The 72,089-nt window shown below is 34.7% G+C and overlaps 5 protein-coding genes across 5 annotated transcripts; 2 read left to right on the forward strand and 3 right to left on the reverse strand.

Moving 5' to 3' along the window:
* Positions 1-2,174: 2,174 nt before the first annotated feature.
* Positions 2,175-4,013, reverse strand: LOC110100965 (1-acyl-sn-glycerol-3-phosphate acyltransferase 1, chloroplastic). Its single transcript, XM_020828690.2, has 5 exons — positions 3,681-4,013; positions 3,454-3,609; positions 2,957-3,363; positions 2,607-2,708; positions 2,175-2,494 (listed from the first exon to the last, which is right to left on the reverse strand). Exons 1-5 carry the CDS (start codon positions 3,787-3,789, stop codon positions 2,258-2,260), a joined length of 1,011 nt encoding a protein of 336 aa, XP_020684349.1. The 5' UTR covers positions 3,790-4,013; the 3' UTR covers positions 2,175-2,257.
* A 3,106-nt stretch (positions 4,014-7,119) lies between these two features.
* On the forward strand, positions 7,120-8,068 carry LOC110100964 (copper transport protein ATX1). Its single transcript, XM_020828689.2, has 2 exons — positions 7,120-7,368; positions 7,651-8,068. Exons 1-2 carry the CDS (start codon positions 7,242-7,244, stop codon positions 7,926-7,928), a joined length of 405 nt encoding a protein of 134 aa, XP_020684348.1. The 5' UTR covers positions 7,120-7,241; the 3' UTR covers positions 7,929-8,068.
* Positions 8,069-9,135: 1,067 nt separating this feature from the next.
* LOC110100958 (heavy metal-associated isoprenylated plant protein 44-like) lies at positions 9,136-9,689 on the reverse strand (the record flags this gene model as incomplete). The annotated part of the gene is made up of 1 exon (XM_020828686.2): positions 9,136-9,689. A coding segment is annotated over one exon (336 nt), but the record flags the coding sequence as incomplete, so codon positions are not given.
* A 36,768-nt stretch (positions 9,690-46,457) lies between these two features.
* On the forward strand, positions 46,458-46,951 carry LOC110100957 (BTB/POZ domain-containing protein At1g21780-like; the record flags this gene model as incomplete). The annotated part of the gene is made up of 1 exon (XM_020828685.2): positions 46,458-46,951. A coding segment is annotated over one exon (468 nt), but the record flags the coding sequence as incomplete, so codon positions are not given.
* An 80-nt stretch (positions 46,952-47,031) lies between these two features.
* On the reverse strand, positions 47,032-49,798 carry LOC110100947. Its single transcript, XM_020828671.2, has 2 exons — positions 49,216-49,798; positions 47,032-48,273 (listed from the first exon to the last, which is right to left on the reverse strand). Exons 1-2 carry the CDS (start codon positions 49,307-49,309, stop codon positions 47,705-47,707), a joined length of 663 nt encoding a protein of 220 aa, XP_020684330.1. The 5' UTR covers positions 49,310-49,798; the 3' UTR covers positions 47,032-47,704.
* Positions 49,799-72,089: the final 22,291 nt, after the last annotated feature.

Raw genomic sequence — 72,089 nt, forward strand, 5'->3', positions numbered from 1 at the left:
TCTAATACCTCTACGACTCTCTCTAATCTTATCTTCCACTGGAGCTACTCCAACCTTTTCATGTATATGCTCATTTTGTATCTCATCTCTAAGGGTAAAGCCACTCATCTACCTGAGCATCCTAATCTCTGCAACATTTAACTTAGTATTATGCTTCTCTTTTAATGGCCAACATTCAGCACCATAAAGCATTGTAGGTCTCACCACCATCTTATAGAATTTTCCCTTAAGTTTGAGGGGGACTTTTCTATCACACAACAAGCCCGATGCATTCCTCCACTTCAACCATCTAACTTGAATTCTGCTGATAATATCTCCATCTATTTCACCATCACTCTGAACAATAGATCTAAGATATCTAAAACGTATACTCTTATTAATGACTTGATCGCCCAAAATCACAATCCTGTCACTATGCCTATTACTACTAGAATTACACTCCATATATTCAGTTTTAGATCTACTCAAGCAAAAACCTTATGCAAGAATAGACTAAACAAAAATAAATAAATGAAGCAAAAACCTTATGCAAGAATAGCCTAAACAAAAATAAATAAATAAATAAATGAAGCGATAGTCAAACAAACAAGAGTAATTGTCATAACTGTCAGCATCATCCTCAGCCTTGTCCAACTATTTGGGGCATGTTTCATAAATTATTCTCCTGCATTCAATCCTACCAAGTATTAGATAATATGTAAACTCTAGCTAATTCAAGTCTGTCCTATAGAATATTAGATAATATGTAAACTCTAGCTAATTCAAGTCTGTTTTTTCATAAAAGCTAGTCAAGTTGACTTTGGAGTTGGGTCAAAGCATTTTCCTTGGTATAATTTTAGTACATTCCATATATCCACCTAGTTAGTAAATAATACTGTCCTCCTCCGCTATGCATGCCCAAAACACCCAAAACTATATTCCACTAATTATTTCCAATAGGTGCAGCTCGTATTTCACATATAATCATTTCTTGAGGTATCATTTTAATCTTTGCTACAAATCACCTAAGTATTAACATGTCCCCTAAATGAAGTTTTACTTCTCAACACTCCATCCACAAAGAAATGGTAATGTATAGTTTATTTTACAGAAAGATAAATAAGTGATGAATCATAGATATGAATTAATCATGTGGAAAAATAGGATAAAATTGTTCAACTTGGAAATACCCCTAAAGCTGAAAAGTTTTACTAAAGAGAACATATAATACTTGAATTATGATGGTAAAAGTATCTCAAATGACAATACCCCTCGTAATTAGCACAAACACTACTCTCTTCAACTTTCTGCACCAGCCATGCTTTCCTCACCATTTCACAATTTGATATATAAGACCCTTAATAATGATTGCATTGGACTAGAGTATAAGATATCTTTGATGCCCAAAAATATTTATATTCTTCACCCACCATCTATTCATTGACTTGGACTAAAATATTTCAAGATCTCTTAAGGATATTTGACCTCAAATAAAACTTGATCCTTAACATAATTGACACGCACACAAAAATATTGAAGAATTTGGGCAATCCTTCAACATGCAACTTAGAGATACAAAAACACATTAGTGATAACAAAAAATAAGCTAGAGTTGAACGAAGAAGCCAAATAAAATTGAATATACTTTAATTATCTAAGGCTTAGAAGATCTTCGAGGTTAAATAGAAATAAGAAAAACATAAACCCCATTTGCATTGACTGTAAACATTGCAGTTCTATGGTGTGCTCCGCACATTTCAAGAGGGGGTCATAGAGCGTCATAGGTTATGCAATGCAGCAGGGTTGCACACGGCATCACTTTATCTCAAATGTACTTGCACCACAACAAATGTAATGGCATGTATGTGTTGGCTTCACTTTCCACAGCCCTTTTAAAGATAAGCCACATAGTAAAATAGTAATAAAATTTTAAATTAAACCTCAGAAAATAATAATTTCCAGACTTTTTCTCTCATGAATAATTAGTTTTTAACAGTTACTCCATTAGTAAATAAAATTTTATACTAGCAATATGAACTTTATAAAGTTTTAAAAGCCTTGACAACGTAGTGGTCAGCCAAAGAAGAAATGTTGAGTTTTGATCTTAAACTCATCAAATGAAGCAATTTCTTCCATATATACTCGATTTATTTTAGACCGAATTAGCTAAGCCATGACTATATATAACAGCAGGGTAGGCAAAATGAATACCGTATAATGAGAAAGTCCTTTGCCCAAGTGTTCCAGCTGACAAAGCCCGCTTGTTGATATTGATCCACTAATCAGAGTAGTGTGTTCCATAATCATGACTATTGAGTGTATCAGCTATAACACTCCTAGATTCATTACATAGTACTTCTGCGTTTTTTCCTCTTAAAGGTTTATGTATTACAACTTTCACTGATCCTGAATTTAAAATACATTCCATTCCTGCAGGCATCAGCTTTCTAGTTCCCAAAAGGGTAATGGGCACAACAGGTGCTTCAGTTTTGACAGCAACAGCGAAGGCTCCTTTCTACAACATTTCAAAAAAAAAAAAAAAAGGATCATTACATAGCAGGGTCACAAACTATTTAAAAAATAGAAGCATATCGAAGTATTCATCTCCATCTAGTTAACTTTCCCACCTTAAATGCACCTAGTTTGCCATCCTTACTCCGAGTACCCTCAGGAAAGAAAAACACAGATGCTCCTTTCCTCACACAGTCCATACAGCGTTTAAGACATTCCTGGAAAAAGGTGAAATTCAAAGTCTTTGAGAATAAAAAATCATCATAGGGGGAAACTAAATTGATCAAAAGCCAACAGAAAACACAAATTAATCTTAATAAAGTTAAAGGCTTTTGAATTTTTTTCTAGATTATGAAAGTATCATAATCTAGAAAAAAATTCAAAAGCCTTTAACTTTATTATCCACAAAATCTGTTTCAAGAATTAAAATTAAATGCCAAAAAGAGATTGAAAAATAAAACAATACCAGTTGACTCCTGCTGTCCATACGCCGAAGAGGAATGAGACCCATAAGGAACATTGCCCATCCTATTATTGGAATAACAAAAATACTCGTCTTGCTAATGAACTTAAAGCTCCTTCCAAGCGTAAGAAGGGTGTATGTATCCAAGAAGCTCTGGTGATTGGAAACATAAACGGCAGGAGCATCACCGGGAGGTAAATTATCTAAACCCTCAAACTCGAACCTATAGAAAGGAGAGATAGTAAAGATCGCCCAAATCTTCGCAATCAAGTGATGAAGTCTTCTCTTGTGCCGATCCAAGATCATTACAAATGGGTGTACCAGCAACATTACCGCAAAGAGAGGGATCGCGGTCATCGCAGTGACGGCGTAAAAGCAAATCCCACGGACCCTCGAACCCAAATGAACACCTGAGAAAACAAGAAAAGTGGGGGGGGGGAGTAAAGGGTGAAAAAGATGAGATCTTTTTAAAGATTCATTTGAGGAAATTGAGGGAGAACCTTCCAGAGAGGGCCTGTCATCACTAGAAGAGCTTGCCGTTGCGATTTGCGACCTAACGATAACACTCCTTTGAGTCTTCTCAAGGCTTTTAAAGTGAAATGAGCGGCTCCGACCACGAAGTTCAAGCTTATGTGCGAATCGGTATCTTGAAAACCCTAGAACGACGGCAATAAGAGACCACGGTCCCCAAAAGAAAAGAAAAAATCGTTTAAACCCAAGGACTTACCATCGAAGAAGCGGTAATTTCTTTGCAGAGTTGAGGGGATGGAGTGATTGCATTTGACGTGCACAACAGGGAAAGGACTGTCGAATTTAAACAGCGAGAGGGTATCCATTCTCCTCCTAGAAAAGAAGACGACGGAAATGGATAGCTTGAAGCCTTGAACGACTACTACAGAAAGGGCAATCCGCCGCCCGACGAGGATATTGCGCCTTGATTTTCAGTTGGTATTGCAGCAATAGGTTATTAATTTAAGCACATCCGAAAAGAAAAATATAATTATCTTAGAGAAAGCCTAAAAGTCTGTCGGTATTAATGAAAGCCTAACAGTCTGTCTGTTCATAAGTCGCTTAACTCCATCTTCAACTTATAGAAAGAGCCATAGAAGTCAGGCTATAACAGGTCAAGAGATTTTTTTTGTTTTTTTTTCGGCGTAATACTAAAAATTTATTTTAGAAAATAGTAAAAAAATTATTTCAATCAAAATCTTAATTTTTTAAAAGTTGATACGTTTATTATAAATAATTTAAAAGAAAACGGGTAACATCTTTTTTTATGACTATAATATATTAATAGATTTGGTTTTCAAAAGTAAATTTTTATCATAAAAAAGTTTTAAAAATAATTAAATTTAATTGTGGCAAAATAATGAGAAAACAAAAACAGACTGAAGAGGGGTAAGCCAAAGCTGCATGAATTCATATAACTCAATGTAAGTTCTTCCTTCTCCATTGATATCCAACTCACTAAAAATCACCATAAAAAGGGATAAATCATAAATGAGTGAGGAAAGAGAAGATGATGCAGAACAAAGGCAAAATAAAGAAGACACTAAAAATGCCACCAAAATCATCTCTAAGGGCATCTCCAACCGAACGTTAAACGTGCGTATGGCGTTGTTCAGTCGCTCCAGTTGAACGTTAAATCTTCCGTCATTTACTTGCGGGTGAACAATGCGAAGTCAATATTGGCGTTGCATTGTTCACCCACGCTATTTTGCTCTCTCGACTGGATTTGACGAAAAAATGAGCGAAAGGGGAGAATGATCGTTACCTTCGCAGAAACACCTAAAATAAAGTTCGATTGGAGCATAATTACGGCATTTTGGAGTTTTGTTGTATTTTTCCGTGAAAAATCACGTTCTCGGTTGGAGATGCTCTAAATAAAGCAAAATTCGTTGTTGGAAGCCATCTAAATAAAAGGAAACAATCAACAATTCCACAAATCAGTGGATGTAAGGTGCAAAAGATAAGACAGTCCACGGCTATCGCTACTTAAAGTGAGTTTTTTTTTTTTAATCAATGTCATTCAATTTAAGTGATTTTTTTCTATGAAAATAAATTGATTATATTCCTATTTTTATGATTCAACTAAAATACATATTTGATTTCTTCTACAATTATATGTGCTCTCAAAATATTTTATTCAAATCATAGTTTATCTAATTAAGTAGTGGGAGTACTTCCTAATCTTAAAAATTCTTGCATACCACTAGCATTATCTCGCTTAAAAAAAGGAAAAATTACATGAATATTACTTAGAGTTTGTTTATTTATGAAACTAAAAAAATAGAGTATATTAAACTTATGCATTAGCTCATGCAACCATTAAATTATTAATCACTTAATTAAAGTAAAAATTATAATTTGTTTGCTCTCTTCGAAAGTAAATTAACATTATTAAAAATAAAAAAATGGTATTGATTTTATCAATAATTAAGACTTCGTTTGGAACAGTGTTCGATCTTACTACTTTATAAAATAACTTCTTAGTATAAAGTTTTTTTGAATTAAAAATTTTTATGCTAGAAAATTATTTTAAAAAATAATAAAAAAACTGTATGTAACGAAGCCTAATTTTTGAATGCTACACTAGAAGCTGTTCTTTAAAAAATAGAATATATGTTACACATAAGAAACTTCTAAACCATATATGTCAAATGATATATAGTACATGCAAAATTAGACATGAGTTTTTTTTTTTTTTTTTTAAAGTAATCTATCCTATATTTTTTATTACGTGGGTGCAAAGCCATTACAAATTATAAGGCGTGCTATCTTTTGAGTGATATTGTTGCCTAAAATTATTTTTTATCTTTACCACTTATTTTTAGTGTTACAATATTAGTTTTGATTCAACTCATGTTTTTAGGTATCACGTCTTCTCTAATACTAATATGAGCGAATTTATAAAAGAAAAAAGTTATATATCTTGATTGTTTGTAATCAAATTATGAATTCATTTGTGACAGCTTTCTTACTACTTCTTAAAGCAGATGTCTAGTAAAAAAAAAAAACTTTTTTGTAGTGAAAATTTGTTTTAAGAAGCAGTAAGAAAGCCTCCCAAATAAAGCCTAAGTTGAATCGTTGTCAATTAAAATAAATGCTTAAGACAATTTAGGAAGAGCCTAAAATCCACTTACAAGTAATGTACAAAATCCTTCAATACCTTAAGTTAAGCCCAAGATATGATGATTACTTTCAAGAAGGATCAATATTTAGAACTGGGAAGTATTTACAAATTCAGACCATGATGGATTAAATTTAGTTAGGAGGTTAAGTTCAAGTTATTGTGCCTTTCTATGAGGAAAACTTTGTTATACAGAGGAAGTACAATGAACTGATTATTGTAAGGTTAAATGTAGAAGTAGAATGTTGAACCATCACACTTTGAATTTGTGAGAGTTAATACAGTTAGGCATAATTATGAAAGAAATTTGGATTTCTAAAAGAAAATAATTGAAGTTGCATTATGATACAGTAAACTAATTGAAGTATAGTGTAAATGTTGTGAGCTCTCTCTCTCTCTCTCTCTCTCTCTCTCTCTCTCTCTCTCTCTCTCCTACTCACTCACATTGACTTACTGACCCTTTTGATCCATTGCTTAGTCTGAAAAGCTAAAGCAAACTCCACTTTACACAACATCTCACATGGGAACCAAACCCTAAAACTCCATCCTCAAAGCAAAAAAACAAAGCTTTAAACTAAGCAAAAGGACAAGCAATTAATGACTAACTAATTCATCTCCCCATTAAAGAATCAGCAGCCACGCAAGTCACTTGAGTATGTTGATCGGGAGTTTTGACTACCAAGAGATCTCTTTGTATCGAGTCTTGCATAGCAAAAGGATAAGCAATGACTTACTAATTCATCTCCCCATTAAAGAATCACCAACCACGCAAGTCACTTGGATATGTTGGTTGAGAGCTTTGACTACCAAGAGATCTCTTGGTATCGAATTTTACATATTTGATGTGTCGTGTGAGTTTGCCTTCGTTAACCTAAATGTCCCCCTCCCCCCAAAAAAAATCACCAGCTACAAATACTATCCTCAACCAACACGACCAATCCTTCATCCCCTACAACAAGATAGATCTAAACAAAAAAGTAAGAAAAAGAAGAACACGACCGCAGCCAATCCACGCAATCCTGTCCCTTTCCTTTCTATCTATTACATGGAATCCACTTACTGAAGCTAGCTATAAGACCAACCTATGATCATTCTTCCTCTATATGTGCTGAAAATTAACTGTATATATATATCCAAATTAATCACCGGCGAAGAGCAATGGCCAACCTGCAAATTGTTCCGGCCGCCGGCAAGAACGTGTCGCCTCAGTATGTTGAGATGAAGGTTCCTCTCTACTCATTTGGATGCGAGAAGAAGGTTAAGAAGGCCTTGTCTCATCTCAGAGGTTCCATAATTTTTTTTTATACTTCTGGGTTAGCTTATTTTTCATAAACCTTTGACGTTAAAATTTAGTAAGATTTTGCTCCTTAGACTAATAACTTTGCAATAATCTTGAATAAAGTTTGTCAATTAAAAGATAGTTTTAATTTTTTAGATATATACCTAACAAAACAGTATTCAATTGCCACTTTTTTAATAAAAAATGAATAAAAATAAAAATTCTAATGACCAATTCATGGAGCTTGAGGATTAATTTGTAATGTTAATTGTTGCATGGATCATGCAGGAATACATTCAGTTCATGTAGATTATTACCAGCAAAAGGTGACAGTTTGGGGAATTTGTAACAGAGATGATGTTCTTTATGCTATAAGGAAGAAGAGAAGGGAAGCTCGGTTTTGGGACGAAATAGAGGCTGAAAATAAAACTATGGTAGAGGAGACTGAGATTGAAGAGATAGTAGCTTCAGAGCCAGCTGCAGCAGCAAGAGGGAACCGGTTTAAGTTCAGGAAATCATGGAAGAAATTATTTCCTTTGACACTGTACTTAATGTCATTTAGATGATTAGTTAAGTACTTGCATATGTTATCTTTTGAAATTTGTGTGTATATATTGATAACAGTTTGCTAATCCTGATAGAGCGATTTGGATTGAATCAAATGCTGAAATTTGAAGGTTGATATATCATCAAAAAATTATTTTGATCAATCGAGGCAAAATCAAGTTAGAAACTTCAAAAATTGAATTTGGAATCATGTGAACTTTGATTTCAGCAAATTTATAGCTAGTCGAATTAATCATCTCAGAAATACGAATCCAACGACACCAAATTCGACTCCATCCGAGCCCAAATGGGTTCAAATCAAAGATCTGGAGCTCATTTGAAAGGTTCAAACCATAATTTGAATTACCAAACGGTTTCCAAACCTGACATGCTTATATTCGAATCGAGCGGCTCCACGAGAAGAATCTAATGAGTCTAAGATCGCTAAATTCTGATATCATTAAAACATTCAAATATCCAATAAATGATCCACAAATAAGGGAATCAACATCAACCGTCTATTCAAACCAATTAGTAATTAAGCTGCCCAAAAAATTATAAGGCTTTGTTTGGGACACCTTTCTTATTGTTTTCTAAAGCAGCTTTTCTAATTGAAAATTTTTTGTACTTAAAAATTGCTTTAAGAAGCACTATGAAAGATGTCCCAAGCAAAGCTCAAGTATTCTAATGACTAATCAGGTGTGAGGTGGAGTACAAAAAATGTAATCCTACCTCCTATATATAATATTACATATACATACCACAAAACTCTCATCATTTTATATTTTACAGTCTGAATAAATATTCATTTAAAAAAGTTCATTCCGCAATTTATAATAATGCATAAATAATTATTATTTAAATAAAAATTCTGATATATTTTTATTTTATAATATTAGATATATCAAATTAATTATAATATTAACTTTTTATTTTTTTTGAACTCTCAATCAATAATTAGGTGAATAATTTTGTTTTATCTCTTAAAAAAACCACTCAAAAGAAAAGGAAAAATATCCATTCCTTTTTTTATCATTTAAATCTTCTGATTTTCTTCCCTTAATTCCCAATCAAGATATTAAAATTTTTTATCATAAATCCAAACCATTACAAACATAGCTTTTTCTTTCTCTCTCTCTCTCTCTTTACACAAAAGCAAGATAACGACAACGCATTTACAAGCACGAGTCACACATCACACTATTACAGCCTAAGAAACTCTTAAAGTCCTCAAATAAGCACAATGTGCCTATTTATAGCATTTTCTTTAATTACAACAAGGAGATTTACATATATACCACTAAATTCTTAAGTTTTTATATATTTAACACTCTAAAGATTTATGTATTAGATACACAAAAGAATTCAGTGGCATATGTAAATCCCTGCATCATCTCCATGATCAACAACCCTCCAATGGCGATCATACGGTTATAGGGCCAATATCACATGATGGAGCAGGCATTAACATTGTCGTCGTTGAACATGTTGCTTACTCGATCTTCTCCACGAAGGTTGATTGGAATGTTGCCGTGCTTGTCAGTATTGCTGTAGCCGTGGCGCCAATAATTATAGCTCTCACGGTAGGATTTCTCGTCATGAAAGTAGTTGGTGGAGTTCGTGAAGAAGAGAGGGAGGTCAGGATTTGGCCAGAACTCTGCCTTTTTCCCGCTTCTTCGCACTTCTTTCAGCACCTTGTTGCGGTTGATGTATCCCGTCACTGTCACCTTCCCCAATGCTAAGTTCACCTCCACCGAGTCCACACCTTTATTTATGTTTTTGCAATATTACTTTATAAGTTGATGATTATGTATAAAAGGCAATTTATTTAATATTACATGCTAATTAAGCTTTTAACATTTAATTATCAGGTTGATAGATCTCTCTAGATTAATTTGTTTGTAGAAGTTCTTAAGCTATGTGCAGTAGTTGGAAATAATTGTTTACTATACTAAGGATAATGATGTAGAAAGAAATATTTTTAATAAGAGGTATCAAAATCAAATTAAGTAGTTTGAGTCAATGCTATTTTTGAAGAGTGCCAAAAACAGTCTGCTTATTATAATATGTGATTAAATATCAAATTTTAGTCACAATTATTTAATTGTGACCAAAAGAAAAATTTTTAAGCATATAGCATTTTTTTTTTTGCTAATCACACTTCTTTAAAAAAATTAATAATATTGATATAAAAATATGAATAACCAATAATATCTGGTCCCAAAAATTTTTAGTCATGCTATTAATTATATATTCTTGAAATAAATGTTATCAAAATTAGAAATTATGACTTTAAGGTTTTGTTGGGATAGCATTCTTACTACTTCAATTATTTTTCTACTACAAAAAAATTTTGTGCCAAAATGAAAATTAGGATTACAGTAAGAAAATTGTTCCAAACAAAACCTTCGTGTGGAACATAAATGGTGCTTGTGAATTGATATTTATGCCCTTCTCATGCCATTATTGCATCCCGCAAAATTTCCAATAAAAACAAAGTCGCATTCGATAAAATTTTCAATAAAAAATGTGGGCTAGTTAAGCTTTTCTTATAATCAAATGAGAAACAAATATGTTGATTACCCTATAACAATTTATGTTAGAATTAGAAGATAAAAAAGCTCAAAATTTAAAATTAAATACTTTAAGTTAGAAAAGTTTTTAGCAACGGTACAAAATAAATTGGAATATATCCTTTTATAATAATAATAATAATAATAAATGTATTCTAATTTTGAGAATTTATATTTGAATATTTCGTACACATCCTTACTTTAAGCTCCACAATCTGCCAAAAAAAAAAAAAAATTTTCAAACATTATAGCACAGGTGCATATACAAAATTTTAACTTGCCAGAATAATTACATCTCCAAAGTTGAAAGAAAATTAAATTAAGGACCTATTTGAGACATCTTTATAGTCATTTTACTTTTCAGAGAGCAACCATACTTTCATTCGGCTACTGCCTTTTTGTTGTTTTATCATTTTTTTTTCATTAAATTTTGCAGTTATAGTAGCGAAGTTATTTTCTTCACAATCAACTTTATAAAATGATGCAGTCGTCTCGAACAGACTCTAAAGATCTGATTGGGGTGATCGCAACATTTTACAAAGCTGATTGAGAAATTATTGTTAAAAAATACCTTCATTATTATAATTGCAAAAAATTAGCTTTTTATTACAGAAATTTCTGAAAGATAATAAGAAAGTAATTGAATAAAATTATGATTACTATCTAAGAAACAAAGCAAATAAAAAAACTATCCCAAATAGAGTCTAAGGATTTATTTATAATAACTTTCTTACTGTTTTCTAAGAAGATTTTTAGTACAAAAATATTTTGAATTTAAAATTTTTGTACTAAAAATTTACTTTAAAAAATAATGAGAAAACAATCCAAAATAAAGCACAAGCTGGGATAGAGTATTAACAACTAAGTAAATATATATAATGAAAGTATATCACAAACAAATAATTAATGGCAAAAACAAAAATATATTGCTATACGCAACAAGCTTGAGTCCTATTTAATTGTCCCAACTTGTAATATTTCATGTAGCCTTTACAGTAGCCCAGGAATAGTAAATAGGAAATGCAAGCCTTTATTTACATAATCAATAGCATATTTTCAAATAAACATTTTAGTACATCAAAAACATATTTAGATGGTTCCAAGTTATGGTTTTTGCTCGTCGCGGCGGCGGCCCGTAATGATAGCTATTTTAAAAAATATTTTAAATATAACTTAAAATAGTTAAAATATATACTAAAGAAATATAAAAAATAAAAAAAAATCCCAAAAAAGCTCTAAATTAAATTCAGTGCAGGCAGCATGAAAAGAAAAATAACCTGCAAAGAGAGCGGGCGGCCTTTGCCCTTGCCCATTATGCCTCGGCCGCGACTAATATCGTATTGATATGTGTTGCTGCTGGTAGTGTTGGGAGCGTAGTAATTGTAATAATGCTTTGTTCTTCTCGTGTCCCCACCGCCGAGGCAACCGACCCAATCCAAAGCTCTCCCTATGGCTTCTGCCATTGACATGTATATAAAACAAGCAAGCAGGATCTTAATTATCAAACTTAGATGGATGGAACTGAGTAAGAAGGCAAGAAGCTCAAGGCATCAATTCCTTCTTCACATGGAGACATGATTGATTGCTTCATGCAACAATAATTTATACAAATATATTATTCCATAAGATTCTCTTTCTCCTTCTAATTAACGTAGGATCCGTTTGGGACAGCTGCAATTTTTCGTAAAGTTAGTTGTGAAGCTGCTATGAAGAAATTAAATTTTTTGAAAGCTCTAAATTGAACTTGGGGTTGCGATCTGAAAAAAACAAAATAGTAAGAAAGCTCTCCTCAAAAAAGCCTTTATGATGGTGAAATTATTCTATGCGGATGCCGAGCGCCGTCTGGAGGCCAATCAGAATGTTCGATGTCACTCTGTACTCAGTACCCCGGCTTACTCGATATCATTGATGTGACACATTCTGGTTGGTCTCTAAACAACGTTCTACATCCGGTTTTCGCATAGAATAATCTCTCTTAATGATGAGCATGTGGGTCAGTTCAGTGCTACTGAAAACAATCTGGACCATTGGCTTTGGAATAGTATAATTTATATTAATTGATGCAGGTGTTTTGCCTAAGAGAGAGGAACTGCGTGGCACCCAAAGGGAAGGAACGTGCCTTTGGATATAATTATGTAGGATAGGAATAAACGAGCGGATCACATTAATTAAAGCGATGCATAGGAAAGAGAAATTCCAAAATTTTCTGTGTCTAGCTAAAGTTATTCGGTGCACCATTTTTTTTTTTTAATTTATGTTTTTTATATTTTTATTTTATTTTATATTTTGTACTGTTCGATAAGTGGTTTGGTTGGCTTTGTGAGCAAGTTTCCGGCAGACAGTAAGTGGGGGGCCCATAGTCGCACCCAACCACTTGCCGCATTGATGCATGAAAACATTCTTCGGGCTGATTAAAGCCAATCAAAGAGTGGAATATATACAACATAATTAACAATGTCTTTTTTCTTTGAGAATGGAAATCTATATTATATTGATGATAGAAATATTATTTATCAAATATATATTTATGTGTTACGATCAAATAATTGTAAATTAGGGTTAGGGTTTTGCTTGAATTTTGATCTTTGAGAAAGAATTTGAATAATGGAGGTAGAAGGATGCTAATTTTGTAAATTATATCATATTTTATATAAAGTAGGCATATTATTAGTTAGAGATTTTAAAAAGAGTTGCTTGATACAGAAAAAAATACGTCATTTGGTATTGGAGAAAAAAAAAAACGGTTAGTAATTCCTATGGTTCTTTCTCTAATTTTTTTTAACTTGCCTTTGTCGGTAGATTACCTGTTGATTCGTTCCAGCATAAATTCACCATTTTGCTGCTTGAAATGCTATTTTTTTTCCTTGAGTGTCTGAATGGGTCAAAATTTTAATATAAAATTAAATTGACTATATATATTTTCCTCATAATGAGAGCAATAATATAAAATATAGAGATAGATCTCAAGACATTGGTATGAATCAATAGGGCGAGACTCTTATATATCATTTGAAATGAGAAGGCTTAGGTTTCGTTTGGGACGGTTTTTTATTTCTGCTTCTGAAAGCAGATTTTTAGTACAAAATTTTTAATTTTTGTACTAGGAAACTATTTTAAGAAGCAATAAAAAAGCCGTCCCAAACGAAGCCTTAGTCAATTGGTTTTGTAAAGTTTGGCTTAATGAGTTGCCATATTCAAATGCAGTTCCTTAGCCAGTGGAAATTATTATGGTTGTTTGGTTCCTAACTTTTGTCATGCATCAAATAGTCATGTTTACTATTATTTTTCATAAGAAATCCTTCAAGCGATTCACCATTTTGCTGCTTGAAATGCTATTTTTTTTTTCTGGAGTGTCTGAATGGGTCAAAATCTTGATATAAGAACTAAATTGACTATGTGCTTTTATTTTAAGTTTGGCTTAATGAGTTGCCATATTCAAATGCAGTTCCTTAGGCAGTGGAAATTATTATGGTTGTTTGGTTCCTAAATTTTGTCATCAAAATAATAATGTTTACCATTATTTTTCATAAGAAATCCTTCAAGCGGCCCAAAGATACCATCTTGTAGCCATTGGGGATAAGGGAAAATTCTCAAAGTCATGATATGGTGCATACTAAATATCTGCAAAGACCATGGAGTAATAAGACTATGACTCTCTTGCACCACGACGCAAAACTTACGGGTAATGACAAAAACTATGTAAGCGCTCTCTTAAATTTCATAAGCAGTCATATTTAATTAAAAATAGAAACCTATTACTCTCCTCCAAATCTCCTTGGGCGTGGAGTAGGGCAACCATAGATAAGATTCATAAGGCCATTGCAAATAAGTCATTTGATAATTTAATAAAAAGTAATAATTATTAAAATTATGTCTTGCATATATTGACTGATGAGTCCTTTATATTTTAGTTGCAATGGAGATTATGAAATTTATGCAATATAGTACATGATATATATATATATATATATATATATATATTTGATTTCAAAGAAAAATCTTCTAGAAGTTACATGTGATCACATACAAATATGAAGTAACCATTTATGTATAGATTTAATTCATAGAAATATCAATCCATAGGTCCATTTTAGATATTGCATTTATTAGAGTATAGTTGATATGCTAAACATTAAATTATCATTATATTTGCTGTGCATGTTAATTTTTTTATTAAATTAATGGATGTTGTTGTAAATCTGATGGTATGGATGTTTTGGATAATGTAGTTGAATTTATAGTTTTATTTAAAGAACTTGAATGGTATAACATGCATGCATGAATTTATAAATTAATTTATAGAGTTGATGTGCGACGAGGCATGAATTTATAAATTAATTTATAAAATGCATCATTTAGGTGGTGATCCGACGATGATCGGACGGAAGTCCGGCAAAGGTCGGTAGCCAGTATGGTCTGACGATGGTCGGCAGTGTTTTGCCAGCGATGGTGCCTGCGTGAAGCTTTTGATACTTAAAGCCACAAACTTATCTCCCATCGATGTGGGAAGTGAGAGTCTATTAATAGATTTTTAGAATTGCATGCCTCGTAAATATAGAGAAGATATGGGGCAAATTAGAGTGCTCCATTGGATGTCCCATATCAATCTCCAAGATTATACAGCGTTTTTCAAGCATTTATGTGCCCAAATGAAGTTAGAAGTAAACATGTTATATTTAGATATCATATGGTTATCCAATCTATGCTGCTCCCGATTTGGACCCATTTGAGCGTGGATTGAACTAATTTTTGTGTCGATGGGTTTGTATCTTTGAGATTTTCAATATGAGTATAAATTTGTTGAGCTTAGAGTTTGAATGATCCTATATTTAATTTCAAAAAATTCCGACTTGAATATGCTTTAAGATTCGTGTAGAATCAAGGTGATTTTGGTAACCTATAAAACTTTGCGTCCAACTTGAACTAGAATGATATTTTCATTTTTTTAGTACCGACCATTAATAGAAGAATTTCTTTTTGCTCTATGTTTGGTAAAGTTCTACCACTAGAAAGCTAATAATTGCAACAATAATATTTTGATAGGCATAATTCTAAGAAAAAAAAAGTATCTAAAAATGCGAATGAGTTCAATTCATGTAATATAATGTTGGCATCAATTCGAAAATAGTAACAAATCCAGTAATCAGCCACCTCCATTAAACTAAGTGCGAAACTGGAATCAGATTCTTTTAGCTTGTTGGAAAAAAGTAGATATCATATTCATTAATTTTAAATATTATGAATTTATTCTAAGCTAAATATAACATACGAATTGATTAATTAGTTATATATTATATTTATTTTAAATTAAATTTAATAATTTAAATTTTAACTTACCAAATTAAATAAGATTATATCTTATCTTAAGGGAAAAATTGTATCATGATATTGATATCTAATAAGTGTCAAGATGGAACTTTTATTATATCCAGTGAACATACGCAGAGGAACGTTCGGTTTTAGGCAAAAAAAGCGTCTGTACCGAGTACCGAGTACCGAGGTCAAAAAACTCGGTACACGCATTTTTTTGCCTAAAACCGAAGGTTCCTCTGCGTACGTTCACTGGATATAATAAAAGTTCGTCAAGATGAGCCTTAAAGCCTCTTAGATAGATAGGTTCTGTTTGCCACAACAAGAAGAAATAAAAATTTATATCAATAACAAGTTAGCAATAGTGCAAGCCAAAATCTAGCTTTCCATGATGGAAACAAATATATTGATAAAAGCTGTCACTATTTTAGAGTATTTGGCAAGGAAGAAAGTGCAAGTGGAGTATGTGAATTCCCAAGTTCAAGTTACAGATATTTTCACTAAGCCAATTAAGTGTGAATACTTAATTTATTTAGATAAGAAATTTACTTGGAGATATAGAATTAGAGGAGTTTTCTAGAGAGTTAATTATAGCTATTAGATTGAAATATGCTAGTATAATTCTAATAGAGATATTATTAGCATAAATAGTAATGATGTTCTTGGGTTTATATCAAGCAAAGTGAGAAATAAAAATAAATAATCTCTTATAGTGCCCATCTCAACTTTCTAGAAATGAAGATAACAGTTGTAATGCTCTCACCTCATCATCAAACTTGATGTCAACTGAAGACAACTGACTCATTACAGTGTTTAGATTATTCAGGTGCAATGCCATTGGAGTGTTGTTTAACATCTTCATATTGAATAACTTTTTCATCAAGAATACTTGTTTGAGGCCAATGACTTCTCATACATCTTAGTCAGTGTAGCCATGAGATTGATTATAATCTTCTCATTTACAATGTTGAAAGCAACATATGAGAAAAATGAAAGTCATATCAAACCTAGTGCAGTCAAGTCAAGAACCTCCCACTTCTCCTTAGTCAGAGAGTCCGACTTCTTGGTGATTCCTTCCAACGTTAAATACATTTTTTTCTGATTCAATAAATCTTCAATTTGCATTCTCAAGGATGCGAAGTTGAATTGTTGAACTTCTTAATCTTGTACCTTGCTTTGTTAGACATTAATCTCACTCAAACTGAACAACCTCACTCTGATACCAGTTGTTGAGGATGAAATTAAACCACACGATGAAATAAACAAAAAAAAAAGTAAAAACAACGAAAAGTAAAGAACACCGAGATTTAACGTGGAAAAATTCAAAATCAGAAAAAAACTACGGAACCACACCACACCAAAAAATTCACTATGAAAATGAGGTACATATATCTCTTCTCTTTTGCTCTCTCATTGCTTATATTCTTTCTTACATCGTTCTCATACTCAAAACCATAAAAAAGATAAGTAAAATAACACTAAGGGATACCACCATTTAGAAAAATGAGAAAGAAAATTGTTTAGTCGGCCTCGAAGAGTAGCGACACTCAAGCCTCTGTCATCATGATGCTTCAGTGCCCAACACAGTGGCACTACATAGCGCTGCGGCGCTATGCTATTTGTCGTTTCTTTCAACAAACTCTGTAGCATCAGGGCTCGCGTGCACAACACCGAGGCGTTGCATGAAAAAAAAAAAATCAAGTGCAAACTGCAAAGTACCTAAACCCAAATAGGGGGAGGACTCCCGCACCCCACACCCAAGTATAATCCTATTGATCAACACAATCATATTCCACATAAAACTAATAATTTCCATTTAATAAATCTTGAACCAAAAAAAAAACATTATAATCCCAACGAAAACAACTTTAACGTACAGCACTAAATAATCTTAGCACAAGCTTAAAATAACTTCTGCTCGAAAACAAATAGGAGCCGACATTCGACACTTTATACTTGGAATTCATACCCCGCAAAAATAACCTAAAAGGCTGCATTTGGATGTCATATGCAAAAACGCATTTAACTTTTTATTTTGCTGCACAGTTTATAAATAGTTTTGCGAATAATGTCCACTTCATGATTTTCTTCCAAAGTTCAAATAATGTAATGTGAATCGCACCACAGCTTTATTCCTTCGACGTTAAAATTCTCCTTCCACTGAATTCTAGTCTTTCCTTACAATATTTTGTTAGGGATTCTCTTTCTAGATATATATATATAGAGAGAGAGTTAGTATAACTAAGGGCATCTCCAACCGAAAATCCCATTTTCCACTCTAAAATATCGTAAAACTTCAAAATGTTGTAGTTCATCTACAATGAAACTTCATTTTTTCTTTTTTTGCATGCTTCTTTGCGAAGGTAGCCATCTCTCTCCTCTTTCGGGTGCTTCCTGCGAAGCTAAGCAGAGTGCGAAGGTAATCACTTTTTTTGGCGTAGGTGAACAGTCCGATGCCAATATTGACGCCGCACTGTTCGCCTACTGAATTTTGGCGTGAGATTTGGAGTTCGAATGCAACGATTAGCGGACGACATACAATGGTATGCAGTTCGGCTAGAGATGATCTAAGAACATTGATTTTCATTCTGTTATTTAATGACGATGCTTATCCTAACTTTGAGAAAATGAACTGTTTGTTATGATCAAGCTTATATTAATATGAGAAGTGAAATAAGATTCTTTGGGCACTAAGCACAGAATAAATCTGATTATTGATTGAGCTGAGCTGGTTCCTTTGTTATTAAGAAATGGGGAGAATATATTCTTCCTGCATGGTTTAAACTGATGAGACCATCAACTGAATTGTTCGTTGAGGAAATAGAATAAAACCTACTTCAATTCATTCACTGAGGAGGATAAAAGTATCGTGTTCCAGTGTAAATAACAAAGAGTATTTTCTTAAAATAATTCATATGCCTTGAAATCATATATAGTTAATTATGAAGGAGTGTGTAAAGTGATCTTTAAAATAAAATGTTGATATGTATCAGAAAATTCATTTGATCAAATATGAAATTCGAAGTAATATTTGAATTAAAAATTTCAAGAATTAAATTATGGACCATTAGAACTCTAATTTTAGTGAATTTATAATTAAAATGAATGTTTCAATGAGATAATTAATCTCTGGCTCAAAAAATATTTTGATTAGAGTTCAAATGTGCGCAAAATCAATTACTTAAGGTGTAGATAAACAAATATTTTATGACATTCTTTGATGGACTAAATGATTTTTTTTTAATTTTGTTTGTGAATAGTTAAAATGAGCATCTCAATGAAAGGAATCAAACAAGCCCAAAATTACTCAATTTTAGTATTATTAAGATATTCAAAAGATAAAAGAATAGTATATGATTGAGGGAATTAATATGAATCATTCAATAGCAGCTTTGTCAAATTGACTTTGTGGGCTCCAAAAATTCTCGTCACAACCTCTCTGCAATCCCTTTTCTGTTTTTCTTTTTTTTTTGGGTTGTCAGGGAGAGTTTTAATGAGTATGTTCAGAGGCAAATTTTCAGAAGGCAGATTGGGTTTTGAATTAGACTTTACCTAGAGATTTCGCCCTCATTTTGCAAGAACTTTATGATCTGAGTTCATGTTTCCTATAGGCACAAGTTGCTATAATTAATTGCCCCTCTTGATAGGGAGAGAACTTTCGATTAAGCTAATCATCAGACATATATGAAGTATCCGACATATAGTAGTTGCGTGATTTTGGTATTTTAAAAGTCAATATTTAAAATTAAAAATTTACCGTCTTGCACTTAAAGTAGATGGTGGGGGAATGATGATATACCCGATCAAAATCTCATGGGTCCATTGTCCGGTCATCATGGTCCCTAGTCTACTTAATCAAAGGAGGTAATCGACCCAACCTAATCGAAGGATCATTATTGGCATCCATGAATTGCTTCATTCAAGGGTACCTTGTATACCTAGGATAAATATTTATCTAAGGGGATAATTTTGAAACCACTTTAACTAACAAAGGGCTTTATGCCCTATCAGTCATATCCTATTGATTCATTACTCAAAGATTTAACATCGTTGGGGAACATATATATGAGCTATGATCATGAGCGGTAAAATCACCTGGTTAGTGGGTCTTAGTCATAACCGTTTACTTAATTATTATGCCATTTGGTGGAGAAACCACTAATTAAAGGACACGTGCCACATCCTTGCTGTAAGAGATAATTAGAGAATGAATTCTAGTTATATTCCCGATCATACATTAGCTCTTTTCGAGCTGAAGTAATTTTCAAATTGTCAACCTCAGCAAAGTATTGTGAAGGATAGATAGATTTTATTTTAAATATTTGATAATTTATTTTAATTTTAAATATTTTAAATTTTAGTATTTTTGGAATTATGAATTTGCATGTGCATTTGAGAGGAATTCATAAATATTTGGGATCTCCTTTGATTGAGATTTTCTATCAACATGGTTGCTAAACGAGGTTTTCATGGGCAATTTTATTTTTTAGGTTGAACCTTGTCGACCCTATTTACTTGTTGATAGAGGATCGGATTTGTAGTTGGCTTTATATCTCTATTAGTGATTTTTTTTGTTATAGACATTGAATGCCTAATATGAACATATTAAAATAAATATCCTGGTCGACACTGCAATCATATATTTGTTTAACTGTTTGAGTAGTGTCAACTCCTATTTATTCATGTAGAAGGATTGAGCTCGAACTTTTGTTCATTTCTTGACCCACACAACATCCTCAGGCACCACGTGTGTGCATATAACACTCTCATTGGGACCGATACATTTATATACTTATATATGCATTTTGCATGATGTATATTATATTTTGCAATGTGTATATATAAGATGTGACTACATTAATGCATATTTCAATGCATGGAGGGTTCTACAATATTCAATTACAAATAGTTTTGCAACTGATGATCATTTGAAAAATGCACAAGTTATGAATTTAAGGACCTGTAAACACATTATGTCCGCTTGTGCGAGTGTTGCAGATTCGATGGAATTTTTTAGCAACACATTTTTATACAACATTTGCAGATCATTGACAGCAATAGTGTTAAGGAATAATGCATGGCAAACACTAGTTCCTATTCCTAAAGCTAATGTTTCAACAATCTCAAGCTTCTCATGTAATAATTTAGGCTTAAGTTATGCAGCTCAAACTTGAAACATGACAGAGCACAATATAGTTTTTAGTGTTCCAACAACATTCTAGTATCGAACAAGTACATGAAACTTCTTCTATAGATCTTAACATAACAACCAAGAACGACTCATTCCAAACTACAACTGCATCATTTAATTTTGGAAGAATTGTTATATATTTAAGGAGCTCATTCTAAGAATTTTGATGTGCATGTAGTCATACTTACTCAACAATACTTTAGCTCCAGTAAAATGAGTGTGCTTCTATGTTCATAGGGGATCTACCATACTTGCATCACATTTATCATTGATGCTTACTGGTGTACTATATTGACCATCATTATCTATAAGGAATTGATGTATCTACTTGACATTGAATTGCTGCTGACTGTATGAATGCCATAACATTCATTATATGTTGGATGCATATATATGTAAGGGACTTTATCATTTGTAAGAAAGTTTAGTGTATTTATTTGCATGTTGACATGGGCTACAAGTTGAGTTGCATTTGTCACTGGTTTCTCTGTCATATTGGCTGGCAAGTTATTGCTCAATGCACATCTGTCCCCCTTGCTTGCAAGGTATTAGTGATGTGAATGTTGTATATTGACCACTTGCTCTTTGCTTGCAAGATATTAATGTATCTACTTTCAATCGAATGGTTATTGACTGCAGGAATGATCTAGCATATGCTGCATGTTGTTCGTCATCACCTGTAGGTGGACTACTATATACAATAAATCTCCTACAGTTGTTCATAGATGTTCATGCTCATAGTGAGCTATTGATTCTTGCTTTCATATGAATTGTCACATTATAGATTCCGTACTTGTACATTCACTACAATCCTTTTAGATATGCTTGTAGGAAAACCATTGTAATTGCATCATTCATGGATGGCTTAGTGTGCTTGTTTGTAGTGACATTAGTTGTTTGTAAGTTGAATTTGCTTCAATTTTTTCAAACATCTCTTAGTTGGCAATTCATTGCATGATTGATCATTGCTACTTGTATGGTTGAATATGCCTTGCAAGATATTGTTATTTTCATTGTCTTTTGCTCATTATCTCCCTCGTATAAATCTTTGTGTGCATGACAGGTCTTGATTATTGTCCGTAGGTGAACCGTCAGTGAATGTTTACATTCATCATATAATGCATTGCATATGTTTTCTTGTGTCGCTCGTTGATGTTTGCTTGCAATTGGTCATGCTTGAAGGTTCCCACCACAAATCCCCTACTTGCTCATTCATATTTATTTGAATGACTTGAATTATCATTTATCATTTTCATTTTTTATTTGATTGTGCATTTTTAAAGTTTAGGGTTCGTTTCTCTATTGTTCAGTTCAAATTCTGTTCCCTGCATTTGTTCAAATTTGGTCCCAGGTTAGTTGGAATTTTGGCAGCATCCCGGCATCTTCCTCATTTTGGGAAAATTTGACGAGGGGTTTACGTGTCTTGCTGGCTGGAAGTTGGAGATCGAGAGGAGGGTTTAACCTATGCAGGTGGTTTGATTGTTATGGAAAGGTTCCTACATGGAAGAAGAGATGGAGGTAGTGTATGATCGCAAGCATCTAGTTGATTAGGTGAAGCTGGACATGTGAGAGGCTCACGATCAATTTGATTGGCTGTGAGCATGAAGAAGCATGATCATAGTAGGGTTGCTAGATAGATTGAACGATTGGAGGCTTTAGGGTGTTCGATCATGCTGTGCGAGTCGTGGACTTTGATTGAGGGAAGAAAGCATAGTGAGGGAATTAGAAGGAGGAGTCTTCAATCACGAGGATCGGAGGTAGCAAGACATTTGTGTAGGAAGAAGAACTGAAAGGCTTTGTTTCATCTTGATTTTAATAACAAGAGAGGCCAACTAATCGAGGCAAGGATCGTGAGAAACGGGATGATCGGAGTTGCATCGAGACATACAAGGTATTTGCAGAGCACGACGTCGAGGATTTGAGTGGGATTTCTGCTGTCATGCATTGAACGACATCAAATTGGTATGTGGTGTATTTGAGTGGGTTTTCTGGCTTACGACGTGTGAAGGTCAACTCACACATACATATAAAACATATTGTTGGTTGTCTTGGTGATTAAGTCAGTCTAAGCATTATTTAAGGACTAAATGACATAAATGTCGCTCCTCACTTTTTCCCCAACATAAACACATCTCTTGCACTCAATAACCGGGTTCAAGATTTGTGGTTATTTAATAAAGAAAATTTTGGAAAATGATATATTTTTAGATTGTTCTAGGTTTTCTATTTATAAAGGGAAAGAGATGCCATCTTGTGTACAACGTGAAATCATGGTTGTAGTTATCCATAAGCAATAGTAAAATCTGCAAAAGTGACAAAGTGATATAGCAATCAATTTGGAGAACATGTATAAAATTCTTCCTTGTTGATCTTCTTTCTTTTTAAAAAAAAAAAATTATTCTCTACATTTTCATATATTTTAGCTAGTATCAAAGGTTTTGATTATAGTTGAGAAGCATGTCTAAAGAAGAAGAAATGATGGATTGGATTTTGCATTTTGGAGTGTACAAATAGAAGCAACTTGACCACCACAAAGGTCTCTTGAATTGCATATATTTTGTTACTAGTTCAAGTGAACTAGAGAGTTTTATTTAATATATTATGATAGTTGATAAAATTACTAAAAGGAAATAAGGCCTTGCTAAAATAAGTGGGTGTACTAGATTGAAGAACTTGATGAAAGTAAATAATACAAGGTAAGGTTAATTAAAGTTTTTCAACTAAAAACATTCATGAACTAAACAAATGTTCTCTCTAATGATGAAATTAACCACAATTATTATGGTACTTGCACTATTAGTGAAAGATGACTTATATTTATAGTAGTTCAATGTGAATATGTCCTTTCTTCATAATAATTTGGATGAAGAAATCCATATGATACATTCATAAAGTTTTGCACTAGAAATGAAAGAGAAAATGATATGCTAACTTCATAAAAGCTTGTATGATATCAAACAAATGTAAGATAGTCATATGAGAAGTTTGGTTTTTTCATGAAAAATAATAATTTCTTGAGGTATAAAGAAGATCCTTAACATAACATGAAAATATTTGGTATTCTTATATCATAATATTCCTATATGCTTGTTGCGTACTGAAATATTCACAACAATAGAGAAATATGAAGTTTAGCGTCTTAGCATTGTACGAAGATCTAGCACACAAGCTGATAAAAGAGAGGGTATAACGTTCATAAGAGACACTAGAGTTTTTAAGTGGAAACCCCTGAAAAGGGGAAAAACTACGAGGCCTGGTGGCCCAGTTTGAATGAATCCACTAGTATTTACAATCAATGACAAATGAGGCCCTTCCTTGGGATTAGGCCTTGGCTTGATGTCACAAATGTACATCATATAGAGCGCATTACATGGTGGGAGTTACAATAATCAACATAGAAATGTTTGTTTGGTCGACAGGATCATAGTCGATAGGATAGAGGTCGGAAAGATTATAGTAGGCAGGAGACCGGGGTCAGAAAGATCGCTGTTTGGTGATGGAGGTTGGAATGACCGTAGTAGGCGATAGAGGTCGGAAGGACCGTAGTCATAAGGAAATAGGGGTCCGAAAGACCGTAGTTGATAGGAGACCTAGGTCAGAAAGATTATTGTCAGGTGATGTTGGTCGAAAGAACCATAGTAGGCAATGGAGGTCCGAAGGACCGTAATCTACAAGAGATAGGGGTCCGAAAGACTATAGTAGTAGGGCGGTACTCCGGTAGAATTTTGGGTATCATGTGGTGGCGCGACATAACCTTGGTGGTTATGTGGTGGTGTGACAGAACTCCAGTGTCCCTTGGTGGTCTGATGGTGGTGCGACATAACCTAGTGGTGGTGCGGCAGAACTCCAGCGGTGGTGTGTCAGAACCACTGCGGTGGTGTGGCAGAACTCTGGCGGTGGTCGAAAAGAGGAGCTAGGCGGCTGTAGCTTTCTTCCTTCTTTTCCTTCTTCTCTCTTGGCTTTCCCCCTTTTCAAGAGGAAATAGGGTTCTATTTATAGAATTCTTGAGTGGCATGACTTGTAAATAAGTGGAAGATCAAGGGTAAATTGAGATTGGTTCGGATGGACGGCCGATCTTGATTCCTACGATCATGCACCGTTCAATAGACCTTTGACTATCTTAATGATATCAAAATTTGATGATCTTGGGCATGTTGGATTTGTCTCGTCGTGCTGCTCGATTCAACTATAAGCATGTCATGATTAGAGACCGTTTGGTAATCCAAATTGGGGTTTGATTTTTCCAAAAGTGCTTCGAGACTTCGATTTGGACTCATTTGGGCTCGGATTGGGTTGATTTTGGTGTCGTTAGGTTTGTGTTTTTGAGACGCTCGGTTCGACTGTAAGTTTGCAAAAATCAAAGTTCAGATGATCTCAATTTTAATTTTTTGAAGCTTCTAACTTGATTTTGCCTCAAGATTTGTGCCTGATCAAGATAGTTTTTTGATGATGTATCAATGCTAATGATATATTGATAGTAGGGGGAAGAAAACAAGAAATAGACAAGTTTAAAATATATTGCTCACAAAACTCGTGATGAAGGATTTGGGTTTTGCTCAATAAATTCTTGGGATGAGAAGTAAAAGCCAAACTAATATTTTGAAGCTATCATAGAAAGAATATATGAAGAAGATGCTTAATGGGTTCAACATTCAGGATGTCAACCTTGTAAGTACTACATTGGGTAGTCACTTTAAGCTATTAAAAGAATACACTTCAATGATGATTGATCAGTCTCCAATAGGGGTGCAAATGAGTTGAGTCGAACTCGAGCCATGGAGTGTTTGAGTTGAGCTCGACTGCCAAATACCGAGCTTGAGTCGAGCTTGAACTTGCAAGATGAGATTGAGCTTGACTCGTCTCACGAAACAAGTCAAGTTGAGCGGCTTGTCGAGCTCCTTCCCGACTTACGTCGTTTGCGAATCACGCTGGTCGTCCCGAGCTACGCCGACCTTTGTCGACCGTCATCCTGTCGTCAAAGCCGCAAGCTCGTCCTCCCAAGCTGCGAGCTCCGTCATCCGGTCGAGCTTCGTCGAAGCTCGCTTATTCCTGCGAATCCCGCTCCCGCCTGCCAAATCTGATTCCCGGATCCTGCTCCTGCCTGCGAATCCCACTCCCTCTCACCTACGAAATCTGATTCTTGAATCCCGCTCTAGCATTCGTCGACTTCTCTTATGCGAGCAACTCGACGAGCTTTCGAGTCGAGCTGCAGAGTGTTCGAACTCGGGGTCGTTAAGCCTTCGAGCTCGAAATTGCATTTGAGCTTGACTCACGAGCTCTATAAACTCGACTCGTCGAGCCTAAGTAGACTATACTCAGTTGCAGCCCTAATCTCCAATTGACAATTTTCAAGTTATGGGGCATATTTTTCACTCGACTAAGAAAACAAATTGCACATATTTAGTCGTAGGGTGTTCTAAATTTTTTTTTTTTGGGTAACAATAATTTTTTTTCAGTAAGTTCTAAAATTTTAATTATATTATTCTGTCATCCAAAAGTTTTCTCTTTGTACAAAAAAAGTGTGGGGCTGTCTTATGTACAAGAGAAATTAGGGGTTGTAGTTTTTCACAACCAATAATGACATTTATAACGACGATAACATAACATAGTCATCGCTTAAATAAATCTATATTGAATTCTTGTGTTTTTTTGTGCCTTAATATCTTTTATTTTTTGTCTTCTACGTTTCCTTAAATTTCATCCATCTGCTAAAAATATTTATCCTTAGCTGCAACATAAGTTGACTGTTGACATCTCAATAACTTGGCAAATTATTATGTCCGGTGTCCGGATTCGTCCAGATACCAATCCAGACGTGCCACGTCACCAAAATACACTGGGGCCCAGTGTATTTGGGTGACGTGGCATGTCTGGATTGGATTCCCGGACGTAATAATTCGCCCAATAACTTTACCTTTACCTGTCAAAATAGATTTGACGCTAATGGCAGACTTTAAATTTCAAATAAGTTAGAACAAAAGAATTTATTCTGAATTTGAGGGGTCCTAGCAATCCTCCTTAAAATGTATCGATCACCAAGGCTTTTTGAACTCTAGTCCTTCAAGTTGATTGACCCAATATTCCTTCCATTGCCCTCGCAAAGATAACACTATGAGATGCTTAAATTGTTGAAGGTCTTTTGTTGAATCATATCTCCACCAACATCCCAAATCTCTACAAATCTATGTATAGTACATAAGATGCTCACTTCTAATTTACTCTATGTGCATTTTATTTAGTCTTTTGTTAGCTCTGATGTAGGAGAAATTATTACGTATAGAGTTCGGATGTAACTTTTTTATCTGAAATTCAATCACATGAAGACACGTGGACTTCCTCTCTATTGTACCAACCCGAACCCAATTTTATAATTAAAAGAATAAAAAATTTAAACTCAAACCCAACTCGAAAGTTGATCCAGTTTGACTCGAATCCAGATTGTTCATGTAGAATTTGTGTCGAGTTTTTGTTTTGTGCTTGTTATTGACACATATACTGCCAATTCAACCCAACAAATAAAATTTGGGGGTCATTTATTTATTTATTCTACTTTCAATTTTACAAGTGTTCACCAAAAAAAAAAAAAAAAACTGTATATACATAATTCTCGGTTCTTATTTCTAATACACTGCCATATGATTTTTATTAAAATAAATATTTTGGAGTTGACATAAATTATACATAAATTACAATGACATCACTGATGAGTTTATCATTTCTATCGAACAAATCACATCAGTTGATCTTCAACCGATCAATCCGTTCCGGTCAGATGAGAATTTGTTAGACCTTGATTTCCATTATAAGCTTTGTGATGAAAATGTGATACATAAAAGAGGTGCAGATAGAAAAAGGGGACACAAATAATAGAGGAATACCAAGCAATCAATATACCCAACCATTAACCATAACAACAACAACAACAATGTGCCCCTGAGAAGCGGATGAGACTTCATGCTTCTAATGTTGTGGACTCCTTATAGTTCGCACAAGAATCATATATGTGTGACATCAATATACATGTTCACCTCTCCACTCTAATATACTCTTCCCATCGTATGATTACTAATATTAGATTACAATCTTCCAACTAACATCTCTTGATTTTTGTCTCCCATAAACTTTGTTGCTAACAATATTGATGTCCCTCATATTCTATAATTCCAATATATATTGTTGACATCAATGCTGATGCTAACAAATTTTATAGCCCATGGTTGCCAATAATATTGATGCATGCAATCTCTTTTAAGGTTGATCAATGACATCACTCATAAGATCAATACACATTATCAACTAAAAGGGCCTATAAGGTTGATGCATATTGTTGATACTAAAGTCAATACTGGCCTTCTTCATTGCGTTTTGTTACTCACAAATTCAATGAATGAAATTATCGAAAGGTTATTGTACGATGTTTCCACTAACTACGACTCTTATTGCTAACACATAGGTTTATATCAGACTTATTGGTCTCTAGTCTTCTCACATCAAAAAAGAACTATCAAATAAACCATTAATAATCTCTTCAAGATAACTTCAAAGCCACATGTCTCTTACAATTTCACCATAGAATCTATCATCTACACTCATGTCTATTATATTATATCAACACTTTTATCAATTACGAGGGAGAGCATCATTTTTGTATGCTAGTGAAATAATTTCAACTAAGCCGGGTCTTGTGATATTTTCACTTTTTATATTTTTCACATTAAAAATTTAGAGTCCCTAAGAACCTTATTTATTCATGTGTGCATGTTAGATCTTTATACAAAGCTAATTAGTTCAACACTCTCTTTCTCTACTGTAATAAATATTGTAGCACACAATAATTTGATATTATTCGTGGAAAATAGTCTCAGCATACTACAAACACTTCTCCAATGACTAACAACTAATCATTCAATCAAGAGCAACATAATCTTTTTATTAATTAAAGAATCAAGGCTACCATTTTCCAATTAGGAGGCTATAACTCTTTGTTGCTAACTTAAAGATTCACTTACAACATGTTTTGTTTCTTGTAAGACCTAAATATTCCAAAGATGTTTCAAGGAAATCTAAAAGGCTCTCTCTTTTAATTACAATAGAGAAGTTCTCAAGAATTTTGATCACTCTTACATGAAGATTGAGAGTTTATTACTAATCATCATTACTTCAAACAAAATGATTGTAAATATCAATCAAGCTTATGTATTATATGAGAAAATATATATAGTCTAGGCAAATAAGAAATCTTATTCCAAAGATACACATATTAAATAATTTTAATGGCATCAATATTAGTGTGTGCTACAATAAGAGCATAAATTGATTTCTAGGACCTTCCAGAAAAGACCCTAAGAAAAATTCTAAAACTTTTTTTTTGATGTACCTACACATCAATAAGAGCTTTCTTCAAATAATTTCAGCTTATTTTGACAAGCATGCAAGTCTAAATAAATAAATTATTGAAGTTTAGAATTAGAAACATTACAGGAAATTCATCAATTACCGGCGGTCTAGACCGGCGGTTCTCTGACCCTCGGTAATAACGGCGGCTTAACCGGCGGAGTGACCACTGGTTTTTACCGGCGGTCTAATTAATCAGCCATTATGTAAATTAATGCCGCCGGAAAACTAATGGTAACCTCCGGAACAAACCGCCGGTAATGAGTGATTTTCCTGTTGTGAAAAATCTCAAATTTATAAAATTTTGATGAATTTCTTACTCTATAAAACGAAACTATTTTTATCATGAAAAAATCATTAACATAGCTCAAGAGCTATGTATAAAGTTAATAAGAAGTTTTGAATTTTTTTTACTATAAGTGTGATCAAAGAATGAATTCAACAAGAAACAATATAATTATTAGGACATTTGAATACCAACATTTTCTTAAGAAATTAAAATGAAAGAATTTTATGAAGAAAATCTTTGGAAAAGATATGAAATACACATGATCATCTAGCAAAAAATTTAAAACTAAAATACTAAGAAATGTAGAAACCAATAAGAAAATCATACAAAAAAAATGATAATTTTTGTGGGATTTCTTTCATCATGGACTCAATATTGTCACGTCAAGAATATGTTGTTGCATCAATCATTTTCTCTTGTATGAGCCATATCAAAATTTGAAGACAATTAATGTCATTAAATGAGAAAATTGAAGCCTAAAAAAGAGGTAAAAAATTCCCTTATTGTGGATCCTATCCATCTAAGCCAAAACAATTCATCTATTTTTAAAGAACACTAAAGTTCCCCTATAAGGATTGAGAGCATCTCTCACCTTGAAACTAATCCGTCTAAATAGAGATTTAATTTTAAGGTAAGACTGAGCTCCATTGTAATGTTTGGGAATCTTGGTAACTTGACTTCAATCATTCTAAATGGAGGCGGCCGCATTCTTTTCAATAGATGAACAAAGCTAGCTCGAACCCTAATCACTTGTATCCGATTAAATAACTCGATTTGCTAATGGAGACACCAGTTTACTAATTTGTTATTGTAAATATAACATCTACAACTCATTCCGTGCAAATTTCGAGAGTTTGGAGCTGATTATTTTTTGCTTTAATCAATACATCAATTTAAAGAGGTTAAAATTATGATTGCAAAGTTTTTACTCGATTCACAATCAGAAGCGGAAGCACGCTGGCGCATGAGAAAATATTACTTGCGGTCTCCGAATGTCGTCAAGAGGCCAATCAGGATGCACCACATTACCAATATATTGTGTATTGCTATTATATATCGTTATATATCGGATGACATGGTGTGTCCTGATTAATCTCAGGACGGTCTGATGACCTCACATAATAATCGTTATGGCGCAGCGCTTGAGACCCAGCCGTCATAGGCTGGAAAAATTATTATTTTCGGACACCGGACAGAGAGAATCATTTGAATTTCTCTTTGTCTACAATAAAAATACAGTTATTATAGCTGCACTTTGACTATGCTTTAATTTTTACTTTTACTATAGGCAATTTTTTTTTTTTAATAATTCTCTTGTCTCTTGTATCCGCACGTAATAATTTGCAACGGGCTGAGCGATTCCCATCTAATCAGTTTATCATATACGTATTTAAAAAAAAAAAAAAAAACTGAAAGTTAGTTTAGTAAACCTAAAGTCGGCTCAGATTTCTCATCCCACGCGCCTCCTTGCCCTCTCGGCTTCGGTTTCCGCGCTCGTGCGGCCTTTCGTAATTTTTTTTTTCTTTATTTCCACATAAGATCCCATTGCTGGAGGCTGGAGCGGCCTGAAGTTTTCCTCCGGCAGATCCCCGATCCTCCTCCTCCTCCTCTCGGAACTGGGTAGCGCGGCAAGTTGGTAGGGCTCGCAAGGTTTTTTCTGTTTTCTTTCCTTTTCTCTTTCTATATCTCTGTCTCCGATAGCAAATACATCAATCGATCTAAGTCTAAGAGAAATGGCAGATCAAGTGTGCGGCAACCGGCATACCAAGCAATATAGGAGAAATCTCTCACTCTGCAAGAACGGTTTATAGTAATTTTTTTTTTATAATTTTGAAATATTGTTGGAACCTAAAGTTATAACCTGTAAGCTTTACTGCAAGATTGTTCATAATATTGCTTCATAATATAAATTTAAATTGTTGCTATATCATTAAATTGATTATAACATTTCATTTTTTTATTTGTAGGAAGTTTATAAATGTGATTTAATCATACAAATATATTGGTCTCGTTAATTGTGCTGCGAGGATTGCAATATTTGATTCAAGTAAATTTTTATTTTTTAACATAATATTTAGATATGGTCAAATCGGATTATTTAGTATTAATTTTATTAAATAACATTTTATTTATATCATGGATGGAAATCTATTTTAAAGAAAAAGTAAAGCAGATAAACATGATGGTATTTGCAGTGATAATAACACACAATCCAAACAAAGGCGTATAGAACTTAATTTTGATGAAATCCCTTCAAATCCCGGATTAAGAAAAAAAATTGTAATTATCATCCAAATGAAAGAGATACAATGTGAATATATTACAGGAAAAAAAAATCATGTTAGCCGTAAGATCATGATTTTCGACAGACACTAATCCGAATTAGATGGAAATCTATTTTAAAGAAAAAGTAAAGCAGATAAACATGATGGTATTTGCAGTGATAATAACACACAATCCAAACAAAGGCGTATAGAACTTAATTTTGATGAAATCCCTTCAAATCCCGGATTAAGAAAAAAAATTGTAATTATCATCCAAATGAAAGAGATACAATGTGAATATATTACAGGGAAAAAAAATTATGTTAGCCGTAAGATCATGATTTTCGACGGACACTAATCCGAATTAAATTACGAAGATTTAATCCAGCATAGTTTGATGAACAAAAAAATTAGTTAGAGTACAATATTGTAAAAGATGCAGCTTACTATTTGTATTGTTATCTCTATAGACATGAGTTTGGAGAGCAAGCTATCTGTGATAATTTTAACACAAAAGGATTTAGGAATTGGAAAAAGAAGGATATATTTTAAGTTCATATTGGTCATATTAACAGTGCGCACAATACTGCTTGGTATAAATGTGAAGATTTGATGAATTAAGATTTTGATATTAGATTTGCTTTTGAAAGACATTCTGATCAAAATCGTAGAGATTATCGTACATGTTTAAATGCAAGTATAGATTGCATATGTTTTCTTTTACATCAAGGTTTAACTTTTCGTGATCATGACGAATTTGAAGATTCCGAGAACCAATAAAATTTTCTTGAGCTCCTACGATTTCTAGCATGCCACAATGAAATATATAAGAAAAGTAGTTGTATTGGATAATGCTTTGCAAAATAATAAATCTATTGCTCCAAATATCCTAAAAGAAATAATACATACAACAGTCGTAAAGACTTCAAATATCATAATTGATAAACTAGCCAATGAGTTATTTGCAATATTATTGGATGAATTAAGTGATATATCAATCAAAGAATAAGTTGTAGTTGCATTATGATATGTAGATAAAAAAGGTTGTGTTATTGAGCATTTCATTGGGATGGTGCACTTTGAGGAGACTTATGCTTCAACTCTAAAGAAAGCCATCAAATCACTTTTTGCAAAATATGGATTGATTATATCTCAATTACGTAGACAAGATTATGGAGTTAGCAACATGCGTGGTGAGTTTAACAAACTAAAAGCTTTGATCATGAAAGACAACTGCTTAGCTTTTTACATGCATTGTTTCGCACATCAGCTTCAACTAGCACTAGTTGCCGTGGTTGAAAATCATGTGCAAATTGCTTCACTTTTCAATGCAAGAGAAGAGAAATAATATGACAAAAATAGTATAACAGAATCACTGAACAACTACAAAATGACGAAGCATCAAGAGGTAGAGGCTCAAATAAGGAAGTAGCTCTTCAACGTGCTAGAGATATACGTTGGGGTTCTCACATTATGGATCACTTATCAATTAATTCTTTTGTTTGGATCTAGGATTGAGCTTCTTAAGATAATAATACAAGATGGTTCAAGAAGTGACAAAAAAGGTGAAGCATACGTCCTTCTTGATTATATACAATGCTTCAAATTTATTTTTAATTTGCATATAATGAAGACTATATTAGAAATTACAAATGAGTTATCACAGTTGCTGCAAAGAAAAAATTAAGACATCATAAATACAATAAATTTGGTAAAAGTATCTAAGCAACAATTCCAAAATTTGTGAGATAATGGTTGGGACATTTTGCTTAAAGATGTTTGTTTATTTTTTGAGGCAAATAATATAATTATTTCAAATATGGATAATACTTTTGTAATGCAAGAAAGATTAAGATGAAAAGTTGAAGTAATCACGAATATATATCATTATTTAGTTGAACTGCTTAACACTTAAATAAATATGAACTTCAAGAGCTCAACAACAAATTTGATGAAATAAATATAGAGCTCTTTCATGTGTAGCATACTTAAATCCATGTGATTTATTTTCAGCTTTTGATTAGACATGATTAATAAGTCTAGCTAATTTTTATCAATTGGATTTTTCAAATATAGCTTTCATTATATTTGACAAATAATTTGATAATTTTGTTATTGATATGTGATCTATTGCTGCATTTATGAATTTGAAAGGACTTGTAGAATTTGCTCAAAAACTAGTTGAGACTAAAAAGAATGAAATTTATCATTTGGTATTCCTACTTATAAAACTTGCTATGATATTGCCATTGGTAACTTCAAAGGTCGAACCAGCATTCTCAGCTATGAAGATTGTAAATAATCGTTTATGCAATCGTATGAGAGACTATTGAATGAATGATTGCCTGATTATATATATTGAAAAAGACATCTTTAACAACATTGATAATGAAATAATTATATAACAACTTTAAATTATGAAGACTCTAAGAGAGAAATTGTTGGTGACTAGTATTGAAATATAAAGAGAAAATATTCTTCATTTTAAGTTTTTTTTCTTCTATATAATTTATCTTTTTAATGATGATGCATTTATTTTTTTTTAAAACCGCTAATGCCGATCCCTAGCCCAGATGAAAAGGCTGAGTTTTTTTTTTAAATCAATGATTTGTGTCCCCGCAAAAAAAAAAAAAGAAAAATCTTGGCTCTGCCATTGTTCACATTCCTGAAAGAAGGTCCATGTTGTCATCTAAGGATCAAACACACCTTGTAATTCTTTTTTTGAATTTGAATTTTTTGTGCTATGAATTTTTTCAAAGATCAATATATTTTTTACTGACACAAATTTTAACATCCAAAAGGAAGGGAGGAAAATGACACATCTCAAAAATATCCGTCGATCAAGCATGAATCTCAAATCTCAATATAATTTTTTAATATAAAGCATTCATAATTAAATTTGGGATCATCTAGATTCTAATTTAGCAAACTTTTAATCAAATTGAACATCTTGATGAGACAAATCCATGGTTTAAAATTGCGCAATATGAGGCTCGCCTTGAGGCCCGCCTTTGCGCAATTCCAGTAAAAAACGTTTCGATGCTTACACCTCTAGTTTTTTTAATGAGGCTTGCGCCTCAACTTCGTTGAGACCCGCCTCGCCTCACTGGCATGAGGCTTACATCTCATGCTATATATATTAAAACTTACATAAATCTTGAAGTAAATGCCCGATATTGGACTCTATAGGAAAGGAGGAAGGGGAGAGAGCAGTTCATCATAATGATGATTCAAATGATGAACCCCTTAGTGATGACAATACTGATGACTTATGAGTTCTTATGTGATATGTTGTTGCTATTTATTTTTGAAAATTTGAATTATATGTTAATGAAAAGAATATTGGGATTTGGTAAAGATAGACTTTTGAGTTGAACTATATTTCATGTTGTCTTATTATTGGGATATTTTGATTTCACTTCATATCTTATGCTTTTTTATGTTTTATATTATTCACTCATTAGTATATAAAAATTTATCATTTTATATTACACAATCTTTTGATTTTGAGGCTTACGCTCTCGCCTCACGAATGAAAAACGCCTCAATACCCGAATATGCAATTTTAAACATTGGACAAATCAAATGATATTAAAAGTGTCTTGATATGAGTTTAAATGAGCCTAAATCAATCACTTAAAGCATAGTTGAAAACTTCACGACCTTCAAGGAAGGACCAAATGATCTATGGATCTTGCTTTGCTTTCAAATCGAGCATATCGACAAGAGGAATCCAATGAGCCCAATATAACTTAATTTTGAGGTCTTTAAAATCACTTAAATACTAAAGAATGACTTATGATCAAATGAATAAATATAGGTTATTCTATGAACTTTTTTTGAGATTTTGGCTAAATTTACTAAAATACTCCATGAATCTTTTAATAGACCTTATTATCCACATGAAAAGGGGATTGAAACTGAGAGATAAACTTAGAATTGATGTGGAGAGTGCCTTATATGATGATCGAATGTCGATGGCCATCATCAACAACAGTTGCCAACCGCCACTGCCATCTTACCAATATCGTAGGTTACAAGCTTCTAACATCATTTTTTGATTGTGGTCTCTTGAATACTATCGCTTGACTATTATTGTTTAACTAGGGTCTCCTAATTATCGTCGTCTGGTTATTATCTCCTATTTGCTTTATTGCTAATAATGTCAAAGCATACCATCTCTTATAAGGCTGATAGAACCATTAATACTAATATTGATGCTCATCATCATTAATAATATTGACTTACACCATCACCTCAAAGGTCAATGCACGTTGTTGATGTACAACATCACTTATAGGCTGATACATATCGTCTACATACACCATCATATATAAGATTGATACATATCACCGACACAAAGGATGACACCAACCAACTTCATTATCTATCATCAAGTATAATATCGATGCATGTCATCACTAATATCATCAATGAACATCATCAATACCGACTGATGCTAATACTAAAACATCACCTTCTTTAGTTATAGAGAAGAGCATCATTTGTAATACAAAGTATACATCAATGGATTCATTTCAACCGGGCCAAGCTTTGCAGTTTTTTCCCCCTTTGGATTTTCATATAGAGCCTCTAGTCTCTTTTGACATTCTTTTATTTGTGTGTGTGATGGAACATCTTACAAAATTAAGATGTTAAGCTCTTACCACGAATACAACACAATACTATAAAAGAATACAAAATATACAAATGTAAAACTCAAATATAAACTAAGGGATTGAGAGAGGAAAGTGTTAAATAATACTCAAGGAGACCTGTAGCAAATAAACACTTGGAATCTTCTTTTGATATAATGAAAGTTTAGCATAACTTCTTCAATTTTTTTTTTTTAATTTTTAGTAGAATGATCAATATTGAAATCATTTTAACATGATGGAGAATTCTACTCCTCCCTTCAGATTTAATGTTCTACATAGATTTATGATCATACTGAATGCTAATGTTATGATTTGAATGATTTATGGAAGAACCCCCTCGTCCTCTTATCTCAAGTTTACCCTTAGAGATAGGATATGAAATGAGCATATATGCGAAAAGGTTGGAGTAGCTCCAGTGGAAGATAAGATTTGAGAGAGTCGCCTTATATGGTTTGGTCACATAAAATGACGGCATTCCGATGACCGGTTAGGAAACTAGAGGTGTTAGATTTGACTTATGTTAAGACATGTTGAGGTAGACCTAAAAAGACTTGGTTAGAAATTATTATAAATGATCTTTCTTTATTAGATTTAAACGAAAATTTGACTTTTAACCTGACACAATGGAGAAAAAGGAATTATGTAGCCGACCCACTTCGTGCGACAAAGGCTTGATGTTGTAGTTGTTGTATTATCATCGAACTAATCTTAATATCACATCAAAGTTCAATATGGATTAGACTAGTATGCAAATTTGCTGGCCTTTGTATTGATTGAAATGGATTTTTGTTAGGGACTCTTATATGAATATATAGGACATTGAGTTGGTCGATGCAATTTGTGCATATATTCTATTCATTAATTATAAGTTGTTTTCTAACGCCTGATACATAAGGTTATATTTATATATATATATATATATATATATAGTATTTGTCTTTGTTAAAAGATTTATAAATGTTTTCAACATAGTGGGTGCTACAATCATATCACATTTGTACAGAGAGCTTAAAAGAAACTACAACTGGTAAAATAAATATGGCAACTTGTTTGCATTTGTTATTAGTTTGGACTTGTGAGTGGCTGCATGCAAGGTGTTTAACTTTACGTGTATCATGCACCAACGACCTATAAAAAAAATCACTTGAATATTGGTAAATATAAAATTTTATTTATACAATTCAATATGTGTGTCAGGTGTTATAGGACAAACTCAGTGTATGAAGAGATCTCAGAATCAAATAAAGAAGGAAAAAATAGTAAGTTTTCATGCAACTCTGCTATCAACATTTGACTGTTATGCTTAGAAAGTAATGTCAGGTATGTTAAAACCTTGCCCAGTTCCTTCAAATGTGTTCGATCTTCAATCTATTGGATGATAATAAAAGACTATGGTTGAATTGGAATTTATAGTTAATCATAATTCTGCGCTTTATGATTTCCACGTCTTTATTTTTTTTCAGTTGACGACAAACTGATTACTTCTCACTATACTGAACTCTATCTGAAGTATCCTCAATTAGTTTTTTGATAGTAGATTTTGACGAGTTAATGGTAATTATTAATTATTTCACAGATATTGGAAATAAAATCTATTTTCATGCTTAGCTTCATAAGATTGTGTGGTTATTCATTCGATTTTTTTATTTTATTTTTTTATGTGGTTATTCATTCAATAATTACACCAAGTGACTTGTTTTAATTGCACTTGTTCCCCATGAATTTTTTAATTTTATTTACTGTTTGGAGATATATTCAAATCTCTATAATCATGCATGACCACTTCTCAACATAGTGAATAAATGATAATAAATATGATGGTCTGAAGTGGAAGCTACGATTTGTTGAACTAGGATTATAATAAATATGTCAGGGTTATCATATTCTTTGTTTGTAATATTTTGTCTGCAGTAAACTAATTAACTAATATATTAATTGAACCAGAAACATAATGCCTGAGGAGAATGAAACTTGTTCAACTGATGATTATGAAGAGGAAATAAAGTTAGATTATGAAGACAAGATAATTATTCAATTAAATAATGTTTTGGTAGCTTCATGCTTTTTAATGTACTATTATTACTCACTATTCATAAACAAGAGACCATACATGACATCTAGTCAACTGGAGATAAATGGATATGTGAGATATTTTCTTAATCATCCAGTTAGATTTCACAATATTTTTAGAATGTCACAAATCATTTTCAACGACTTGCTTCGCTTACTTGAATCATACCACAGGATGTATAGATCACTTAGGACGAACATTAGAGAAATACTTGCAATTACATCATTCATTTTAGGTCAGATTGAATTTGTTCGAGTAACAACTGAAGGATTCCAGCATTCCACAGAAACGGATGGTAGATATTTCTCAGTTGGACTTGAAGCTTTATTTAGCTCGATTGTCATTAGACATAATTTCACCCGAAGATAAACATTTTTAAAATATTCCATCACACATTTGTAGGGATATGAGGTATATACCATATTTCAAAAATTGCATCGGGGCAATTGATAGAACTCACATTGATGCACGCATAATTGTGAAAGATCAAATACCGTTTATAGGATAATATCATAAGACAACTCAAAATGTAATGGCTATTTATGATTTCGAGATGTGTTTTACATTTATTGCAGCAAGATGGAAACGTTCAGCTCATGATGTTCGTATGTTTCACTATGCTACGACATATCATAGATTTAATTTTCCTACACCACCAGCAAGTTTTATAAATACATGAATTATGTATCAATTTATTTTTGTAATATATAATGTCGTATGCATTGAATTTTATAAATTCGTTAACAGGTAAATATTATTTAGTTGTAACTTATTATCTTCAAAGAGGATATTTAAAGCCTTATCTAGAAACGATATATCATTTAGCATATTTTGTATGAGGTAGTTCTGTAAGGGGTCACCGGGAAGTATTCAATAAGAGACATTCAAAAGTATCATTGAGCGTACATTTAATGTTTGAAAAAAGGGGAATTCTACGTGATTTGCCAAATTACTCTTTTAAGAAATAACATTTATTGTTGTAGCTACAATAACATTGTATAATTTTATACGAAGACATAACTCATGGGTCGATCCTGATTTTGATGAGAATTTTGGTTATTATAAGTGTACTCTAGACAGAGTTGAAGAACAAGTTGACGAAAATGTTTGTGTTAATAATGATGTGTTTTTGGCTGATTATGAATGTGCAACTGAAATGACATAATTTTGAGATAATATCGCTATACAATTGTACAATTTTAGTAGGTAGTCAACTATATGATTAATGGTTTTGAAATTTTAATATTATAAAAGAATAATGTTTTATATTTTAAATTTGTTATTGATGATGAAGTATGTAATAATTTATAAATTTATTTATTTATTTCAGATGTGCAGATGAGATGTGGTGTTGAGGATATAAAATTTGAATGAGAGTACCTTTTTAAAGAATATGATTATTTACGTTGATTGTTATATTTGATAGAGTTTATGTTTGTATGATGGTGATACATTTAGTTGAAGAAAACAAGTTGTGTTTATTAAATGAATTAGTAGATTATATAATTGATTGTTGTTTACTCAAAGTAGATTGTTTATTGGTGTTGATAATATTATCGCATTTTTGTTAAGTATATAAATTTTAATCTGGGATATTTAAAAAATTAACAATTTTATTTTTTTGAAATTTTTTTAAACACTTTGTAGACAGAGAAATAAGATAAAATATATTATATGTTATTGTGAAATTACCAATGTACATTTTTATTCATCCAGTTCTGATTAAGTTAGAAAATGACTTGTTCTCCATCAAATGAGTAAACTTTTTATAAACTTTTTTAGAATACAATGAGCAAGTGTTGTTTTCTACTGATATTAACAATGGTAACATGACTGTACGTATAGATGCTTATGATACAAGAACTTCGCAAATTACAATTTGCTGCAGCCTGAGTAGGATAGTGGAGTCTGTGAAGAGTGAGCTAGCAGAGTGAACATTAGGGAGTTGCTGAGGTAGTATGAATTGTAGTACGCAGAAAGTTAAGTATTATTGTAATTGCTTGTACTTTGGTTATGTTTCATATTATGTGCTGTTGAATATCTATGAATAGTTTGAAAATGTTATCATCACTATCCGGTTGAAGAAGACAATATACATACTTATGGGTCAATCGCAAAATAGAGAGAAGAAAAAGATGAATCAGGCAACGTTGGATGAATCGTCGCTGCAATATCGAAGTCAATTCTCGTCATTTAGACATATTACCTCTTCGAAACAGAAGTTTAGTAGTCCGAGATAGAATTTCGATGGCTTGAGAAGGAAATTGTAAACAATTTCTTCACAGAAACTAGCTTCAGTGTGGCTGACTTACTTGGGCCAAATAAAGATAGTGGTGTCGCAGGCTATGATAAGTGGCGAAGTCTGGTATTTGTCTCCTGCCAAAATCTCTTTGCCAAGGTAATGCCTGTAGAAGTGTCCTTAACCTCTCAAGGTGTATTTAGCGCAGGAACCCACTGGAATTGCTTCCAGATGAAACACTGTCCATTTCTAAAGAAGATGATAGGTATGTCCTATCAAATTACGCCATGTCTGTACCATCATCAAAAAACATTGACTGTCGCAGCAAATGGATGGTTGCCAGAAGGTCATTCTTATCGACAGAGCACTCCAGGCTTTTGGCAAGCAAACTATATTACCGGCTCTTGTTTGCAGGCCATGGTTGGTGGAAGTCCAAGGGAGTCGAACTCTTAAACTACTGCGCCGCAGCAACAACGAAGTTTTTCACTGTCGTGGTGCGACGTCTACAATCGGGCGTAGGCTTCCGAGAGGGAATATGGGACGGTGTCTTCGCCTTACTGGTAGAAGAACGATTCGCCTTGGAAGTAAACAAAGAGATTCCGAGTAGTGGAGCAAAGGGCAATTTTGTATTTTCTGATGAGAATAGCGTAGCTTAGCATAATCAAACGAAAGTAATTAGTTTTTACTTTTGCGTAAGCATTAAAAAATGATGTAACTAAATGAGTATTTGTTTTCTTAAGCATTTTTTTGCAAAACTCCGTTTCTTCAATAACAGCTTCTCTATCAGCTTACATAAAAGGAGTGCAGTAATCAGACGAGGCCCTAATCTAAGCTTGTAGAACTCTATGCTTTTAGGTACATATTCTCCCATTTTACCCCTAGTACTTTTAAGTTTATTTCTCTAGTATGTCATAAGAATTGCTCATTCTTACTCCTTTGGTTATGTTTGTTATCACTTATCCATTAAAATGTTAAACACTATGGTTAGTTCCGATGATATATACTTTATATTTTGTCACAAGTTGATATTAAAGTCTACCTAAACTAAGATTTTCACTATTAGAATAAAATTTCCTCTTTAGATGTCATCTTAAATATGAAGTTAAATGATAATTTTCCTGCATATCTTTATTAGGCTGATGTAGGCTATTATTATGATTCCCCTTAAAAGATATGTTCATCTACAAAGATTAATTGTGATTATTATACTTGCATGATTTTGTTGCCTCCTCGAATTGCTTCTATGAATCCTTATGGAAAGCATATTATCTCACATCTTAAAATGAAGTATTCAGATTATTACATGAGCAACCCACTTGACATGATAATAATGGATACTATGTGTAGGATGAACAATATTAATCTCCCATATCTACATATTTCTCATGTTCCTAAGATTGATGGGATGAATGTGCTGATTATGTCTTTCTGATCTATATATTCAATACCATCACTTGACCAATATTATTATTATGAGTATTATGGGCATAAATATCAGCATGATGAAAATCTATTTATTTCATTTCATCCCATGATCAATGTTAGTATGATGCGTAATATGACCAATAATATTCTACTTTCTCTTATGCTTTCTCTAATCAATTTTAACATCAATGATAACCATTGGAACCTATGTATAACACTATCAAAAGAAATGGAAGTTTATCCAAAACCACACACCAAAGAATTAATAAATCATCCACCAAATCTTTTATAACAGTGTACAATACTTATTTAAAGATGTTTGTAATAGTGATCTTGATGCGACCTAAGTTTCTAAAAATTTTATGGAGAACACTTAGGAAAGCAAATAGGGAATTCTTCCATTCAATAACTCATAAACATCCACAAAATAGAATATAAAGAAGAAACAAGTCTATTTAGAAAGCTGCTACGAAATTCGAAGGGAAAAACAAATAAAAGTAAGATAAAAAACTACCCTCAGAACAACCAACAAGTGGTCACCTCGCCTGCAAAGCTTTTAAAATATATGATAGGTGCTCAAAGAAAGATCTAATCCAGAATTCACCACTGAATTGATCCAGCACAAGTCCACCCTTCACCAGCAAATACCAAACAAAATGTGGCAGCAAACACCTTAAAGTTCACAAGAGAAGAAGGATACAGTTGGACGGTTACCGTGAAAATAGAAGAAGAGGAAGAAGACCAAGAAGAAGTATAAGAAGAGAAGGGAATAGGTGACTAGCTCGCAAGCTAAAACCCGCAGGTTTGTATGTAAACACTTCACCGAAAACTCCCTCCAACAGCAGCAAACAACTCCCGTATATAGATAAAAAAGAGCCCGACATCCCCATAAATGTGCTGCCCCCCAAGAAACCAATAAGAGCCATCAATACATATGAAATAATAAAGGAAGGGGAACTGACAGCATGGGGAAACAATCAGTGAAGAAAGTCTGCATAGAAAACCAACAGGAAACCAACAACCACCAACAATATTAGCTTTATGGGAAATGGACAGCAACTGAAACAACACACCAACACAGAAACTGAAGGGACAAAGTGAAGGAAATGAAGAGATATTTCCAAAAGCACCAACCTAACAAGATCATTAGTTGACTTCCATTATAGGGTAAATAAAAAAAAAAAAGAAACAATACAATCATAAAATATTACGAAATGTTTTTCTACATCAGATCTAATATTTACAAATGAGCATCTAGATTTATAGGATGATGAAAAATATGAGCTTGACTTGCTTCCTTTAAGTCTGAGCATACTTCCCTTGAGCTTGAGCAATTACTCCTGAGGCTCTTTCGGTGACTTGTTGCTCATGATATCGAGCTAGAATTTGCACCATCATGAATTTTTATTGATTCCCTTGAAACTCTTGTAATTGATGCCATTAAAATTCTTGTAATGAAGAACCATAATGACAAAAAAGATCATGTATTGTTGCCCTTTTTTCTTGATATTGAGCTTGTGCTTCCAATACCATCACTGATATGGTTAAAGAAGGCGTTTTGATACTTGGAGATGATACGTAGCCTGCACCTATGTTTGCACGTCTTTCTTGCTTCAGATGATGGTTGTAGGGATCTACACAATCCAATTCCTTTACTAGCTCCATTAAAAAACCCTTTAGGTGGAGAGTTTTTTTGAGTCTGGATGTATCACAAGCTAATTTTGATGTCTAGTGTGAGCATCGTAAAATTTAAATCATAACTCAGAATAAGCCTTTCGATCTGTCCTCGACCAAATCCCCCTCTTCACCAGCTAGAAGATTGTTAAAAACATGCTATATGACAAACTTAGCATGATGGCGGTCGATTATGGAGTCATCTTATGTTGTTATCTGCCTTTATCAAGCCATCTCCCATGGTTGTTTCCCAGAGAGGCCATTGACTTGAGTTATCACTTGTGGACAATTGTTCTCCTTAGTGTGGTGACCCTTGTCAGTGCCTTCTTAATCTAGCAGGAGGTGCATTTATGTGGCAGTTGGTTTTCGAAGCCATCAAGCATTCATTAAGTAGGAAGTTTTTATTTATCAGAAAATTAGCATAGTTTAGTTACATAAGGCCTTATGTTCGACAAGCCAAAAGCGATAACATAAAAACTTGCATGTTAAGCTGTCCTCATTTTCTCACCATGCCTGCGACACCAAGACTATTCATCCCTATAGACTTGCCGTCTTGTTGGGTCTTATATCTATCTAGCCTCCAAGCTTGTCACCCCTTTTGTTCCATATTTTTTGTGAAAGTGCAAATTCAAATGGATGATCTATACTTAGTGGGAGAATCAATAACATTTATATAATAAGTGCCATGCTTGCTCACATGATAACAATCACTACATTAACACAAAATATATCTTTCAAATTGATGATTATCATAATTATGGCATTGAATAATCATGAAGGTGAACACTCATCACATCATTTTGTCATGGGATCACCTATCACCTATATGTGGATAGTCAATAGTCATGTTGATCTTATGATGTTAGTTATTAAGACTCATTTCCGATATACCGTTAGCCCCAAATATATATCGCCCATGCACCATTAGGCATATAGAGCTCGATGCCCATGTATCATCAACGACAAAGGCCCACACCCATATTTTGTCAACCATAAATGCCTATCAACCATGCACAAGCATTTTCTTGGCCGTATAGGGTGATGCCGCACTAATTTTAGTTGAGTCATTAAGACCACATCAGTTGGTCATTTCGATGACTTAGACCATCCATTCATTCTCAAACACACAAACTGACACTATAAGCCCACCTTCCTGTTACACATACTTTATCACCTTCAATCATCCTTAGAATTCAACCACTAATGGCTTCATATGTGTCACCATAATTCAACTTTTCTAATAGGAGTCTTCCATCACAGCCATCATCTAAGCCTTTACATATGGTAGATATATTATACATGAAATTTAACATGCAGTAACTCAAACAAGATTCTACATTAAGGAGTTAGGACTTCCCCCATTTCAATATATGCACTAAGAGTTGGAGAATCACTCACACAACGTCCCCTTAGCTTGTTATATAAATTTCTCAACACCTTTCGTTATCACAGTAGTTCTTAGCTTCCTATTTATATATTTATGGGGAGCAAGGTCGTTATCACATTGATAGTCAACTACTTGGACGATTAGGTCATGTCCAACACCACTTAGACATGTTTCCCGGTACTAATGGATCAATTTATCTTAGGGGCTGTTTGGTTGTCTGAAAAAGAGATGCAGTGTAAAGTAAATGCAATGTAAAATAAATATAGTGCATTCTGAATAGTTTGCACCTGTTTGGTTGTTTGCAAAATAAACACAGGAGAATTGTTTCCCTTGTTTGGTTTGGTAGATCCAGAGTAAAATAAAAGCGGTTTTTTTATAATAATTTATTCTAGCATTACAACTAATGTATTTATAAAAATAGTTTATTTATAATAATTAATATTATTTGATGTTATAAAATATAAATTAGTGTATTCATTTATTGCACAATCTTATTATAATTTTTTTTAGATTATAAGATATAAAATTATTCTGTGTATTAATTTAGCAGTGTGTTGCAATAGATGAAAATATACTTGTGTTAGATAGAAATTTTAATCTAAAATTCTTTGAAAATTTAAATTTTTTATTTTTCAAGTAATGTTTTTACGAAAAAATTTGCAAAAAATTAAATTTTCAATCTGATTTCTTTCTTTAATTTAGCAAAAAAAAAAAAAATCGTTTAGCAATTAATTAAATCACATGATTTTCATTTATAACATGTAAACAGCAATAATGAAAATTTACAAATAAAAAACAAAAGATAAAAAAATACTCATAAAATTTTTTCCTCTTGGGCTTTGAATTACCTTTCATCTCTATATTTGACGAATTCATAGCCAAATCCTAGAAATGACCAAACAGTCAATTTAACTATTAATTTTAAATTGAACTGCAAATCACTAGATATCAAACATGCACAAAGATAGTTGAACATGTAAAGGCTTCAAAGAGTTCCATTAGAAATGTATGAACCAAAAAATATGGACAACTTAACTGGTTCTCCCGTACTTATTGTAAATTGAACGTTAAACCAAAACTATAGAAATTGTTGTTCTTTCGGCATGCTCCCCTGTTTTTGAGAGCATGTTTATATGTGATCTAAAAGAAAAAGAATCTTCTTCAATCAACATTGAAGATATGTCATTGGATTCCTGCTCTGCTCTCTTAAGATACATTTATGATTCCATAAATCAAGAAGATTTTTGGAAGCACAGGCTCTCATTGCTTGGTGCAGCTAATAAGCATGATATTGCGACACTAAAGGATTGCTGCGAGGAGAGCCTTCTTAAGGATCTGAACGCTAGTAATGTTCTTGAGAGGCTCCAAGCGGCTTGGCTTTACCAGCTTAACAAGCTAAAGAAAGGGTGTCTGGTGTATTTATTTGATTTTGGGAAGATATATGATGTCAGTGATGAAATCAATGGCTTATTCAGACGTGCTGACAGAGACTTGAAACTGAATATGTTCCAAGAGATGATCACTCTATGTAGGCCTACCTGATGGTTATAATTTTCAGTTGAGAAACCTGCAAAATAACAGAAGCAAAACAAGGAAAAAAGTAGAAGCAAACTTGAATTCATCAATTAAAGTTCAGCTTATTAGTGAAGATGACGGTATTAGGGAAGCCTGCCATCAACTAACCCAAAAAAGCACATTAAGGAACAAGCCCATATTCACAAGAGTATTGAACCTGATAGGAATATTGATATGAACAACAAAAAATGACCAAAAATGAGAAAAGAAGCTGCCAATAATAGTCAAGATATCATAAAGACAAACCAAATAGCAAACAAAATGGTTTCCATCCAACTGAATAGTCTGATTAATGCTAAAGATAGGATGACAAATATCAATATAGTGTAAATGACAAAGCTCACCGGTAAAAAAAAACATTGACTGGAGGTAACTGATTCATTATATTCCATGTAACGAGCATTCAAATCGCCCCAATAGCACCACCACTAGAAAATAAGAAGTAAAAACCTGACAAGAAAACCAAAATACTAAACAAAAAATTGATAATTGCTCGAGTGAGTAGTACCCAAACAATAATGAAGCCAAAAGCCCATCTGCCACTCAATTCTCCTAAATAGCCAACTAACACACCACTAAAAACAACTGTAAATGCCAGAGCTAATGCAAGACAAACTAATCAACAGATAATCAGTGTCAAAAATGATATTCAGGCAATGATTAAACTGAACACCAAATTAGAAATGATAGAAATTTCTCCCAATCAAAAGTGAAATCATCAAATCAGGGCCCTATAACTGCTAACATTACCAAAATAGATAAATAGAAAATAAGAGCAAAACAATATCTATAAATTGGCAACACCCACTACCACCCAAGAAATGAGAAGCAACAGAAATGCAGGAAATGAGACCGAAGACTAGATAAGTAGAAAACATAAGCATGCCAACATCCACAATTTGGCAACTCCCTCTCTCACCTATGAAAGCAAGAAAAGAGAAGCAATTGAAACTAGGGCTATCATTAAAAGATACACAATCATGGCTAGAAAAATAAAAAAAATCACCATGATCATTGAACAACATAAGATAAATGCCAAAATAAACAAGCGCCACCAGAACCTGAGAACCCTCCAGTTGCCGCTTTTCCACCTCGACAGTCTCGCTTTGTTTCCACCCGAGCTTCGAGGCCTCGAACGCAAGCAATAGTATCGCCGGAATGAAAATCATCAGCATCCACCACCTCGCCAGCAACCTTAAGGCTCGGTCGAGGAAGCCCATGTTCGCCGGAATGAAAATCACTTTTAGGACATCATTATATTTTTGAGTTTCATGGAGTTCGGCAACATCTTTGAATGGCTCAACCATCTTTGTAACTAGAAAATTCAACGTCAAGAAAAAAAGATCCATGAGCAATAATTCATGTAAGGGGAATTCATAAAATATAAATCACTTAGATAAAAATAAAAATTCCTGAAATGATTCCAAATGTTTTTTTTAACATATCAATTTCTCAGAAAGCACAATGAATTTCTTAGCAGGACACTTCTCATTGAATTCTCTTCTATATAATAATTGTATGGCTTGGAAGACCTATATTTTTTTTCTATCCTACAAAATAAAGTAATAGTTATTATCTGAAAGATATTTTCAGTAAATGAAGGTAAAGCATCCTTACAGCAAGCCAAAAAAGGTATGCATCCAATATAAGGAATTGAACAGAATTCAGGATGCAAATCATGAAATCTAGATCCTAAGTATATTGTTTCCGTCTGGGGATTTTTCAGAAACAAATTCAGCTAGTTGTCATCAAAGGGATCATCCAAAATATATGTGTGCTTGATTCTGTCATCAAAGGGATCATCCAAAAACTTGCACCTCCCTTCCATTCAATGACAAATTAGCCATCAGAATCCTACAATCTGACGGTACATTAAGAGCTAATCCTCAAGTACGAGAAATAAAAAAGACCATAAAAAGCATCTCAATTCTTAGCAGATCATAACCACCAAAACTCAAAATTCTCCACATATCAACCTCTACGAGCTCCAAAATCTCTCACCTTGAGAAACATATCACAGAAATGAATATATGATCAAAACCAACATCCTACCTAAGCTCTCATCAAGCATCCATCAGCCAAAACCAAAATCAATCATGATGCAACCACAGAAAAGAACCGAGAGAACGGTCATACTCCTAGAAGCAAAGGAAACAACAAGCAGACCTGCTGCCTACATCTAAATTTAGGCAAGATCGAGAAAAATTACGCTTAAACAAAGCAATTGGTACAAGGACGAAAATCGATCAAACTTCACCTTCATGCATATCACCGTTCGAATCTCTAGTGGTGACCCCTTCTTTCGAGCCTTCGCCCATCCCTCCACCCCCAGGTTTCTGCTCCGCCATCATTGATCAGCGTCACGATTCTAGAATGGAAGAAGAAGAGAGAAATTATAAGAGGGGGCTTCGATTTCTAGAGAGGGAGAGACCAACTGTTGGGGATTTCGGACTAGAGAGCCGGGGAGAGAGTGGGAAGAACGGAGAAGAAGAGAGAAATTATAAGCTCAGCGTCTGCGACACCATCGCACGAGGCTGGTTATCGCGGGAGAGAATTTCTAATCCGCTCAAATTGAGCGGCTTTCGAAGTCGCGGGATCGGCCTCCGCTAATACATCGCTAATGCTTCCAATAATTTTCTTCTGTTCCACTCAAAATCAACCAAATACCCTAATTTAAGAAATACAGGCCATTACATTACTTTGCACTACTAATCCTACGAACCAAACAGCCCTTAATACTTTTGAGCAACTCTGTAAAAGATATGTTGTTATGGATAGCCTTTTGTAGCATATCTTACTATGAGTCATCCAACCATGTGGCATCCTCCCTAACAACTGTATTGTCCAATGGATGAAAGCTGGCCATTGTTATAAACGAATTGATAAGGTTGAACTGACCCTCAAGACCTTGACTCCAGTCCTATCGTGCAAACTCCATAGGACGAACTCCATATCTTCGCGAAATCAAAATCCGTGGTTATGGCTCTTCCTAATTGAACGTATCACACAATTTCACTTCTCTCCGTGTGATTCTCCCGCTCGAGACTTACTTTCCATCGCCATTGTGGGTAAAATTTAAGGAAAAGCACGCCTAAGGCATCACACCTCTCTCAACCCTCCTCCCTCTCATAGCCTTAACCTCTCCCCTCTCTTCTCTCTCTATTTTTCTCTCACTATTGCCGATAGAGAAACCACCCTCCTATTCTTTCATCCTTTGATTGAAAGCTGACATAAAAAACCCTTCTTTCCTTCTTCGATCAAGCATCAACCTCAAGCTTTCCCTTGCTTCAACCATTGGGCCAATTATGATAGTTGTGAGCTGTCTTCTTTCTTCTCTCTTTTATTCATTTGAGAAATTGCCATTCAATCTTTTCACTCTAATTGGTAAGAAATGTTTGATTTTTTTTTTAATTTTATTTTAGTTTAACTAATTCATTATTATCTATTACTTAGGTTGTGATTAAAGTATTGGGAATTTAGAGAATATTATAAACTTATTTAAAACGGTAGAGTAATATTGAATGTCTTATCTCATATCTATAATAATTTATAGTCTATGTTGATTTTGTAGCAATGTCTAGCGAATAGGGTTGAGCAGTGACTTTTGATACCTTTATTTAGGTTAGGTTTTATGTTATTTTATGTTTGACTTTCCACTATAATTCAAAATATTAATTTAGGATACTTGTCTATAGAACCTACGAGTTGATCTCGGATTGATTGGTGGGATCTTAATCAATTTGGAATTTCTAACTCACTTTGAGGTAATTAGTTATCTATTAAAGGATAGATGCACCATTTTTTGTTAGAGCCATTTTCCTTGTTACTTGTATTTGGTTCCTAAATATTATATTTTATCATTCCTACTTTCAATACTTATTTTTTGCCAAGCATGTATCTTGTTTATTGTCCATAACAAAATTACCATGTACTAGAGCAACTTTACCTTGATTTATTGTGCACAGACTGTCATTGAATTTGATTTCTATCATTGAGAATCTAGTTTCATATACATTAGTTTTATTAAATACAATAAATAATATTCATTCAAATCAAATTATTTGCACCTGTATGTAAGCCGCTAGAACTATTTTAGGTATTGGCTATCTAGGGTGACAGGTCTATAGAGTGATGACTTTATAGGAAATTTCCTTTGATTGGTGTTTACATTTTTTGTGTGTGATATTTGACAAAATCGACTTTTTATATATATATATATAAACAAATATGAGTTCAAATTGATGAATGATTGATTTGTGATATTAAGTTACAATGATACTTGACATGATTGCACATGGATACATTTGAATGAAATGATAGTGATGATAGTTTGATATACACAATTGTAATATCATCATACTAGAATCTGTTATAAGAAGTACAACATGTTTCGTTTATACATTGATATATTAATTATCTATAGCCATGCAGTTAGCTTTACCCTTTTTGGTTGATTTATGCTGCAAGCCCAATCTCCTTATCTCTTATGCTTTAGGCCTCGTTTGGGTCCTGCACGTCGGTGAGAAACGTTGCAGCTGGTGCACTGCAACACTTGGACAGTTCGAACCCCTCAGACTACCACCAACAATGGCCTGCAGCCAGGAGACGGCAATCTAGGCTTGCCAAATGCCGAAAGTGTTCTGCCAAGAAGAATGACCTTGCAACTGTCCAGTTCCTGCGACAGTGAACGTTATTCGATGATGGTACAGACAGGGCGTCATTTGATGTGGCAGATCTCTCGGCTTCTTCAGACATGGACAATCTTTCATCTAGGATCAATTCCGTTGGCATCCTGAGCTACATGCAACTCGTCAGCCTAAACTTTACTTTCAACTTTTTCAACTCTCATTTGCTCACTCTGCTAGCTGACTATTCGCAGACTCCACTATCCTATGCAGGCTGCAACAAATTATAATTAGGAAACTTCCTATATAACAAACATGTATATGTACTTTCACTATAACCATTGTTAATCTCAGCAAAAAAAGATACTTGCTCATCATATTTTGAGTGTTTGCTCAGTTGGAAGTAGTAAAGCATAGTAGTTTAATTGGAAGAACAGAAACTTTCAAAAATTATGAACAAACTGATATCTTATGAAATTCTAAATTCTATTATGCTAATTGCATTCTAAAAAAAATTTACTCATTTCACGTTGAACAAGCCTGTTTTTAACTTTATCAACACTGGATGAATAAAACTATACATTATTAATTTCACAATTACATATAATATTTCTATTTTATTTTTCTGTTTATGTGGTTCCGCATCCCCCCCCCCAAGCTTTATATGGTTCCGCCCCTGATCAACCCTCTTCCTTGCTATAGAACACACGTATCCAATAATACTTCATAATTGGAGAACACAGAATATCAACTAGGGTACTAATCTATGCAATCAAAAAATCAATCTACTCAGTATCAAGGTGCTCAACTCCCACTAATCCTATCGGTACCTAGCTATCCTACTCGCTGACTTGTCAGCTATTGACAAGTCTTGTCCTCATACAGCCTCATAGGCCAACTACACACATAACGCATAACCAATTTAGCCAAGTTGGGCCAAACAATTAAATAACTTTACTTAGCTAGTAGGACAATTTGGATGTCTACTTAGTTAGCGACCAAAGTTGGTTGAAGGGTTTGTTGGTCATCCTAGTAGTCCAATTGACTTATAAAAGCTATATCAATCAGCTTTCTAGGTTAACCCAAGAGTACCTGACCTTTTGGCTATTACAAGGTAAACTGATGTAGAGCTCCAATGTATTATACCCTACATATTTGAATTTTGTCATAGGACTACATCTTTATTTTACTGCATTGTATGTATTTTCTTTTAGTATTTTGCATGTTTGCTTTATGTTTGGATAATTATGATAATAATAATGTTTATCCAAAAGATTGAGTTATTTAGTGTTGAATAATTTATAATATAAAAAGACTCCCCCGTGGTGGGATCAAGGCTTCATGTTGTTGTTTTTGTTTATGCTGTTGTATAGAAAAGGACCCCTTTAGGTTGTATTGTATTAAGTCGGTTCAGGTTGAACCGGCCCAACCCCAACCGGCCCTTGTAGGGCAGGTTCTCTGCTACATGAGACTGACCCCCTTTGGGGGAATTGCTGCCTAAGCCTAATGGGCCCACTAGGTAAGCCAATGGGTAAAGAAGGGGCGGCTAGGACAGGGAGGGAAAACTTGAATTCGAGATTTGAAATTAGGGAGTTTTTTTTTTTTTTTTTGAAAATAGGGAATTTGTATTAAATAGGAATTGTCTAGTGTTAGGGTTGTGCTTGATTATTGTGTTCTCTTGGAGTTACTTTTTGGTGTCTTGGGTTCTAGATTCATCTAGAGATTGGGAGAGAATGATCCTCCTTTTGAATTGAGGATCAATTGTATATTGCTTTGTTTCTTTTCGTTGATTTGATTCCTACAATAAAATCTAATGTTTTTGATTGTTCTCATTGAAATTACTGAGTTTTCCCGCAGTTTTTTATCAATCTTATTAGGGTTTACTTGAGATATTCAAGTATTTCCATTCAAATTGGTATTAGAGCAGATTTTGGTACCTTTTGTGGGCTTTTTATGTGAAAATCAACGGTTGTTTTTTGGCTGGAGGAAGTTGTATTTGTTGTTTTTTGGGTCAAGATACAGATTTTTGAACCTACAAAAATTCGGAGATTGATGAAGGCCAAGAAAGTGGATGAGCTAGTGGGATATTATGCTTGGGGAGATGAACCAAATCAAGACTACAGTGGAGGAAATAATTTCCTCCATGGAAGGGCAAGTAGCTGACTTACGAGGCATGATGAAGAAGATGTTAGAATTCCACAACCAAACGGCTGCTTCAACGGCGAAAGGGCCAGAAGGAAAGAATACAAATTCTGAAATTCGTAAGGATGAAGATCAGGTGGAGATCGTAGAGAGAGAAAGGAGAAGACCCCATCTGGTGCCTTTCTAGAGGGAGGATAGTGAAGGGAGGTATTGGGAAAGGCATGGGTATGGGGGCAGGAGCAAAGGGGTGCTGAATGGGAATGCAGGGAGGGATATTATGGCCGCCGAGGTGCTGATTTAGAAGGAAGGGGAGAGGAATTTGAAGGAGGGTTTGGGTATGAAAGGGCAAGGGAAGATCGGGAGATTTGGGGAGGGCCAAGCACTTGGGAAAAGGAAAATTATGGAGGAATAAGGGGAAACGAGGGAGATCAGAAGGTAAGGAAGCTGAAGATGCATATTTTTGGAGGGGAGGATGCACATGGGTGGATCTATAAGATGGAGAGGTACTTCGCCGTCAATGGGTTGATAGAGGAGGAAAAGTTGATAGCAACATGCTTATGTTTGGAGGGGAAGGTGCTGTCATGGTATCAGTGGAGTGGCCAGAGGAGATCCCTACGGAGCTGGAGAGAGTTTAATGATTATTTAATAGAACATTTCCAAACCGATAAGGAAGGAGGCTTCTATGAGCAATTCTTTGCACTAGTGCAGGACGGATCAGTGGCATACTACCGAGAGAGGTTTGAGCATCTGGCCAGTCGAGTGGAATGATTTTTAGAGATGGCATTGGAAGGGAACTTCCTGAAGAGACTCAAATATGAGATCAGAGCTATAGTGAAGGTCATGAGGCCTCGTGACTTGGGAGAGGCCATGGAGTTAGCGCAACTGGTGGAAAATCAATGGTATCATGAGAGGGGAGCCCGAAGCAGAAATTCAAGGGGCTCTTACAAGACGACGGCCACTCTTTTAGTACCCAAGGATCCGACAACAGGAGGGTTTCGTGAGACCACTAGGGAGAAGTAATTAGGAGGAAGCGGGGGAAATTTCAAGAGGTTGACAGAGAAGGAGATGCAAGAGAAGAGGAAAAAGTGGTTATGTTTCATGTGTGACGAGAAATATACTCCAGGGCATAGGTATAGGGACCAAAATCTTCAGGTTCTCACTGTCTGTGATGACAAGTAAACAGAGGAGGGAGGTGAGGGATAGGTAAAGGAAGAGATGAAAGAAAGCTACATCTAGATCTAGTAGAAGTTTCCTTGAACTCTATGTTAGGATTCATTTTGAATCATGCCATGAAGGTGAAGGGAAGATAATGACAGGGAGGTAGTGTTACTGATTGATAGTGGGGCTACCCACAATTTCATTTTCACTCAAGTCGCCGATCAACTGGGAGTGAAATTGGTGGACACCGGCTATTATGGAGTGATGATGTGTACGAGAAAGGTTCAGAAAGGCCAAGGGATTTGTAGATGAGTGATGTTGACCATCTAGGAGCTTCAGGTGAGGGAAAATTTTATCCCATTGGAGTTAGGAAGTACAGATGTCATCTTGGGGATGAAGTGGTTGCAGACCATGGGGGACACCAAGGTCAATTGGGGAGACTCATGATAGAGTTTATGGTGGATGAAAGAAAGGTAGTGATAAGGGGAGTTGCAGGGCTATCCAAAGCCATGATATCTCTCAAAACTATAGTGAGAATTATACAGGAGGTGGGGGAAGATTTTCTGGTGGAGTTGCACAGACTGGAGGGAGTTAGATTTGAGGAGGGAGGAGACATAACTCTCTCAGTATGACCATTGATTCAGCAATTCCATGAGATTTATAGCCACCTCAGGGATTGCCACCACCAAGGGAGCAGGAGCATGCTATCACATTGGGGAAGATGTATCACCCATCAATGTCAGGTCGTACCACAATTAATCCTCAATTTCAAAAGGATGAGATTGAGAAGTTGATTAGAAAAATGCTGCAGGCAGGAATTATTAGGCATAGTGTTAGTCCTTTTTCTAGTCCAATATTACTGGTTAAGAAAAAAGATGGCAGTTGGAGGTTTTGTGTGGACTACATGGCGGTAAATAAGAAAACCATATAGGTTCCCTATATTAGTGATTTATGAGTTATTGGATGAGCTGAGTGGGGCAGTAATCTTCATTATGATAAATCTGAATTCATGATATCATCAGATCAAAATGAAGGAAGATGTGTCCAAAATTGCTTTCAGAATTCATGAGGGTCATTATGAGTTCCTAGTGATGCCTTTTGGCCTCACTAATACGCCAGCCACGTTTCAGTCACTCATAAACAGGGTCTTCAGACCTTATCTCAGGCGATTTGTCTTGGTGTTTTTTGATGATTGTTAGACCGATCCGCTGGACCGGTCCAGCCGATACGCACGGGACTGACATTTCACAAACTGGCGCGGGTTCTCCGCTTCCTATGGAGATCGGGCGGCCCGACCGCCTAAGCAAGTTTTTTTGAGGGTTTTGAGAGGAAAATTTGAATGTAGGGACTGTTTAGGGATTTTCTTTTGATTTGTATGTATTAAATAGTTGGTTTTGCTAGGGTTAGGGCATCTTAAATTTGGCTAAAATTTGAGATCTCTTAGATTTTATGTTTCCTTTGGGCTCTAGCTACGTCTAGAGATTTGGGAGAGATCGATCCTCCTCTCAAATAGAGGATCAAGTGTATCTTACTATTTTCCATTTTGCTTTCATCAAGTAATACAAATTATCTATTATTTTTTTGTGATTTTGTGGAGAAAGCTCGCTGTTTTTTGAAGATTGATAGAAAATACTTGAGATCTTCAAGTGTTTCCTATTAAATTGGTATCAGAGCACGTCGATCGAAGGGGAACCAATAGCTGGAAGGAAAGTGAAAATTTTGGAGGGAGAACTTGGGCAACTCAAAGCAGATTTTGAAGAAAAGATGACTTATTTTTAAAGTCAGATAGCATCCATCATTGAAAAGATGAAGGAAAAGTTCACAATGGTGGAAGACTTGTTGAAGAAATTGTTTGAAGCTAAAATCAAATCGGTGATATCAGAAGCAAATGAAACTACCGGCTGCCATGAAAGAGATGTGAACCGTAACACGTCTAGGGGAAGGGAAAGCCAGAAATGGAGATCCTGGAGGGAGAAGACAGAATTAATGCCTCATCTAGAACCACTTTCTAGGGAAGAGATGAGCATTGGCTACGCAAGAAGGGGTGCTGAATTTGTAAGGAGAGGAGATGATTTCGAATGTCGGGGTGCTGATTTTGAAAGAAGAAGAAGGGATTTTGATGAACGGTTTGGGTATGATCGCTGGAGGGAAGATCATGACAATTGGGGAGCACCACCACTTTGAGGAATGAGAGGTTATGGAGGATTTAGGGGAAACGGATGTGACTCGAGGGTGATGAAATTGAAGATGCCAATCTTTGAGGGGGAGGATGCATACGGGTGGATCTACAAGGTAGAAAGATATTTCGCCGTCAATGGGCTGATAGAGGAGGAGAGATTGAAGGCAGCGGCCTATGTTTAGAAGGGAAGACTTTGTCTTGGTATCAGTGGAGGGACATGCGACAACCCATACGAAGTTGGAGAGAGTTCAAGGATTGTTTGGTAGAACGTTTTCGAACTGACAGGGGAGGAGAATTCTACAAGCAGTTCTTTGCCTTGACACAGAAGGGTTCAGTGACAGAGTACTGGGAGAGATTCGAGTACCTTGCTAGCCGATTGGACTGCCTTTCTGAGACAGTGCTAGAGGGAAACTTCATGAAGGGATTGACACCAGAGATCCGAGCAGCACTTAGAGTAATGAGGCCTCGTGACTTGGGAGAGGCTATGGAGCTAGCTCAATTGGTAGAAGATCAGAAGCACCTGGAGGGAGAGATGGGAGGCGGCAGCTTAGGAGGCTCGTACAGGATGACCACCACTTTATTGAAATCCAAGGAGCCAATACTGGATACTCTTCGAGGGACTTCGAAGGAAAAGACTGCAGGAGGAAGACCCGGGGACAACTTCAAGAAGCTCACAGAGACAGAATTACAGGAGAAGAGGGCGAAGGGGCTTTATTTCAGATGTGACGAGAGGTATATGCCGGGGCATATGTGTAAGGACCGAACTCTTCAGGTTCTTACTATTTGTGATGAAGAAGGAATGGAGGGTGTCGTCTTTCCACTTTGCGGACAAGGTGGATCTTTGGGAGGGGAGTATTGCTAGGCCGATCCACTGGACTGGTCCAGCTGGCTCGCACGCGACCAACATTTAACAAACTGACACGGGATCTCCGCCTCCTACGGAGATCGGGCAGCCCGACCTCCCAAGCGAAGCTTTTTAGGAAGTTTTTTTAGGGTTTTGAGAGGGAAATTTGAATGTAGGGACTGTTTAGGGATTTCCTTTTGATTTGTATGCATTAAATAGTTGGTTTTGCTAGGGTTAGGTCATCTTGAATTTGGCTAAAATTTGAGATCTCTTAGATTTTAGGTTTCCTTTGGGCTTTAGCTACGTCTAGAGATTTGGGGGAGATCGATCTCCTTTTGAATAGAGGATCAAGTGTATCTTGCTATTTTCCATTTCACTTTCATCAAGTAATACAAATTATCTACTGTTTTTTTGTGATTTTGTGTGGATTTTGTGGAGAAAGCTCGTTGTTTTTTGAAGATTGATAGAAAATACTTGAGATCTTCAAGTGTTTCCTATCAATGATATCCTAGTTTATAGCCGGACAAAGGAGGAGCGATGGGAGCACTTAAGGAGGGTGCTAGAGGTGTTGTAGGAGCATCAGCTGAGGGCCAACTTGATGAAATACTATTTTTCCCAGGCCAATGTGGAGTATTTGAGCCATATTGTGTTCAAGGAGGGGGTAGAAGCAAACTAGTAAAAAATTAAGGCCATGTTGAGATGGCCAGTACCTAAGAATCTGAAGGAGCTAAGAGGATTCCTAGGATTGACAGCATACTATAAGAGGTTTGTGAAAAGGTACAGCACCATAGCATGGCTACTAACAAAACATTTGAAGAAGGAGAGTTTCCTATGGGGGGAGGTCGCCATAACATCTTTTGAGAGCTTGAAGAAGACTATGATGATTGTACCAATCTTAGCACTACCGGACTTCACTCAGGTGTTCATAGTAGAGACATATGCTTCAGAATATGAATTGGGGGCAGTGCTCATGCAAAATCAATGACCCTTTGCCTATTTCAGCTAGGTTGTGATAGCTAGGGCCAAGCTATGACGACTGGGGGGAGGCAGCCATAGCAGCTTTTGAGAGCTTGAAAAGGCTATGACGACTGTACCAATCTTAACATTACCATACTTCACTCAGGTGTTCATAATAGAGATAGATGCTTCAGGATATGGATTTAGGGCAGTGCTCATGCAAATTCAGCGACCCATTGCCTATTTCAGCCAGATGTTAACAACTAGAGTCAGGCTGAAATTAGTTTATGAGCGGGAGTTGATGGCCATTGTATTAGCCATTCAGAAGTGGCAGTAGATCGATTGATCAAGTATGTTCATTTCATTCCCCTACGACATCCATACACCGCAGTAACCATGGCATTAGCCTTCATCAGAGACATGGTCAGACTGCATGGAGTACCAAAGGCTATTGTATCTTACATGGATAAGGTATTCCTCAGCTATTTATGGAGGGAGTTGTTCATACTACATGTGACAGTATTGAAGAGGAGCACCGCCTACCACCCACACACGGATGGCCAAATAGAAGTGATCAACAAGAGCTTGGAAACTCAAGATGCTTTGTGTCGGAAACACCCATGTTTTGAGCCAAATGGTTAGTATGAGCTGAGTACTGGTACAACACCTCCTTTCATTATGCTTCTCAGATGATCCCATTCAAGGTGTGGTACGGAAGAGATTCACCTCACTTGGTGCCTATGATGCACGAACACGGACACGGACACGGGAAACGACAATTTTTAAAAATATAGGACACGGGTGCGGCGTGGACACGACATAATAATTTTTTAATATAATATATAGAAATTAAGGTGGCATTATAGTAAAAATAACAAGCAATCAACTGCGACGTAGTAATCTTATGACACATTTTTATTCCATGGCCAGAAGTTTTAAGTAGATGTGCCTTCACCCTAGAATAATATCATTTGTAGGTGCCACCACAATAATTGCATTAATTTGAATGACACATTCCCTCCTTCAAATATCTTTCCTAACTTTGTAACATGAATTCATAACAGCTTATCAGTTTTTACAGATGGCTCTTTTGAACCTTCACCTAATCCACTCCCGCCAGCAGCAGAGCTCATTTTGCTAACAAACCAATCATACATATGAATACATCAAATTAAATTGAGATGAAGTGAAATCAAAATATCCCAATAATAAGACAATATGAATACAACAATATACCGGTCTGCCGGGGGTCCAAGGAGGCGCTGCCCGCAGTGCCCCCTGGCGGGGTTCGACCTGACATTTCTGGCGGAGTGAGCAATTTTGAAGTTCTTCTTGTTTTTAAAGTTTGTAAGTTGTTTGTATGGGAAGATACTGAGTGATATCGAGCATGTACCTAGCAGTACCGAGCATGTACCTAGTGGTATTGAGCATATATTGAGCAGTCCCGAGCATGTACCTAGTGGTACCGAGTATATATTGAGCAGTATCGAGCATGTATGTACTGAGTGGTATCGAGCATATACTGAGTGGTACCGAGCATGTACTGAGCGGTAACGAGCATGTACTGAGCGGTACCAAGCATGTACCTAGCGATACCTCATTTAATAACCGTGTCCATGCCGTGTCCGAATTTAACCTGGCTCAGGTAGTATTTTTGCAGGTATCACATGCAAAAAGGGGTACTATGGTGATGACATGACATCTGATAACAACCATACAAAAGCTGAAAAATGTGGTGTCAATTACATAGGGTCCTACTTCATCTTTATGTTGTGCATTAACTTGTCTTCGTATAAATTACTCTTGTTTGCTTTTGAAGAGCTTATGCATGATCTGCACGATTCTTTTGTACCAATTAATTTTTCGCAGCATTCTTTTGATGCCCTGTATTTATTTTCAGTCTTGTTCTTGATTTATTTATGCCTGATTCATTAAATTCTTAGCTTATGCATTCTACTACTGCACAGAAGCTATGAATGTTATGTTATTTGCATCATATTCAGAATCATTATTTGCATAATGTCCAGAGGCTTATGTCTGCTAATGTATTAGTTATTCTAATATGTAATACACTTTTTTTTTTTTATTTGTAATACACTTGACAATGCATTAGTTAGTCTCAGTTTTCTTGTTGTGTTACCATGTAGACTTAGGCTTCGTTTGGGACGGTTTTTTTATTGCTTCTTAAAGTAGCTTTTGAGTATAAAAATTTTAACTTTTGTACTAAAAAGCCGTTTTAAGAAACAGTAAGAAAGCCGTCCCAAACGAAGCTTTAATGTGTTTTTCTTTAGATTTTTTTACTAAAGATTTCCTTCTTCAGGTTGTTACAACACCCAGCTCTTATGCTTCAGAAGAAGAAATGAGATCGAGGATAGCAAAGGATCTGTTTCAAAAGGATAAACATGAACCAGAGTTTCCAAAGTTTTCTTGTTCTAATATTATAGAGCATTATTGAAGAATTCCAGGTATGTTGGTGCTAAGCAAATTGCATACTCAAAACAAAAAGAATGCCTGTTAATACTATATTATGATTTTTTTTTTTTAATTTAATCCTGCTTCATTTGGGTTCAGAAGAGTTTTTCCAATTAGACTGAAGATGACCCTTACTATTTCTATAACGAACAAGGAGTTTCCCTCATCATGTCTTTCTTATGAAAATCCACACTATATTTATGAATTTTAGATTGGTTTTTGTGGAGCCTATCCATGTGATGAGAGCACCTGGACAGACATCTTTAGTTGTAATTGTTCAATATGATTCTCAAAAATGTGATGAATGGGATAGCTAACAACTCTTGCATTTGTACCTTTTCAGAGGATTTGAGTAAAAACAAAGCGATAGATGAAAAAAAAAATTACTGATATAATACAAACAAAGAAGGCACAAGTGTTGATGCTTCCGTTATGGAAAGATTCAGAATTCTGAAAGGTCGTTATGATGGAACTGATTTTGCTGGTACGAATGAGTACAAAGTACTTAATGCAAGCAGCTCTTATATGCACAGGGAGAAATCAGAGATGCTCAAAGGAACTGTCATCCACCCTGGTTGGTTTGGATTCTACTGAGAAAAGAGTCGCATAGCTTCAATTTTTCAAGTAAATCAAGAGTTGGATCACACTAAGGGAAGTGGGTTGCGCTTGGATGATTCAAAGCCGACAGGATCAGCTGAAGAATCTTGCCAATTTTGTCCTTCAATTGGCTCAACGGTCAAATCTTCTAAGCTTATAATTTAAATCCATGAGAGAAGGTTGCTTTCTGGCAATGAAAATGACAGTTCTTAAACTGAATGGAAGCATGTGCTCACTGATGAGTTCACATGGTAGAATTTCTGGTGACTAGAGTAGATAAAAAATTTGATTTTGGCCTTTGTTTCTAGTAGGGGAATTGGAAGGTTTGACATGCAAATCAAAAGACACTGGATCTTCTAATTCCTATACAATTGCATTACAGGAAAATCAATAATTATCAGCGGTCAACTAACCGCCGGAATTACCTGCGGTTTAACCGGCAGTCTGACCTCTAGTATTAACCGCCGGAAAAAGCTCTCGTTAATTAACAATTTTCCTGTAGTGTTGTCCGCATTCTTGAATTTTCACTGTTTATTTATGTGGTTGATTTGAAGGGCATAATGGTGAAATCACATATTATTTTGATGAATTCAAACACTATAATACTTTAGGCTAACCCTTGCTGATAAGTCTGTAAGCTGGCTAGATCCTTGTAAGAAAGGATCAAATGAATGAAGCATGTTGGAAGATCAATGAAGCACACAAATGCTTTGCCAAATCTCTTGCCTAAGAATTAGCACTAAAGCTATAAATTTTCATCTTAGAACTACTGTGCATGTATTGAGGATCAAGACTCATAAGAGATAGAATTACATATAGAGATATGAAAAATTCTGTTGTGAAGCTCCTTAAACTCCACCATTATGCTTTTGTACAACATAATTGCGCTTATTCTGATGACTGGACGATTCACTTTGTTGATAAATAAAGGGGTCATAAGTGCTTTTAGAGTATTTTGTATCATCATGAGTTATTTTTAACTTATGACCCAAATTTAAAATGATCATGGCTCCATTTTAGATAGTTTTTTTTTTTAATTTTTTATTACAATTTTTTAGTATAAAAATTTCTCGAAAATAGTAAAATAAATAACGTTCCAAATGATGCATATGTTTACATAATAAGTAAAATTTAATTCAAAAATAATTTGTTATACTACAAAGAAATTGAAGATGCATTATTGTATAATTAGAACATCTCTTACATTCAATAATTTACCCAATCTTAGAAAGAAGATGAAATCTTCAAGTTCTCTTAATAAAATATGGTTCAAATTTATAGAATACAATGAATCTTTAAAGTATGTAAGGATGAATTAGTCATCATAATATGCTTCCTTCGTCTCCCTCTCACTCATGCTCGGATGGACAACACAAACGAAAGCGACCTACCAATGCAATGTAGCGACGCTATGTGTTATGCTCTCCTTCATGTGGTCCTTCTTGGAGCCTCCGGTGATTGATCCGACTTTAGGGAAGTCTCATTTCCTTTCCCTTGACCATTTCCTATGGTGTTTACATTTTTTTTTTCTTGCTCGATGTTTTCCTCTTTCATCTGGCTTTTTGGATTAATGGCGGGTTGTCGTTTGAATGATCTCAAATTTTTGAATGGGAAGAACTCCTCCCGTTCTTTTAGAGATGCTTTATTTGATGCTTCTCTATCTTCGAACTTTCTTGACCTGAAAATCATCTCTCATCCTGGGTTTCCATCACTATGGATTTCGAAAGTTCTTGTGCTTGCTGTCCCATTTGAGTTTACTTTGGTTGGAAAGTTTTTGAGTCGCAGAACATCTATTGATGCAACCAGAACAATTTTTTTTTAACCTCAAGCTTAATGGTGATTTTTCTGTGACTGATCTCAGCCTGAAGCATGTGTTGATTAAGCTTATAAATGATTTGGATTATTGTAGTGTGCTTTCCCACTGCTCTTATTTTGTAAACAATTATTTTATGAAAGTGTTCAAATGGACACCTACGTTTGATATTGAAGTTGAATCCCTCGTTATTTTGATTTGGTTTTCATTCCCCAACCTAAGGCCTCACCTCTATTCTCCTCGAATCCTTCATGGCCTTGGTTATCTATTTGGCCAGCCTCATAAAATTGATAATGCCACTTCTTCTAGCTCTCGTCCCTCCATTGCACGTGTTATGGTTGAGTTAGATGTTACCAACAAATTTTAGGATAAGGTGCGGGTTGGTCCTGAAAACTTTGGTCACATTTAATCTGTTTTCATGGAAGATTTTCTCTCTTACTATTCTCATTGTAAATTGTTGGGGCATTCAAAACAGGAATGTAGCATTTTGCATCCTCTTATTACTCTTACTATTAACCCTATTTATGTTTATGGAGCTGAGAAGGTTGCTAATGATGTGCATGAAAATATGCTTGGAGATATTTCTGTTGATTTATCTATCATGAAAATGTCAATCATGTGGTTGTGGTCATTCAGATAATGGGCATTTGATTGATCATTCAAATGTTGATGATGTGGGCTTTCGACTGAGAGCCCAAAATGTTGGTTTCGAATATCATTGTGGCTTCTCCTGTTATCGTTCCTATCTCGAAGAATATTGTAGATTTAGAGGCTTGTGGGGACATTAATAAGAGGGTTGATGATAATTTAGCTCTAACGTATGGTGAGAAATTTACTCTTGTTGCTTCTCATCTGGAGGTGGTGAACAATGGAGTGTGTGATGTTAATATGATGGCGTTGACTGATTCTTCTAGTGGTTTGGTTATTGCATCTCACGACTCTCCCTTGGCTGATTTCAAAGTGACTTTGTCGCCTAATAAGGAGGTTTTGAATGTTAATGTGCCATTGATTGATGTTCCTATTTATCTTATTTTTAGTGATGCCTTGAAAGCTCAATTGGCTTTGAATATGGATGAAACTTCTGTGAATCATTCTGATTGGCTGGAGGAATCCTTCTCATCGCCTTGCAGGGGTGTTTAAGAGAATTTAGATGACCCTATAGATGAGTTTCAAGGGATTTATAGTTTGAATGTGGGTCGCAATGTTGAAAAAATCTTTTCCCCTGGTGGCAAGCATCGTAGAAGAAAAGCTAAGAAGAAGTAATTTTGCTCTTGTGAATTATTTACTCTTGTTGCTTCTCATGCTGTCCTCTGTTGGAGCATTTGCTTGGTTGCCTTTATTTTCATTCATGTTATATTGGTTAGCTTTAGTTGTTTCTTTTATTTCTGTTTGTTATATGTAATAAATTGGAACAATAGCTCTTATGTTTTATTTCAATTGTTGTATTTCTAGAGAATTTTGTTTCATTAAGGACCTGTAATTTTTAACCTTTTAACGCATAGGCCCATTTGTGAGTTTTAACCTTAAAAAAATTGTTACCATAATATCAAAAAAACTGGTTGAAATTTACATGTTGCAGTGTATAGTTTGAAGAGAATTATTTTAAGTTTCTCATCATCTATGTTGGAGCACTGTGATTTGGGGAAGGAAAAAAGGATGTTTACCTTCAATTTGAGTTCAATGACAAAGAAAGGCACATATTAAATAAAATATTAGTAAAGATGATTATGTGGATCGATCTTATATATGTTTCACAGCTAATTGCAATGCCAAGCCATATTATTATAGTATTTGTGGTGAGGAGAAGCTCAGTACTATTTTGGGTATGAAAATTTAGTGGCCGGAAAAGTTTTGTTATTGATAAATCCATAATGTGTGCAATGAATGCATTTAGATGCGTCTGATGAGCATCAAATTCAAATATTAATATGGGATTTGTGCTGTTGTGGAGTGCTTAGCCATTCGAATCTTTGGGTAGTAGAAAACTTTAATTTATTTAGAGAGGAAGAGTCAAATGGAAGATCAACGGTATCTTTTCACATTATCCGTTAGGGAAAAATTATTAATACAAATTTATTTAATCAAAACCTACATTACAATGTAGCCGCCGCCTCTCTCTCTCTCTCACGCATACATTTAATATTTTTAAGCAATGTCCCCCTAACAAAATTAAACACATTGTGTAGAAATCTTATTATCTGGGAACGATCATTCAAACATAAAGAGAAATAATAAATTAAGATTTGCAAAACACAAACGAACACCAGAGATTTATGTGAAAAATTCAAATATGGAAAAACTAAATGGGAGAAGGGAGAACATATTCACTATAGAGAAGAGGCAGAGTACAAAATAACTTACAAACTCTAAACCTTTTACAACATATTTATAGGCTAAAAATAGAGTACTGAAAAATAAGCGGAATTCCAAAAATACCATTACAGGTCGAATCCCGCCAGCAAACGCTGCCCCCCTTTAGACTCTCGACATATTTGCAAAACGTACGACAGTCAAAGAAATGAATAAACAATGATTGAGCCAAATTCAAGTCAACATCAACAATTATTTTTAAATTTGTCCCTCCTAAAAACTAAGGCAGACTCTTCCCATCCTTGATTGTTTAAGTCCATTTTGTGTATCTCATATATGAATTTTTGAGCTAGGTTTTTTGGCTTTAATCTATATTTTATTTTCTTTTGTATCTTTCTTAGTCTTATATATAAGGTTATGTTTGCAATTACCATAGGTCCCACCGCTCCTCCCACCCAGCGTAAAAAAACAAAAGAAAAAGAAAAAAAGAAGACAGTGATTACAGTAGAAAGTCTTGAGGCCATGAATGTTAATTGGCCTTCTTTTTGGCCTTGTTTAAGTGTAGATTCTCTCGCATGCATGCCATAGCCCAGAAGCACGACAGAAAGTGACCAAACACCAAAGCTTAAACGGTTTTTCTCAGACTGCAGGGGGGCTGAGGGTCAACTGCCCAAGCTGCCCGTTTTTCCTCGATCTCCACGGGTAGGAACTAGTTGGGGTTTCCCGCCCGCAAGCAATGGTATAATGTTAATTAGCTCATCCATGCATCCGACCTTCTTCCCACATCTGTAACAGTATACTGCTCTCTCTCTCTCTCTCTCTCTCTCTGTCTGGCAATCTGCATCGTCCTGCAAATTGATCTCAAGTTAAGGAACAAAGGTCATTGCAAGCTGTAAATTTTAAATGAGAAAGAACCGTGCATGGCAATCGCATGCCCACAAATTCTACGCATTTGTTAACGTGAAATATTTCATTTACCCACAGAGGCTTAGGGTGGTTGGTGGGCGAACACAGTTGTAAACCTCCCATCCCGGATTCGAATCCCCTCTACTTCTACCTCTCATCTTCAGTGCGGCAAAGTAAGAATGGGCCCGATGCCGATGGGTGGCCTCGCTAGAGGGATTAGTTACACCACCAAATGCTCTCTTTGGAGTGTCAACGGTAGATACCCCGATTCAAAAAAAAAAAAAATCATTTAAAAAAACATATTAAATGAGAAAAATGATGATTTTTTCCACATATAAAGGGGTTAAATTTATGGGTTTATAAATTTGTTTGATAAAAAAACATGTTATATTAATTTATTACCTTCTGATATATTTCATAAGAAATTTATTAATCCTTTTTTTATAAACAAACAAATTAATCTTACTCGAATAATTAATAAGTAAGAGAATAATGCTCAGTTTTGATAACTTGTTTGAACACCCATAGCACATTATAATTTGCCAACTTGATTGTAGTTTGGAGGAAAGGAATATGAAGAAAAAGCTGGACTTTATCTCTTTATGTTAGGAGAAACAGATCCAGAAGGCTTAAAAGCAAAGCTTATCAGTTCTATTCATAAAAGAGGGAGAGGGAGAGTCTCCTAGAGTCTAGAGATAGATAGATAGATAGAGAGAGAGAGAGGAAAGAGATTGGATTTCTTAAGAAGTGGTCCATTTATTCAATCGTAATAAGAGGCAATAATGCTGACAGTCAAATCCAGTTGCTAGCAGCTCTCCCCACACATCTACAGCCCTTTCTCGATCATCTGAAGAAATGATGACCCACAAAGAAAGAGACGAGAGGAAGGGAGAAAGAGAGAAAGGTGATTAGATATATAGACTAGGAATGAGGTCCCCATTTCAACCTTTGTCTTTCTTTCGAGGGCAAATTATTAGGTCCGGTCATCTGATATAGAGATACATTCGGATTTGTCCTTGTATACAGTGAAAGCACAGTCAAAGCGCAATTACTGTAGCAGGTGCGCTTTGACTGTACTTTTACTGTAGACAGAGAAAAATCTAAATGTATCTCTCTGTCAGATGATCGGGCCTAATAATTTGCCAGGCTCACCCCCACCTTCCTAATAGCTAACTAGTCCTCCACAAGATGATCTCCTTTTTATATATTTCTTTCTCTCTCTAGCTTACTTATATGTGAATTGACAACAAAATAGCTAAGCAGAGAAGGATCAACGACCATCACATATGAAAGCCACCAAGGGCCCCTACAGTTTAGTAGAGATAGAAGAAGGGAGGGGAAGGGGACAGCCCACGTGGCAACACATTAGCTTTCAACGTTGATACCCTTTTCTTTCTTTCTTCTAAACGCTTCAATTACTTAACTGTCGACCATGCGAAGCTGGAAAAATAATGAGCTCTGGAGCTCATTTCAAGTTGGTTACACTAGCAAGATATTTTTCTTAAATGGTGAGATTTTTTAAAATAAATAATAATATATTTTTACAAATTATATGGAAACTTTTTGAATAAGCCAAAAACAACAAAATTAGTGAAAATGCCAAACTATTTGATATTTATAAGAAAGCTCCAAGTAATTTAACATTTTCTATAGACAATATTAAATAATTTGTCATTTTATTAATTAATTATGTGTTCATATAAAACGTTAAATTATTTGGTATTTTTGCTACTTTTTAAATTATTTAATAATCACATTTTTTCTTTAATTATTCATTAAACATTCACATAATTTAGCATTTTCTATAGAAAATGCCAAATAATTTTATATTTTCTTAATTAATTATGTTTTCTGTAAAAAAATAAAATTATTTAACATTTTTGCTTATTTTTAAATTATTTAATATTCACGCTTTTGATTGAATTATTTATTAAACATGTCCTTTATAATTTGTCCAAATCAAACGAGCTAGTTTGCAAAATAATTAACCGAACAATTTGAACCCAATTTATCAGCAAATTTGCCGAACCAGCCCCCTTCTCGGCCGGCTCAATCGATCAATTTAAGAAAACATACTTAGAGACAAAATTCATCTCATAACATAAATTATATATCAATGCATGTAATGATAATCTTCTCGTATTAATATTGTTCATAGTTAATTATTTTTCTCATGCAATACTGAACGTAAAGGAAAAATAAAAAAAAGCTGACTTTGAATAAGATTTTCTGAACTTCAATGAATTAGAGAACTAGCTATATATATTGTTTCATATTCAACATATTGATGAGAGAACTAACTATATTGACTGAAACAGGAATGAGCAACAGGCCTTAGGGCTTGCCGTCACCTACCTAAGTCATCTCTATCATCTTCTGTGGGGTACTGTGTGCACTACAGCTAATGCTAAGCTCTGAGTGGTCCTTTTTTTTTTAAGGGGAAATTCACGGAGGGGCCTACGAGTTAATATAATTCAAAATTACAAATTCTTACGGGGACATTCAGCTTGCTAATGCAAAAAAAGCTATAAAATTTAAAGCAAAATAAAACATAAGAACCAATTGTCCTCTACTAATAGCTCTGAGTGGTTCCTTGAAAGATCAAATAGCAGCCAATTAATGGTCTCTCATTTGGCAACATGTGCGCTAGTACAACGGCTCACTAAAGTCGACGCTTAGCAGGCCAGCCCTCTATGCTGTTCTACTCCTCAAGGGTCCCCCTCCACCTAGTGGGAACAATAGCAGCAGTAACTGCGACAACATGGCCTATCTCCATCAATGGGTACGAATCTCTATGGAGCTTTCTTCAAGTTAAAAAGAATAAAATTCCATCAGTAAGTGTCCTAAGAAAAACCAAGCTCGTCACAATTATAAGGCATGTGAAATGAGCACACCACCATGGGCTCCTCATTGGGTGCTTTGGTAATTCCAACCAAAAGGTCTTGGATTCAAAGTCTAGCTATATGGGTGTGTTTGTGGAGAAATTATTACATGAGGTTAGCGGATACTGTCTGAAGGCCAACAGGATGCGCCACGTCACCAATTTAATGTGTACTGTTATTATGTATAGTTGTGTATGGGGCGACGTGCACGTCCTGATTGACTTCCGGATGGTCCGGTGATCACACGTAATAATTTCTCGTGTTTGTGAGTTTGACGTTAAATTCGCTCAAGGTCCAAATAAAATGCATGTGAAATGATATATTATTCTACTTTTACATGTATTGTAAATTTGAAGTTTGTTAACAAAGGATTTTAGCTCAAGCGGTATACTTCTTGATTGCTAATTTGAAATTCTCAACATCAATTTCAGTGGATGCAATTGTTGAGGAATATGAATACAGCTGTATTTGGTACAAAATAGAGAAGGCAAGAAAGTGAAGAAGAAGGTATTGTATTGCGTTGGTACTGTAAATAGTGAGTACATTCATTTATAACTAAGACAAAGACACAAAGTAGTGAAATGACTAAGTTGCCTATGGTTGATTACATAAAGCTATATTAATAGATATCGTCAGTAGTGGAGATGAAATAAGTATGTAGAAATAAATGTAGAGAGGAATTATACTAGAGTTTGGTTTAAAGTATGTGTGTTATCATTATTAGCCCCCGCAAGCTGATGGGAGGAACAACCATCAGCAGCTTGGTCTAAAGTATGAAGAATCGTTGTGTAGAGAGTGACTTGGTGAGAATATCCACCAGTTGATCTACTGAAGAAACATGTTGAACTGTAAGATGTTGATATTGAACACAATCTCTAATAAAGTGATGATCACTTTCAATGTGTTTTGTTCTAGTGTGTAAGATTGGATTGGATGCGAATGACATTGCAAAAATTTTTTGTAGGATGGAGGGATAATATAGAAAAGTCTTAATAGAGGCGACGTGTCCAAATGATTTCCATGGCAGCAGCAGTAGCTAGAGATCGGTACTCGGATTTGGTGCAAGAATAAGCGATAGTGGACTGCTTTTTGACTGAACGAGAGATAAGAGCGGAGCCCAGAAATAGAAAAAAACCTGATGTAGATTTGTGATCTGTAGTGTCACCAGCCCAATCAGAATCAATATATGCGGATAGTGTAAGATCTACTTTGGGAAGATGAAGACCAAGATATATAGTTCATTTAAGGTATCGAAGTATCCTCTTGAGTAGTTGATAGTGGCAAAGTAATGATTTGTGCATGTTTTGACATAACTTGTTGACGACAAAAGCAATGTCAGGCCTAGTGTTGGTGAGGTACTGAAGGGACCCTATAAGTTGCTGAGAATAGTCAGGTTGGCTATATACGACTTGAAATGAGGGATCTGTTGGCCATTTGGAAGGTAAGGCAGTGTCTATTGGTTTGCATAAGGTCATGGATACTGTAGTGAGTAAGTCCTCAATATAACTGAGCTGAGATAAGTGATAATCATATGTTGTTCGGTGAAAATCTATTCCAAGAAACCTGAAAAGCTTAACTAAATTTCAAATCTGGAATTTTTGTTGCAGGTCAGTTAGAAGGGTACAGATGTAAGACGAATTGTTTCTAGAAATTAAGATATTATCCATATATATTAGTAGGTAGACTCATATTTAATGCTATTTAAAGATGAAGAAATATGGGTCGGTATAGCTTGTATGAAAGCCTTTGTTGTGAAGAAAGGTGGATAGAGTTGAAAACCATTACCGAGGGGCTTGTTTAAGACCATATAAGGCCTTGTAAAGTTTACAAACATGGTTAGGATGTTGGGGATCTTGAAATCCTGGAGGTTGAGATGTGTAAATTATCTCACTAAGGGAGCCATGTAAGAATACTTTAATGACATACAATTGTAGTATAGGCCACTCAAAATGTAATGCCATCATGATAAAGATACGAACTATGGTACGTATATTTGACGACCGGACTAATGGTTTTTTGATAATCAATATTGTACTCCTTTTTGAACCTTGCGCTATAATTCAAGCTTTGTAGCAAGCTATGGTGCCATTGACATGGCGTTTAATCCGATAAATCTATTTGCAACCAATGATATTATGGTTTGGAGGTAAAGGAACCAAGGTCAATGCACCTTGAGATTGGAGATCATTAAACTCAGATGACATTGCTTGACGCTAATGAGAATATTATGCGTATAGGTGTATGAT

This window comes from Dendrobium catenatum, unplaced genomic scaffold, assembly GCF_001605985.2.
Source record: "Dendrobium catenatum unplaced genomic scaffold, ASM160598v2 fragScaff_scaffold_672, whole genome shotgun sequence".
NCBI classification, from domain to species: Eukaryota; Viridiplantae; Streptophyta; class Magnoliopsida; order Asparagales; family Orchidaceae; genus Dendrobium; species Dendrobium catenatum.

Excerpts from the sequence above, each read along its gene's own strand:
- LOC110100965 (XM_020828690.2), bottom strand. The coding sequence starts at position 3,789 with ATGGATACCCTCTCGCTGTTTAAATTCGACAGTCCTTTCCCTGTTGTG. Across the intron at positions 3,610-3,680 it reads AAATTACCGCTTCTTCGATG|GGTTTTCAAGATACCGATTC; the intron begins GTAAGTCCTTGG and ends CCGTCGTTCTAG. Across the intron at positions 2,709-2,956 it reads TGGACAGCAGGAGTCAACTG|GAATGTCTTAAACGCTGTAT; the intron begins GTATTGTTTTAT and ends ACCTTTTTCCAG.
- LOC110100947 (XM_020828671.2), bottom strand. The coding sequence starts at position 49,309 with ATGATGGCGGAGCAGAAACCTGGGGGTGGAGGGATGGGCGAAGGCTCG. Across the intron at positions 48,274-49,215 it reads GAACGGTGATATGCATGAAG|TTACAAAGATGGTTGAGCCA; the intron begins GTGAAGTTTGAT and ends TGAATTTTCTAG.
- LOC110100964 (XM_020828689.2), top strand. The coding sequence starts at position 7,242 with ATGGCCAACCTGCAAATTGTTCCGGCCGCCGGCAAGAACGTGTCGCCT. Across the intron at positions 7,369-7,650 it reads GGCCTTGTCTCATCTCAGAG|GAATACATTCAGTTCATGTA; the intron begins GTTCCATAATTT and ends TGGATCATGCAG.